Source organism: Ceratotherium simum, chromosome 39 (assembly GCF_057802395.1).
Source record: "Ceratotherium simum simum isolate JZ-2026a chromosome 39, ASM5780239v1, whole genome shotgun sequence".
Classification (NCBI taxonomy): Eukaryota; Metazoa; Chordata; class Mammalia; order Perissodactyla; family Rhinocerotidae; genus Ceratotherium; species Ceratotherium simum.
Window position 1 is genome coordinate 7,578,115 of NC_141938.1, and position 72,089 is coordinate 7,650,203.

General features: G+C 38.4%; 3 protein-coding genes and 3 pseudogenes across 3 annotated transcripts; 1 reads left to right on the forward strand and 5 right to left on the reverse strand.

Annotated features, from left to right (window-relative positions):
* Positions 1–5,749: 5,749 nt before the first annotated feature.
* LOC106803912 (olfactory receptor 7E178-like) lies at positions 5,750–6,706 on the reverse strand. The gene has a single exon (XM_014796905.1). It carries the CDS (start codon positions 6,635–6,637, stop codon positions 5,750–5,752), a length of 888 nt encoding a protein of 295 aa, XP_014652391.1. The 5' UTR covers positions 6,638–6,706.
* A 9,638-nt stretch (positions 6,707–16,344) lies between these two features.
* LOC101403198 (olfactory receptor 7E178-like) lies at positions 16,345–20,599 on the reverse strand. Its single transcript, XM_004442603.1, has 2 exons — positions 20,588–20,599; positions 16,345–17,286 (listed from the first exon to the last, which is right to left on the reverse strand). Exons 1-2 carry the CDS (start codon positions 20,591–20,593, stop codon positions 16,345–16,347), a joined length of 948 nt encoding a protein of 315 aa, XP_004442660.1. The 5' UTR covers positions 20,594–20,599.
* A 5,818-nt stretch (positions 20,600–26,417) lies between these two features.
* LOC101402934 (olfactory receptor 7E178-like) lies at positions 26,418–27,263 on the reverse strand. The gene has a single exon (XM_004442602.2). The coding sequence runs from the start codon at positions 27,246–27,248 to the stop codon at positions 26,418–26,420; it is 831 nt and encodes a 276-aa protein (XP_004442659.2). The 5' UTR covers positions 27,249–27,263.
* Positions 27,264–38,152: 10,889 nt separating this feature from the next.
* Positions 38,153–39,129, reverse strand: LOC106803911 (olfactory receptor 7E24-like; annotated as a pseudogene).
* Positions 39,130–48,990: 9,861 nt separating this feature from the next.
* LOC101404262 (olfactory receptor 7E178-like) lies at positions 48,991–49,883 on the reverse strand (annotated as a pseudogene).
* Positions 49,884–66,183: 16,300 nt separating this feature from the next.
* Positions 66,184–67,128, forward strand: LOC101402153 (olfactory receptor 7D4-like; annotated as a pseudogene).
* Positions 67,129–72,089: the final 4,961 nt, after the last annotated feature.

The window sequence follows — 72,089 nt, forward strand, 5'->3', positions numbered from 1 at the left end:
AAGCACCTTCCACTAGTTGGTGTCACCTGCCCTTGTATCTCTTTATTCTAATGGACAAGACTTGGAATGTTCCTCAGTTCTTCAGAAACCTCCTCTTCCCAGATGGGCAGGAATATCTTGACCGTTAAACACTGAGGTCATCTCCATGGTCAATGTCTTCAAAATCTAATGAACAGAAGAATCAAGGGGTCCTGGTCAAACTTGTGACAAATCAGGGAGGAAGATTACTTATGATTGGATCATTGGCTCTAGAAATTTGAGGGGGAGGAACTTCAGGAGGATGACAGTGGCCAAATAAATTACAATTCTTAAATTATATTTTATTTACACCCTAGGTTTCAATATTTTTAAATAAATTTTTTGAAGTATAATACACATGCAGATATGTATATTACTTTATTATTTCAAACTCTGCACTCCCTTTCCATAAGACATCTATGAGTTTGGATTCCCAGATTCATTAAGATTTTCTCTGGGGACATTCCTGATGTGCCAGAATTTCTATTCCTCATTTCCTCTCTTTTAGTTTTCCCATCACAAAACCCAGCATTGGGTTTGTAATTAACAGAACACTGCTGAATATTCAGAGAACTACCTTGGAACTGTCTTTAAAATCTTTTCAAATTAGTATTGTTAGTAACAGGGTGTCCCAAGTTGAGTTCCTTGAGAAGCAGAGTTTGAGACAGTGATTAGCATGCAGGATGTTTACCAGGCGGTGCTCCTGGAATCAACACCTTTGGAAAGGTAGATGTGTAGTAAGGAATTCAGCCTCACCTAAAGAGAGATGTGACCTTTGTCACAGCTCCTGGGGGGTAACCTTTAAAATGTTGGAATATCCCTAGTGATAGGAGAGATTGGTTATTTATGGTGGGCCCTCCTATGGGAACCAGATCTGATAGATTATGCTAATGAGATGACTCAAGATAGGGGCTGGCCATGTCAAAAAGACCAACCATATGATTAAAAGGTTGGAGCTTTGGGCAAAGAGATATGAGCCCAACCTCTGGAAGGGAGGCTGGAAATTGAGTTCAACCACATGGGCAATAATTCAACTAATCATGTGTATGTAATGAACCCTCAATAAAAATTCTGGACATTGAAGCTCAGGTGAGCTACCTGGTTGGCAATGTTCTTTGAGTATTGTCACACATTGTAGCCAGAAGGAGGTAAAAGGTCTGGGATCTAGACTCCACGAGGAGAGGACAAGAAACTTTACATATGGAACCCATCCGTACATGTAGCCCTATGTATATCTTCCTTTGGCTGGTTCTAATTTTTCTATAATAAAAATGTCATCATAGGTACAATGCTTTCCTGAGTTCAAGTCATTCTAGTGCATTATTGAACCTGAGGAAGTCCCCTCAGCTTGAATTATTCTGGTGAATTACTGAATGTGAGGGAGTCCCCAAATTTGTAGCTAATTGGTCTGAAGTGAGGATAGCCCTGGGAACCCCTGAACTTGTGGCTGGTGTTTGAAGTGAGGGCAGTCTTGTGGAGACTGTTCCCTCAGACTTTGCAATTTGGCAAACCCTTTGTACCAAGGAAGGGCCATGGAAAAAGTCAAGCCAAGTTGGAGCCCATCAAAGCCTTCCGTAAACCACCAGGGAGCTCCAGAGCTAGGATAATCCCTTGGAGTTGGCTGGAATTAGGGCAAAGGGGCCAAATGTTTATACCCTCACATCAAATGATCATCAAATGTGGGCTGTCCCAGGAAGATAACATGATAATATTCATCATAGACCTGCTATGATGAATATTTTTGAAGGAAACAGAAAGATCAAGACCTTCTTGTATTCTCTTTTTAGATATCCAGTTGAGAAGTTTCTATCCTCATTTTTTTAATTCCTTTATTATTTGTAGAACTTATAAACCCACAGCTAATTTTGTGATTTTTAATCTTGTGCATTCTATTAGATGGGCAAAAATAGATCCTACTGAATATTCATACTCATAGAAAGAAACCAACCATGTTTCTTCTCTCAGGAGTTTATAGAGCACACTACAGAGGGTCCACTGGTCCAGGGAGGAAGGGAAATGCTGGATATATGGGTTAAAAAATATTTTAACTTTTTCTGGTAAGAGAGGGAATAATTTATTCAACATGATACAAAGTAAATGTGTGCCTAGTCTCTGCCCTCACTGTCCTAGATTTGGAGTATAGAGATAACAGATACTAAGCCCCAGCCATTAATTGCTCAAGGTCTTATTTGCAAAGACAATAAGGTTTTCTCTCTGGCATCTAGGTTAAAGCAGATTTTGAGTTTCAAATTTCATTGTCAGTGAAGTTGGTAGGCGATTTAGCTTAGTGGTAAAAGACAAAAATGAATTAAACTAGTTATTGGACAGCTTTTCAGAGAGCCCAGATTGCTACCTCAGAAACTATGTGTAGCATCTCTAAAGGAAATATTGATATGTAGATTGATATGTACATGGGTACCTTGGTATGTTGCAGAATACAGAAGAAGCCAAAAGACAGAGTGATCACGACAGAAGACAGGGAAACATGGTTACAAAGTGGAATCCTAAAGAGCTTGTAACCAGTAACAGAAGAGTTCTCCCTTTAGCTGAGGACTTGGTTCTTTTCTATCCTTGAGTAATGAAAATTAGAAAAAGTTAAATTTATTCACAACGACTTAGGTGACAACCATCTGCAGACACAATGAGAACCACAGAGGAACTGGAAATATTATACCATTCCTTTAAAACTCAGTTGTATATCCTTGACCAAGACACATCATTACAATCACCTTTTTTTCCCTGAGCTCACTCTACAATCTTCCAAATGTGGAATCTCACAGCATACCATTTTCCCCATGTATGACATATCAGTCAGGGTTCAACTAAGAAAATAGAAACCACTCTAGTTATTTTAATGAAAAAATTTATAAAAGTAATTAATTAAATAGTTATTGAAAGATGAAAAACATAAAAGAAAAATGTGGTAAGAAAGCTGTAACTTCAGGAAGTGACCTTGGCATAGGCTAAGGGGTATAGGGAAAAGGTTGGCTTATTAGGACATTGTTACCTTTACTGACTATTTTTGGAAGAGACTTAAAAAAAAAGAAGGCCAGAGGGAAAATCAGAGGAGTAGTTTCAAGATCCTGCCACTACTCCAGTATCACAAAGTAAAGTACAGAAAGGTGATTTTGGAACAGAAAAACAATAGCTTAATAACCGGCACATATGACTAGCTACAGAATGTGGAGGGAGAAGATATATGCAATAGTATTACCAGGAATTTGAGAAAAATCACATTGCCTGTTGCTATGGCAAGTTCTTTCATATCTTCTTTATGAACTCTGATCACTCTGAGATCTTCAGATCTGATCATGAATATTAAACGACCCAAAACATGCTAGTTGTTGTTGAAAGAAAGATTTGACAAGCATCAATAGATCTCAATCTTGGCTGCACACTAGACTCACCTGTGGTGCTGTTAAAACTCTTCATGCAACACCCTAGTCCAAATAAACCTTAATATATGGTTGTGGGTCTCAGGTATGAGGATTTTTAAAGCTCGTCAGGTACTTCCTTATGAAACCAAGATTGAGGCCAATGACATGCATTCTCCCACATAATTTGTATCAATGGGTTTGATCAATGCTATAGTTTTATGGACAATAGACGTGGACTGTGGAAAGTGTTGATAATTATACACATATTAAAAAGGATTGGTGGTTACCAGAGGGGAAGGGGGGAGGGAGGAGGGTGAAAGGGATAATTCGGTACATGTGTGTGGTGATGGGTTGTAATTAGTATTTTGGTGGAGAACATGATGTAATCTATGCAGAAATAGAAGTATAATGATGTACACCTGAAATTTTTACAATGTTATAAACCAATGTTACTGCAATAAACAAAAAATTAAAAAAAAATAAGGAAAAAAAATAAAAAGGAGACTTATGCATTTCTACAGGATGACTGGGTCATAGGTAACAAAGAAGATTCCATAGGTATTATAGGATTCAAATGTGCAGTGGTTTTGACACATGTAGGACCCCAGAATATTCCCTTAATCCCATTAAAGACATGCCAAAATAAGCAATATTCAGATATGATAAATCAATTGAAATGAAAAACATGAGCTACAAAAATTATGTGGCCAAAAAGGCATGTTTGCCAATTCCAAATGTTTGGTTTTGCAATCATTTCTAATCCACAGATAAAAAAGGGCAAAATATTGAGATTGGGCTGTTTTGTTGAGTATCCTCTGCAGGGCCTCTTGATGTCCCTATTCCTCAGGCTATAGATGAAGGGGCTCAACCCGAGGGTGACCACAGTGTACACCATCATGGCCACTGCATCCTTTCCAAGAGAATGTGAGACTGTCAAACTAAGGTACACTCCAAGGGCTGTTCCATAAAATAAGCAAACAACTGACAGGTGGGAGACACAGGCAGAGAAAGCTTTGCACTTCCCGTGTATTGATGGGACTTTCAAAATTGAGGAAACAATTTGCATATAAGGTTGTAATTTCCATTTGTGCAGAAGGTAAGTTATGACATCATCAAACCATGCAGCTGGGAGTCCAAAAAGCCCATAATAGTAGACACCCAAACCAGCACTCTACAGAGGCGGGGGTTCATGATGACTGAGTACTGCAGGGGATAATAAATACCTACAAATAAGTCACCACAATTAGGAGCACAGTGTCTAAACATCCAAGAAGCTCAAAAAAGACAACTGAATCATGCAGCCCGTAGAGGAGATGACTCTGCTATGAGCTTCGATGTCCACAATCATCTTTGGGGTGGTAGGAGAGGTGAAACCAATGCTAGGCAAGGACAGGATGAAGAGGAAGAAGTACATGACAGGCGTGCAGGTGGGAGTCAGAGCTGATAGCCAGCATGATGTGCTGATTACCCAGCATGGCGACCAGACACATGGATGGGAACAGTCTGCAGATTAGAGGCTGCAGTTGTGGATCATCTGAGAGCCCCAGGAGGAGGAATTCAAAGACACCTGTTAGATTCTGTGGTTCCATGTAGCAGAGACATATTTTGGAAAATAAGTGATTGATATAAAGGAAACAAGTATACAGCCACCCATTATACATCCACTTTAGAAAGATTGCACTAAAGAAATTAGAGGAGCAAGAATATTTAGAGATTAAAAAACCTGATAGACACACTGAGGTATTGGTCCCCTCCTTTGAAAGAAACATAAGGAATAAGAAATTTCCTTCTTCCTTAAAGGAAAAAAAATGTTTTAATTAAAGGACACTAGTAAGCATTCAGATGTACCTTATTGAATCCAAATGCAGTGCAATTAATTCCCTTGATTTGGGCTATTTATAAACACCCTATAAGAGCTATGTAATAAAGTGTCTGACTCCATTTTATTTTCTAGTGTTTGACTGCTCACAGATTTTGCCTGAATAAACAGATTTGACAGATGCAAAATTTTTATGGAAAATAATACACATGAATTGTGGAAAGGGGTATAAAATTTAATTATATAAAAGACAGTTGTATATTTCACCTGGATGGCAGGGTCCTTGCTCAGAAACTACAGGAAGCTGTCTAGGGATGTTGGATTCAGTCATGCAGTGATTATGATTCACAATGGATTCCAGAATACTTCCCCAATCCAATTAAGCCAAAATAAACAATATTTAGACATGAAATATGGAGAGGAATGAAAACCATGAGAAACTATGTGATTAAGGAAGCAGGATATGTAGGTGTAGATATTTTCTTTTGCTGCCTTTTCCAACTCACATTCCAAGTGGATGGCACAGATATTAAGATTAGACTGGTCTGCTGAGAAGCCTCTGCAGGGCACTCTTGATGTCCCTGTTTCTCAGGCTGTAGATGAAGGGGTTCAGCATGGGGGTGACCACAGCATACACCACTGAGGCTATCACACCCTTCTTTGGGGAATGTGAGACAGCAGAACTGAGGTAAACTCCAAGGCCTGTTCCATAAAATAAGCAAACAACGGACAGGTGAGAGCCACAGGTGGAGAAGGTTTTGTACTTCCCACCTGATGAAGGGACTTTCAGAATGGAGAAAACAATTTTATAGTAAGAGAAAAAGATTCCTGAGATGGGAAGAAAACCGGAGATTGCACCAACAAAATACATGACTACGTTATTGGTGGAGGTGTCATAACAGGCAAGGCTGAGGAGTTGAGATGGGTCACAGAAGAAATTAGAAATTTCTACACCCTTGAAGCAGGTAAGTTGTAACACAATCAAATTGTGCAGCTGGGAGTCTAATATGCTAATTAAAAAAGACGCCAAAACTAAGAAGCCACAGAGGCGTGGGTTCATGATGACTGAGTAGTGCAGTGGGTGACAGATGGCCACAAACCGGTCATACGCCATCACGGTGAGGAGCATACAATCCATACATCCAAAAAGGATAAAAAAAGACATCTGTGTTAGGCAGCCCACATAGGAGATGACTATCCTATGAGTTTGGATGTCCACAATCATCTTGGGGATGGTGGTGGAGGTGTAACCAATGTCAGCCAAGGAAAGGTTGGAGAGGAAGAAGTACATGGGGGTGTGGAGATGGGAGTCAGAGCTAACAGCCAAGATGATGAGCAGATTCCCAAGCACGGTGACCAGGTACATGGACAGGAAGAGCCCAAAGAAAAGAGACTGTAGTTCCAGATCACCTGAGAGTCCCATGAGGAGGAATTCTGAGACACATGTTAGGTTTTGTGGTTCTATATAGCTTGGACACCTTTTGATAAAAAAAAAAAAAAAAGAGTGTTGGATGAAAGGAAACCAGAAAAATTGAAACTATCACTGTGTCTATATTTTTCGATTTAAGTTTTTCACTAGTAAGTTATTCACACTTGAAGACCATGCACCCCAGTACATTCAGCAATATTTCTGAGTTGTGATAAACTCAATCTTCAAAGGACTCTTCTTTCATTACTTTTCCGTGTTATTCATTTTTTTCTATACACACCAAATTAGAGACACTCAACTGAAGAATGTTAGAAGAGGAAGAATATTAGAAATAACAAATCCATGATCACAGTAAAATAGAGCCAAAATTCTTTCAAGATAAAACATAGAGAAGAAATATCCTTCCTCATTTAAGAAAATAAAATGATTCTAATTAAAGGAAATTAAGAAGTAGTCAAATATATTTTATTCATATGCAACACTAGAAATTCCCTTGATTGACAATTGTTATAAACGTTCTATAAGTGCTAGATCATGTTAGCTGGATTTGAAATTAAGTTTGAATGTACATAATCAAAAAACATTTTTGTGTGTGTGTGTGAGGAAGATCAGCCCTGAGCTAACATCCATGCCAATCCTCCTCTTTTTGCTGAGGAAGACCGGCCCTGAGCTAACATCTATTGCCAATCCTCCTCCTTTTTCTCCCCAAAGCCCCAGTAGATAGTTGTATGTCATAGTTGCACATCCTTCTAGTTGCTGTATGTGGGACGCCGCCTCAGCATGGCCCGACAAGTGGTGCGTCCATGCACGCCCGGAATACGAACCTGGGCTGCCAGTAGTGGAGCGGGCGCACTTAACCACTAAGCCACGGGACCGGCCCCCAAAAAACATTTTTAAATGCCAGTTACCTTCATGGGTTTTCACCATTGTTTTCTGATTTCACTCCTTCATGGAAATAAGTGCTCACTCAAATATTTGGGCTGTCTTTTAAAAGTTATCTAATATATAGCTCCTATCCTTGGCTTTCATAGACTTCAAAATTTAATAAATGTAGATTAGCTAACTGGATATAATCACACAGCATCGCTGACTGCAAAGATGACATTAGTGTTCAATGTACCTGTGAATGATTAAACAATAATGAAATTTTAAGAAAACCTCTTGAATATTTTTTATTTTGTATAAGATTATTTGCATCAACCCCATATAATTTGAGTAAAAGGTCTTGTGTATGACACCACCAGTTACCTTTTTAAAACTCTATTGTACCTGGTAACACTGATTCATTGTTTCTCTGATTGTAAACTTTCTTATTTACAGTTAAGGAGTTTAGACCCAGGGAGAGGCACCAAAGCCAGATTTAAGACCCACCCTTCTTATGCCTAGTTAACAAATTTTCCTGTCAATTCTTCCTGATACGAGGACTGCAATTCTCCTACTTCAGCTGCCTGAAGTAACTTAGGTTCATTATTTTAGCAGGTCACACTATGATTTAATTGGGAAAAAATGCAAAAGAGAAAAGTAAAGAAAGTAATGTAAACAAATCTGTTCAGGTTTCTCATCTGTAAATGGGGGTAACAATTGAACCTATTCTATAGAATTGTTGTAATAAAGTTTAAAAATTATTTAAATTGCTTAGACTGGTGCTTTTCATTCCTAGTAAATCAATATATTTACCTGTGGATTTTTAAATATATACCGATGCTCTGGTTTTAGCTTAGAACCAATTTAATTAGAATCTCTGCATATCAGGAATATGATAAAATTTGAGTTTTCTCCATATCCTTGCATGATACTATTCCTCTGCAGACCTGTCCCACAAAAGCAACTACAGTCATGAATTTGTTAGTGTGTTTTCCTGTTAATATTTCCATAATTGATTTATGTATCCATAAACAGTTTCCTGAAATGCTTACCTAAACTGTATACTACACACATTGCCCTCAAAGTGTCCTTGCTTATCGTAACATTGTGTTTAAGTCTCTATGTGATGTATTCACATTTACTTCAGATATTTTAACTGATGCATCACCTAAGGGAAGGACATCATTTTATTCCCTTTATTATTTTATATTACTATATCTTAATTAATATAATATTTAATATAAATATATTAATAAAATATCATTAATATTACTATATTAATAAATTTAAATATATGTTTAATTTTTGTAACATGATTTATTTATAGTATACATTTTATAAATATTTATTTTATATTTACATCATTTATTATTTATATTGATTTGATGACAATCCTATGAAAATTCTTGTGCCTTTCTCCATATCACACAAGTAAGAATTTCTGTATAATATATGAGTGGAGGTTAGTGGTTTGATGTCTAACAACCGATGCAGTTTCAATTTCACTAATAATTGTTTACATGTGTTCTACCAAAATATAAATCATTTGCTCTGAACTACATCCTCTTACAATTAAGGTACACATACAAAAATATCCCTGAATCTGACTTGTGATAATCATTTCTCAAGAGCTCCACATGAAATTTTCATCTTCTATAGGAAATATTTTCAATTTCACATTTGCAAACTGAACTGTGAAATGCATGATTATTCACAGAAACCCCTATAAACCACCATGTCTTTGCCATAATGCCCCTTATAACCAGTAGCTCACTCATGATTCACAGGTGAACTCACTGAACCCACAGAGGAGAAATCAATTCTTTGACCTCAATTTTCCTTCTGGGACCAAAGTAGGTTTGAAGAGAAAACCACTTATCAGCTGTGGTGGCAAATACAGAGCCCTGGTGCATGGATAAGGAGATCAATGTCATCCCCTATATGTGGAGGGTGTGTAAATCTCTCAAGCATTCTGTCCTTGTGTTTCTTATTGCAAAGGGAGAATAAAATGCATCTCCAGGACTTGTGTGCCGCCTAAGGGAAATCTGGACCTTAATAAAAATTTGGCCATTGTTTTCAACAAGAATTTCAATCATTATTGGTATAATGTATAATTCAATATCATACCAAAAACTTAATGATCTTTCATGAATTATATGGTAGGAAGTTCCAAGCCTTTCCTACTCAGGGCACTGGAGCATGGAATGACTTCAAATCTGAAAATGTGTCTAAGCCCATGAAACAAGATTTATCCCCCTTTCTCTTTCTGCTTCACATTTTTAACATTTACGAAAATCTCTGCAATGGTTTTTCAATAATGGAATGTTATGCATGCAATTAAATGGAAAATAATAGGTCCCATAGAAAGTCTATGACATAGACACAAGCAATGTTCTTTTATCTTGTCTCCAGTCCTGTGGGACATTCCTAAAAAAGGGATGAAACGCAGACACGAATAGTCCAGTGTGTAGAAGCCATATTGTTTATGCCTTGTTTTCTGAACAGCTGAAGGGGCTCTCCAGCATTTAACTGATTTTTTGTTTGTTTGTTTTTGATGCCTCCTCTGTGCCAACAGAGGCTCTGGAGAATTGGAAATAAATGAGACTAGTCATTTCTCGTCACACACTAAGCACCTATTTGTATAAGGACACTAACAAAATGTCCTATCAGATATGCAGGGAAACTGTAATTTCAGGTTACAGGATATGACTTGAATGACATGAGGTCGAATGACATGAGGATCAGACTTATCATTATTAAAGATAATAAAATCTAAAATTGATTTTGCCCTTACTGTATCACATATGGATCCATCACATAGGGATTACATAGAGAGCATCCATGATCTGTTAAATCCTTTCTCAGTGGAGTTGTATCAACTAGGAGTCAAGTCAGATGACCATACTGAATCTCAGAGATACTAAGAACTTGCCCCATGTCACACTAATAATAAGTAGAGCAGACAAGATTCAAAATTAAATTGTCAGTCTCTGAGTCCCATGCACTCAACTTCACTGTTTTCTTGACCTTCAGAAGGTTTTGAGCAGAGGCCCAGAGATCTTAACCACAGGTACATCTGAGGTACATTTAAAAATATTTCCAATTTCCTGAATAGAAATGGAATCCAAGCCCCTGACTTTATAGCTCCTTTTGAGATTGAGTGGACTGATTACACAAATAAAGGGAGAAGTGAACAGGCGCAAGAAATTCCAAGCATGAGAACCCGAGAGAGATGCGCACTGAATTATCACGTACAGTGATGCATCCTTTAACGATGGAGACATCTTCTGAGAAATGCATCATTAGGTGATTTCGTCACCATGGGAAAATCAATGAGATGGTATAGCCTACTGCACACCTAGGCTACAAACCTGTACAGCACGTTACTGCACTGAATGCTGTAGGTAATTGTAACACAATGGTAAGTATTTGTGCATTTACACATATCTCAACACAGAAAAGGTACAATAAAAATACTGTATAAAAGATTAAAAAGTGGTATATCTGTATAGAGCACTGACCACGAATGGAACTTGCAAGAATGGAAGTTGCTCTGGGCGAGTCAGTGAGTGAGTGGTGAGTGAATGTGAAGACCTAGGACATTACTGTAACTACTGTAGACTTTATGAACACTGTACACTTAGGCTACACTAAATTTATTAAAATTTTTTTTCTTTCTTCAATAATTAGCTTATGGTAACTTTTTTATTTTATAAACTTTTGAAGCTTTTTAAACTTTTTGACTCTTTTGTAATAACACTTATCTTAAAACACAAATTGTAACAGCTGTATAAAAATATTTATTTTCTTTATATCCTTATTCTATAAGCTTTTTTCTATTTTTAATGTTTTAAATTTCTGACTACTTTTTAAACTTTTTTTGTTAAAAACTAAGACACACATTAGCCTAGGCGCACACAGGGTCAGGATCATCAATATCACCGTCTTCCACCTCCACATCTTGTCCCACTGGAAGGTCTTCAGTGACAATAACAAACACTGAGCTGTCATCTCCTATGACAACAATGCCGTCTGGAATACCTCCTGAAGGCTCTTCTTGAGGAGATGTCACTCTTTTAGGAAATATGTCCATAGTGGTTTGTTTCTTTTTTTCATCCAATATTTGCTTGTAAGCAGATAACGCACCATCAACATTCCTCTCTATTAATGAAAACTTTTTAGTGCTGGAGTCCATGTATTCAGACTTTTTAAGGAGCTGGTTGAGGTCTGCAAAAGCTTCTGATAAACCCTTCACTGTGAATTTTCTTGGGGGTTCTTCTTTTTCTTCTCCTGCAGTTTCCTTTTCTCTTGGTACAACATTATGATGGCTACCATGTCACCATGTGATAGGAATTTTTCAGGTCCATTATAATCTTGGGGGAGCACCACCATATATGCCATCTATTGTTGACCGAAACCTCGTTGTGCCGTGCATTATGTACTGAAACTTCCTGGGATCGCTACTTGTGATCTAAGCTAACCTTCCTATAGCTGATACAGCATGGGCTGTGGCCCTCCAGGAACCCCCAAGGGAAAGAGCCCTGTGAGCAGAGAGTCTCTGCTTGGAGTGACAGGGATGAGAAATGGCTGGGTGTCGTGTGTCTGGAATCAGACTGCCCCGATTCAAACCTGGCTTCATCCCTTTCTAACTCATAACGAGTACAAATTACATTCAAGATGCTGTGCTCCTTTCCTCTTCTGTAAAATAATAATAATGTGTGCACTTATACCTTGAGGGACATTATACAGATGAAATGGGACCAGCTACATAGAACACACAGCTCAGAACATGGCACTTAGGAAGCCCTCAATAAAGGTTTTAGATGTTATGGTTACTGTCCTCTTCCTCCTCATTCCAACATCACCTTCATGATCCTTTTTGAGTGCCTAAGGGACAGATTAGAGTGACCCATTTTCTGCTGTCATGTGAGAGATGCCTATGAGAGAGAGAATCAGTGAGAGAGGAAAATAGTACTCTGAATGAGTTTTTAGGCCCCCACCAGAAGCAAGAACACAAGCTTCATAGGGCTCAGAGCTGAAACTTTGCATATTGCTGCCCTATCATCTATCTGTACCAATGGTTCTGTATGTGCTGATGATGGGGAAATAATGCTCCTGACAATCCCTCCTCCATTCACTGCCCCTGTCAGCACTTACTTGTCTGCACTGTGTCTCTGCTGGGGCATGACCAAAGAGTGCAGATCCACCGTTCCTCCCCTGTTTGATGTGCGATGAAAGTTCAGGTTCTGTCCTCAGAACTGGCAGAAAGACAGAGTCAGACATGAGCCTCTGGATGCAGATGACCATGAAAGGAGGAGACATATGTATGGAGCCCACTGGACCAGAACCTTCAAACTGAAGGGCTAGAGGTACGGGCTGATTATTTTCAATTGTATGGCCTTGAGGGCTCAATGCACAGAGCTCATAATTAGCCAAATTGGTCCATGTTATCTCAATCTCTAAGGATTTCCTAATGTAAGGGAAGAGAAAGAGGAAAAAAATGAATGTCCATGGAAGAGTCTGGGGGTTTCCTCTTCTCATGAGGAAGCTTACCTGTATGTCTTACTTCTTTTTCTTTGTTTAAGATACATCTGGATTTTTTATTCCATTATTTTATTGTGGTAAAATATGCATAACAGCAATTTGCCACTTTAACCATTTTTAATTGTACAGTTCTGTGGCATTAAGTATATTCAAATTGTTGTGCAACCATAACCACCATCCATATCCAGAACATTTTCATCTTCTTAAAGTAAAACTCTGTCCCCATTAAATACTAATTCCCCATTTCCCCACCATCACCCCCAGCCCCTGGCAGCCACCATTCTATTTTCTGTCTCTATGAATCTGACTACCCTAGGGACTTCATATAAGTGGAATCAAATAGCATTTGTCCCTTTGTGTCTGGTCTGGCTTATTTCACTGAGAACAATAACTTCAAGGTTCATTCACGTTGTAGCTTGTGCCAAGTGCCTTTCCTTTTTAAGGCTGTAAATACTCCATTTTATGTATATAACACATTTTGCTTATCCATTCATCTATCAACAGACACTTGGGTTGCTTCCACCTTTGGGCTGCTGCAAATAATGCTGCTATGATCATCAATGTATAAATATCCGTTTGAACCTTTAGTTTCAATTCTTTTGGGTATATGCCCAGAAGTGGAACACTGGATAGTATGGTCACTCTATTTTTAATTTTTTTGAGGAACCGTCATGTTGTTTTGCATAGTGGCTGCATTATTTTACATTTACCAGCAGTGCACAGGGTTCTTCTATCTCCACATCCTCACCAACACTTGCTGTTTCCTGTTTTTTTGATAACAGCCATCCTAACAGGTGTGATGTGGTATCTCATTGTGGTTTTCATTTGCATTTCCCTAATGACTAGTGATGTTGAACATCTTTTCTTGTGCTTACTGGCCACTTGTATATCTTCTTCAGAGAAATGTCTATTCAAATTCTTGGCCCATTTTGAATGGGGTTGTTTGATTTTTCATAGTTGAGTTGTAGGAGTTTTTTGTATATTCCTGATGGTAACCCCTTATCAATATATAATTTGCAAATATTTCCCTCCAGGGCATGGAGTGGCTTTTCACTCTGTGGATAGTGTACTCTGATGAACAAAAGTTTTTAGAAATGATGTAGTACAATTTATCTAATGCTTTTCGTTATTCAGTAGGTTATTTTATTATTTTTTAGCTTTATTGAGATATAATTGACATTTAACATTAAGTTTATGGTGTGCAAGGTGATGATTTGATGCACTTATATATTGCAAAACGTTTGCTACAATAAGATTAGTTAACACATCCTTCACCTCACATAATTACCATTTAGTTGTTGTTGTTATCGTGAGATCATTAAAATTCTACTCTCATAGCAACTTTCAAGTATGCAATAAAGTATTGTTAACTATAGTCACAATGCTGTACAATAGATCCCTGGTTTTTATTCATCTTGTAACTGAAAGTTGTACAATTTGACCAACATTTCCTCATTTCTCTCACCCCTTAGCCCCTGGCAATACCATTCAACTCGAGTTAATTTTTGTGAGTGGTATAAGATAGGGGTCCAATTTTATTCTTTTGCATGTGGTTATCCAGTTTTCCTAATACCATTTATTAAAGAGACTATCCTTCTCCCACTAAGTATTCTTGGCTCCCTTGTCAAATATTAGTTGGCCATAAATGTGTGGGTTTATTTCTGGGCTCTCAGTTCTATTCCATTGGTCTATGTGTCTGTTCTTATGCCAGTACCACAGTGTTTTGATTACTGTAGCTTTGTAATATAGTTTGAAATCAGGAAGTGAATGCCTCCAGCTTTGTTATTTCTCAAGATGCTTTGGCTATTCGGGTCTTTTATGATTCCACACAGATTTTAGGATTGTTTTTTTCTGTTTCTGTGAAAAATGCCACCAGAATCTTGATAGGGATTACATTGACTCTATAGACGGCTTGGGTAGTATGGAAATTGAACAATATAAACTCTTCTGATCCATGAACATGGAATATCTATCCATTTATTTCTTCTTCAATTTCTTTCCCCCATGTCTTACAGTTTTTGGTGTAGAGACTTTTCACTTCCTTGGTGAAATTACTCCTAAGATTTTATTGTTTTTGATGCTATTGTCAATGGGATTGCTTCCTTTATTTCTTTTTTTAGATAGTTTATTGTTAGTGTATAGAAATGCAACTTGTTTTTGTGTGTTGATTTTGTATCCTTAAACTTTACTAAATTTTTTTATTAGTTCCAACAGTTTTTGGTGGGGTCTTTAGGACTTTCTGTATACAAGATCATGTCAACGGCAAACAGAGACAAATTCACTTCTTCCCTTCCAATTAGGATATTTTTTTTTCTTTTCCTCGCTTGATTGCTCTGGCTAGGACTTCTGCTTCTGGTACTATATTTTATAAGAGTGGTGAGAGTGGGCACCTTTGTCTTGTTCCTTATCGTAGAGGGAAAGCTTTCAACCTTTCATCGTTGAGTACGATGTTAGCTGTGGGCCTCACATATATGGCCATTATTATGTTGAAGTATGTTCCTTCTATACCCAATTTGTTGAGTTTTAATCAAGAAAGGATGTTGAATTTTGTTAAATGATCTTTCTGCATCTATTAAGATGATCATATGATTTTTGTCATTCATTCTATTAAGTGGTATATCACATTTATGGTTTGCATATGTTGAACCATCCTTACATCCCAGGGGTAAATCCCACTTGATTGCGATGTATGACACTTTTAATATGTTGTTGAATTCAGTTTGTTAGTACTTTGTTGAGAACTTTTAAATCTATATTCATCAGGCATATAGGCCTATAATTTTCTTTGCTTGTAATATCTTTATCTGGCTTTGGTATCAGGGTAATGCTGGCCTCATAAAATGAATTTGGGAGTGTTCGCCTCTCTCCAGTTTTTGGGAAGAACTTGAAAGGAATTAACACCAATTTTTTCTTTAAATGTTTGGTAGGATACACTTGTGAAGCCATCTGGTCTTAGGTTTTTCTTTGTTGGAAGGTATTTGATTACCGATTAAATCTATTACTTTTTATTGGTCTGTTCACATTTTCTATTTCTTCATGATTTAGACTTTATAGGTTGTATGTTTCTATGTCATCCATTTTTTTGGTGTATAATTGTTCAGTCTCTTATGATCCATTTTATTTCTGTGGCATCAGCTGTAATGCCTTCTCTTTCATTTATGATTTTATTAAAATGAGCCATTTCTCTTTTTTTCTTAGTTATTCTAGCTAAATTTTTGTCAACTTTGTTTATCTTTTCAAAAAACCAGCTGCCTTTTCCAGTCTTGTGACCAAAAATAGCACAAGTATTGACATTAGGAGCTTCTGCTGACAATCCTCCATAAGACACTCTTGATGTCCCTGTTCTTCAGGCTGTAGATGAAGGGGTTCAGCATAGGGGTGACCACAGTATACATCACAGAGGCCACTGCACTCTTCCTAGAGGAAGATGAGACAGTGGAATTGAGGTACACTCCAAGGCCTGTTCCATAAAATAAGCAAACAACTGACAGATGAGAGCCGCAGGTGGAGAAGGCTTTGTACTTCCCACCTGATGATGAGATTCTCAGAATGGTGGAAACAATTTTATAGTAAGAGAAAATAATTCCTGAGATAGGGAGAAAACCAGAGATGGTCCCAACAAAAAATATGACTATGTTATTGGTGGAGGTGTCAGAACAGGCAAGGTTGAAAAGCTGAGGAACGTCACAAAAGAAATGAGGGATTTCCACATCTGTGCAGAAGATAAGTTGTGATACCATCAAGCAATGAATCTGAGAGTCCAAAAGGCTGATGAAAAATGATACCAGGACCAATATGCCACAGAGACGTGACTTCATGATGACTGTGTAGTGTAGGGGGTGACAGATAGCCACCAACCGGTCATAGGCCATCACAGCCAAGAGGAGACTGTCCAAACATCCAAAAAGGAAAAAAAAGGATACCTGAGTTAGGCAGCCTGCATAGGTGATGGATTTGCTGTGAGCCTGGAGGTTCACCAGCATCTTGGGGACTGTAGTGGTGATGAAACCAATGTCAGCCAAGGACAGATTGGAGAGGAAGAAGTACATGGGGATGCGGAGGTGAGAGTCAGAGCTGATGGCCAGAATGATGAGCAGATTCCCAAGCACAGTGACCAGGTACATGGATAGGAAGAGCCCAAAGAGAAGGGCTTGCAATTCTGGATCCTCTGAGAGACCCAGGAGGAGGAATTCTGAGATACCTGTTAGATTCTGGAGTTCCATATAACTGAGACACTTTTTGAAAAAGAAAAGCAGGTTGGAATATACAAAACAAGTATACAGGCAGCCAGCTAAGTATCTATATTTTGGATTCAAGCAATTCAAACTAAAGTAGTAACACTTGAGGAACATACACCTTGGCAATATTTTTCAGTTGTGGTAAATTCATTCTTCTTAGAACTCTTTCTTCATTGATGTCTGAGCTATTCATCTGTTTCTATATACATACACTTTAGAGACTCTGGGCCAAAGAATATTAGAGTAACAAGGGCATCCGGAGACAAAAAGTCCAGGAATGCAGTAAAATATCAGCCTCCTTCTTTTGAGGGAAACATGTAGAATCATAAATATCTTTCTCCTTTGAAGAGAAAAGTAGTCATTCTATAAAGGACACTAAGAAGCAGTCATATGTTCTTCTTATTATCCAAATTCACTACAACAAATTTCCTTAATATGTAATGAGGATAAACATCCTAGAAGAGCTAAAACCACATATTCATAATATTCATAATCAAATAGAATTTTTTTATGACAACTATTTCATGGGTTTTCATAATTTTTTGGTTTTATAACATTTATCTCCCTTGGAGATAAATGCTCACTCAAATATGTGGGTCATCTGGTAAAAGTCTTATAAAACATAACTCACATACACAAATAATTAGCCTTGGTGAACTTCACATTTTGATAAATATGTTTTTGTTAAATGCACAGAATCATTCAACACTGCTGATTCTGAAGACGGTATTAATTTATAATGCACCAATGATTAAACAATAATTACCTTTTAATGAACACTCTGTACCTACTTTTCATTTTTTGTGGGGTTATTTTCTATCAGTGTTACACAATCTCAGGGAAACATCTGAGATTGAGTTCTTATTTTGCTTTTCTAATTTAAAACTGCTTAAATATGTCGCTAATCCTAAACATTTGTGAAGGGTTATTTTCTTATCAAATCCAATCCTTTATGTACAGTTGAGGAATTTAAGACCACGGATGTTCCAAAGCCGGGTCTGAAACCTTAAGTTGGCTTCTTATGCCAGTTTGCAGACTATGCCACCCCCAAAAGACGCCACTTTGGCAAGAAGATTATTTTGAGCTGAGGGCACTTTAGAAGAAATGGATACAAAAAAATCTCTCTGCTCTCCTCCTATTTGCCCAAAAGCAGGACATAAATATGTAAAGCTGGCTCCCTTCACTTCCCTAAAATGTAGGTCAGAAGGATTCTTAATCACCAGAGACAATTCTAGACCTTTATCAGCCCAGAGATGGCACCAGAGGTGTCTACATAAGACATTTTGCTAAAACTAGCCCTTATCTATTGTTAGTCTCCCTGTATATTTGCCTTCCCATAATTTTTCACCCATGGAAGCTTGAAATCCTTTTCCTTTGTCTTGCCACTTCTCTAAAAATGTTTTGTTCTTTTGTCAATATGTTCTATAAGCCTAGGTTCTAACTACCCCTTGAGTTACACATCTCTGAGCACTCTCCTGTGTATGCGTGATGCACCTGTTAACAAAGTTCTGTTTATTTTTTCTCGTCAATCTATCTTTTGTCTGTGTAATTTACAGAGCCTCAGCAGGAGAAGCTAAGATGAATAGAGGAAAAAGATGAGTTTTTTCCCTCTACAATACCTTACAGAGTTGCTATAAGAAATTAAATTAAGCAATCAAAATAAAGTGCTTCAAAAGTGGTTCTAATGATAGTTGGTAATTATAATTACCTGTTGATCTTTAAAGTTTTATTGATGTGCTGGCCACAGCCTAGAACCAATTAAATCAGAATCACTACATGTAAGTACTTTGATCATTTAACACACAGTCAGGCTAGAGAACCATTGCCCCAGACTGTCTCCAAGCACTTAGTAAACACTCTATGAATGTTATCTATTATTATTACTATTATCCCCCACTACTCATATTAAAAACACTAATATTTGATCATACTTGCTTCAGAAATCCTATTTATCAATAATAAGACCTGAGTCTTCTTTTTATCCCTGCATGATCCCATTCTCTTACACTTCAGTTTCCCAAAGGCAAACACTGCCATGAATTTGGCAGTATTTTCCATTCGACAGTCCCATAATATCAGTGTTGATTTACGTACCCATGGTTTTCTTGAAAACTTACCTAAATACTATTATACCAAACACATTGTTGCCTGAGAAGTTACCATTTACTACAATATTGTGTTTTCGGTCTCTATGAAGTACACACATCTATTTCACACACTTTAAATGATGCATAATATTAGCTGAGGAATGAACTTCATCTTATTTTTCAATTTCTTACTACAACATTCCTAAGAAAATGTTTGTGCCTCTCTCCATATCATGAGTAAGAATTTCTTTAGGATATATTCAAGAAAGATAGTTGTTTGAATTGTAAAAATTGATACATTTTAAATTTTTCTATTAATTTCTTACATTTGTTTTCTCAACAGAAATCAGAAATCATCAAATACATACCTTATGTGAAGGTATAGACTAGAAGTACTCCTGAAGTCTATCTAACTATGACAGAGCCATGTGAAAATTCCCATATTGTATAGCGAATAATATCTCCATAGCTCAGATTTCCAAAATGGTCTACAAAATGCATGGCTATTCATAGAAAACCTGGTGATGCACAATAGTTATGTGAGAAAGGCTCCTGTTGGAGCGACTTGGTTGCTTCTCCTAATTCACAAATGAACTCACCAAATCCCAAGAGAAGGAATTGGTGGTTCTGCATCCGTTTGCTTATCTGTGACTAAAGCAGATTTGAAAAGAAAACAATTACTCACTCTTGCGGAGAGGACAGATCCCTGGGATGGCAGTTAGGAGACCTTTGTCTGAGTCCCATATCTCACATACTAAATATGGAGTGTGTGTCAATCTCTCCGCTTCTCTGGGCTAGCATCCCTCACCCAGAAATAGGGAAAATAACACCCATCTCTAGGACATGTTAGGACCTAAAAGAGGTTTGCCCTTCATAAATATCCAATCATCGTTTTTAAATCAGGATTTGAATCATTATTGCAACAGTGGGTTTGTTAATGAAACACAGTCCCAAAAAAGTTTTAATGATCTTTTATTCTATTACATGGCAGAGAAATAGAAGCCTATCATGTCCTAGGGAATTTGTTCACAGAACAAATTCCTAAGAGATGTCTCAGTCCACACAACAAGATTTACTATCCTTTCTCTTTCTCTCTCTCTTTTTCTCTGTTTACATTTTTAAGAAAATATCCACATTATTTATAACTGAATATTGTGGATTCTATTAAATGGAAAACAATGGGTCCCTTAGAAAATTTGTGACATAGATACAAACATTGTATTATCTTTTGTCTAGTCCTACGTAACATCACTGGAAGGAATGAAAGTACAGGCGGGAAAGAAAATAAGAGGGGAAAAAACAGGCTTCCGACCAGTGGGAGGAAGCCATATTGATGATGCTGTGTTCCTGAGAAGTAAGGAAAGGTCTTTTCAAAACATAACAGATATTGTCACTGTTGTTGTATCCTATTCTGTGCCAAATAATGATAGGCTCTGAGAAATCATAAATGAATGAGACGAAGTTGTTTCCCTTCAGGCATTCAGAATCTACATGTATAAGGATGAAAATAAAATGTTCTCTCAGGATCTAGAGAAAACCAAACCGGCAGATCACAGGATAATTTAGTTGGGTCTCTGGTGCCTAGCCTTGATACTAATTAAAATGCCTAAAATTTACGTTGGCTTTATTATATGCATCCATCACATATGTAGTCACATGTTCAGTACCAATTTTGTTTAATTCTCACTCAACACACTTGCATCAAGTGGAAATCAACTCAGATGACAAGGTTGAGGCTCAGATATACTAAAAACTTGCCCACTGTCACACAGTTAATATAGAACAGGTAATATTCAAAATTAAATGGTGGGCCTCTGAGGACCATGTACTGAGATTGTTTATTGTTTAACAGAGGGTTTAAGCAGATATCCATAGGTCTATTTCAAACTTCCCAAGGTATAACTTTAACTGTTTCCTGACTAAGAATGGGACCCGACACTCTGAGTCTGTCTCCCTTAGATCAAGAGGGGATAAATTACAGGAATGAAGAAGGAAGGGGAACAGTTGAAGCAAAATCTGGGAGCAGTGATAAGAAAGAGATCTTCCCTGAATTATCATGTGCCAACATTTTCTGTGATTCCTGCCTGTAGTCTCAGCCATACTTACTATAGCTGATGCAGCAAAGGCAACCCACTGCTTTCCACTGTGGTCTACCGGAAACCCTCAGAGAAGAGCACAGTGCGTGTGGATCTCTGCCTGGAATGAAGGGAAGAAAAATGCCAGGTTGGGTTGGCAGGAGAGAATATTGTCGAGGTGCCCTGTGAATGGAGTCTCGCTGTCTGGATTGGAACTTGGTCCTTTTGACTCTAGGACCTGGTAAAAATTGCAGAAAATACTGTGCTCCTATCCTCAACTGTAAAATGATGATAATGCATGTTTCCCCCTTTTTGGGTTAGTAATGCAGATAAAAGGTAACAAGCTACATAAAAAAACTTAGCTCACGGTTAAGTGTGCGTGCTCCGCTGATGGCGGCCCAGGTTCGGATCCCGGGCACACACCGACACACTGCTTGTCAGGCCATGCTGTGGCGACGTCCCACATAAAGTGGAGGAAGATCGGCATGGATGTTAGGTCAGGGCCAGCCTTCCTCAGCAAAAATATGACGATTGGATGTTAGCTCAGGGCCAGTCTTCCTTAGCAAAAAGAGGAGGATTGGTATGGATGTTAGCTCAGGGCTGATCTTCCTCACACACACAAAAATAAAAAACTTAGCTCAGATCCTGGCACTTAGAATCCCTAAGTAAAGGTTTGTAATACTGTGGTACTGCTGATATTTTCTTCAATATCATCACCATCACCCTCCTGATCCTTTTTTGGTTCTTAGGGAACAGTTTACAGGGACTTATTCCTGCTGCCATGGGGGAGATACCTACAATGACAGAACCAGTGTGGGAGAAAAGCAGAATTTTGAATGAGAGTTTTGGGATCCCCATCAGAACCAAGAACATAAACTACATGGGGCTCTAAGCTGAAACTTTGCATATTGGTGCCTTACCATATGTTTGTCCCAATGCTCCTGTTTGTCCTAATAATGAAAAAACAATGCTCCTGACAGTCTCTTCTCCATCAACCATTGCCATGGTACTCACTGGGCTGTTCTGTGTCTCTGCTGGAGTATGACCAAGGAATGAGAGTCCACTGTCCGTCTCCTGCTGGGCAAGCAATGAAGGTTCAGGCTCTTTCCTCAGGACTGGCAAGAAGACAGAGTTAGTCGTGGGCCTCTTGAGGCAGATGGTGATTCTGGGAGAAGACACAGATGTGAACCCTGCTGAAGTGGGACCAGGATCCTAAAGGGCTAGAGGCACAGGCTGATTATTTACTCTTGTATGGCCTTGAGAGCTCAATGCACAGAGCTCATAATTAGTGAAGTTGGTCCATGTTATTCCAATCTCTGAGGACTTGCTATTATTAATGGAAGGCGAAAAGGGAAAAGTGATTGTATTTTGAAAAGTCTGGGCCCTCCCTCTTTTCAGAAGGAAGATCATCCGTACTCCTCACTTCGAACTTCCAAGTTGCAGGGATTTTGTAAATTCAGATGATTTTTGTTCAATTAAAAAAAAAACAGTGTGTCACTTGTATGTCTGCAAATTCATTGAATTAATCATGCTGTGCAGGGAGAATTATGTCTTCAATAAGAAGACTCTAATGCAATTTTTATTTTTTCAATTAAAAGTTATGTCTTTAAGGACAACTTCCTACTTTTCTTTCTTTTTCCCTGCTTTGTGATTTTGGATGTTACGTTTAGAGATGTACGTTTTTTGCTATTTTGAATGACAACCAAAGTTTTAATTTTTCTGTAGAATTTGTGTATGTTGGTACATTAAATAACTATCTATTTTGACTTACTTACTAAATTGACAGTTTCCTGAAATACTACAGGGAGTTTCACAGATGTCTACAGTCTAAATGTAGGGCTGCAGTCATCTCAAGGCTTGACTAGAAGAGGATCTGATTCTAAGCTCATTCATGTGGCAATGGCAAGATTCAGTTCCTTGCGTGCTGTTGGCCATTGACATCTCTCAGTTTCTTTTTTTTGTGAGGAAGATCAGCCTTGAGCTAACATCCATGCCAATCCTCCTCTTTTTGCTGAGGAAGACCAGCCCTGAGCTAACATCTATTTCCAATATTCCTCCCTTTTTTCCCCAAAGCCCCAGCAGATAGTTGTACATCATAGTTGCACACCCTTCTAGTTGCTGTATGTGGGACGCCACCTCGGCATGGCCAGACAAGTGGTGCGTTGGTGCCTGCCTGGGATCCGAACCCAGGCCCCCAGTAGCGGAGCGCACGCACTTAACTGCTAAGCCCTGGGTCCAGCCCCTCTCAGTTTCTTGCTATATGGGCTTCTCCACTGGGCAGCTGACAACACACCAGCTACCTTCATCAGCATGAGCTGGTGAGAGAGCAGAAGAGGCCTGGCAAGTTGAAAGCCTGAGTCTATTTGCACTTTAATGTTGGAGTGATGGTCCAATATTTTTTGATCGTTTATTCATTGCATGCATGTTGCAGGGTCCAGCCCAGTTGGGGATGGGTAAATACAAGGGCATGAATACAGGAGGCAGGGGATATTGAGAGGGTTTTAGAAGCTGCTTACCACAAAAGCATTTAACCCTTTATGAGGATTTTGGGCTGTACGCGCAACAAGATTCTAGAGATGTCTCTCTGCTTTCCAGCAGAGTCCCCAACTCTTCACATCACTATCTTCTCAACAAAACTCTACTGGAGAAGAACTAGCACATAGAAGATCTTGCGTGGTTTTAGGTATTTCGGCAGGCCCCACCGTGCTGCTCCTGACCACATCATAAGAAGAAGTCTCCCTGGTTTCTCTTATAGCAACAGAGTTCTTCCATCTTTGCCAAGAGAAGCCATAGCCATTTCAGGATAGATTTAACAAGCACCTCTAGAAGCTTCCGATTTCTGCTCAACTAGTAAGGGCTCATATTCAAATATATTTTCTTTGGAATCTTTGTATTTGAACTCTTGAAGTCTTTTTAGAATGTGATTTTTGTCTTATATAATGAGATAAAGTGGGATGTATGGGAATTATGATTTGTGGCAACCTCCACATCTTATCTTTGCAGTCCTCCTGGCTCAGATTTCTCTGAATGAGGAACTCAGAGATTGATTTCTCATTAACTGATAGGAAGAAAATTTGAACATTTACCCAATTAAATTAGATATGGGAGAAAGTATGCTAATTATGTGTGTGTGCATCAATGGCAGGGGAAAATTTTAGGGAGCCCAAATGACCAAATGGTGGGAGCATAAAGAAGAATTGGGAGTGTTGAGACATTTTAGAATGTTTGGGTAGTAGGAAAAATCTAATATTAAACTGAAGTCACTTCATAATGGGAAGAGCCCATCAGATACCAGGATCATTGTCGGTGAAGTTGGCAGGTGATTTTGGTTAGGGATAAAAGGCAGAGTTATTGGACAGCTTTTCACAAAGCCTGGATTGCTACCTCAGAAACTATGTGTAGCATCTCCAGAGGAAAGATTGATATGCACATGGGTACCTGGGTAAGGAGCAGAAGACAGAAGGAGCTGATGACAGATCGATCACGACAGATGACAGGGAAGTATGGTTACAAAGTAGAATTCTAAAGAGACTGTTACTAGTGAAAGGAAAGGTGTCCCTTTTGCTGAGGACATGGTCCTTTGTTACCCTTGAGTAATGAAAATTAAGATAGAGTTAAATTTATTCATAATGACTTGGGTGACAATGATCTACAGGCACAATTAGAACCACACAGCCACTGGAAATATCATATCATTGCTTTAAACCTCAACTGTATACCCTTGACCAAGATATATTATTACAATCACTTTTTTGTCCTGAGCTCACTTTGCAATCTTCTAACTGAATCTCACAATGTAGCTTTATGATTTACCAGTCAGGGTTCAATCAAAAAAATGGAAACCATACTAGTTATTTTAATGAAGACAATTGTATACAAGTATGGCTAAATAGTTATTAAAAGATGAAAAGCATAAAAGAAAAAATATGGTCACACAGAGTCATAGTTGCAGGATGTAGTGACAATGCCATAGGCTAAGAGGTAAAGGGGAAAAGTTGGGCATTAGTGTGTGTGACCTTTATTGATTGTTATTAGAAGAATCTAAAGGGAAACCAGATGGAAAATCAGAGCAGTAGTTTAAAAATTCCCAGCCCCCACACAGCATCACAAATTAAATTAGAGAATGGTAAATTTGGAGCAGAAACACAGTAGCTTGATATCCAGCACATAGGACCAGCTCTAGAGTGTGGAGAGAAAAGATATGTGAAAAAATATTACCAAGAACGTGAGAAAAAATCACATTGCCTGTTACTATGGCAAGCTCTTTCATATCTTCTTGTTTAGGAACTCTGGTCACTTTAAGATATTTAAGATCTGATCATGAACAGTAAAGGACCCAAGTTGTTTGAGTCATCTTTGAATGAAAATTCTGACAAAATTCAATGGTTCTTCACTTTGGCTGCACATTAGATCCACCTAGGGTGCTGTTAAAACTCTTCATGCTCTTTTCACTCTTCAGTCCAATTAAACCTTAATCTGTGGTGGTGGGACTCAGGCAAGAGGGTTTTTAAAACTCATCAGATGTCTCCAGTATGAAGCAAAGATTGCAAAGCAGTGACATACATTCTCTCACACAACCTGCCTCAATAGATTTGATGGAAGCCAAAGTTTTGTGGAAAATAGACATAGGCAGTGAAAATGGGTGAGAATTGTATATAGATATTATAAAAGAGAGTTCTGAATTTCTACAAGATGCCTGGGTCATAGATGACAAATACGGAAGATTCCATAGATGTAATAGGGTTCAATTCTGCAGTGATTTTGACATACATAGGACCCCAGAACACTCCCTTAATCCCATCAAAGATGTGCCAAAATAAGCAATTTTCAGATTTGATAAAACAAGCGGAATGAAAACCATGAGCTACAAAAATTATGTGGCCAAAGAGGTATGTTTACCAATTCCAGATGTTTAGTTTTCAATCATTTCTAATCCACAGACCAAAAAATGGCCCAACTATTGAGACTAGGCTGTTCTGTTGAGGAGCCTCTGCATGGCCTTCTTGAGGTCCCTGCTCCTCAGGTTGTAGATGAAGGGGTTCAGCATGGGAGTGACTACAGCATACATCACTGAGGCCACCACATCCCTCCTGGGGGAATGTGAAACAGGAGAACTGAAGTACACCTCAAGGGCTGTTCCATAAAATAAGCAAACAACTGACAGGTGAGAGCTGCAGGTGGAGAAGGCTTTGTACTTCCCACCTGTTGATGGGACTCTCAGAATGGAGGAAACAATTCGAATATAAGAGAAAAGGATCCCTGAGACTGGAATGCCACCAAAGATGGCACCAATAAAATACATTAATATTTTATTGGTAGAGGTATTGCCACAGGCAAGCTTGAGGAGTTGAGGAGGATCACAGAAGAAATGAGGAATTTCCACATTTGTGCAAAAGGTAAGTTGTGACATCATTAAGCAGTGCAGCTGCGAGTCCAAAAGGCTGATCAAAAAAGACACCAGAACCAGCAGGCTACAGAGGCGTGGGTTCATGATGACCAGGTAGTGCAGGGGATAACAAATAGCTACAAACTGATCATAGGCCATCACAGCTAAGAGTAAACTGTCCAAACAACCAAAAAAATAAAAAAAAGACAACTGAGTCAGGCAGCCCACATAGGAGATGACTCTGCTATGGGTTAGAATATCCAAAATCATCTTTGGGACCGTGGTAGAAGTAAAACCAATGTCAGCCATGGATAGGATGGAGAGGAAGAAGTACATGGGGGTGTGGAGGTGGCAGTCAGAGCTGACAGCCAGGATGATCAACAGATTCCCCATCATGGTGACAAGGTACATGGATAGGAACAGGCCAAAGATTAGAGGCTGCATTTCTGGATCATCTGAGAGCCCCAGGAGGAGGAATTCGAAGATACCTGTTAGATTCTGTGGTTCCACATAGCAGAGACACCTTTTGGCAAATAAAGGAGAGATGATATAAAGGAAACAATTATTCAGCTACCCTTCAGTGTGTCTTCATTTTGGATTCAGGCACTTCATAAATGAAGTATTCATGCTTGAGGACCATACTCCTTTAGCAATCTTTCTAGTGTGGCAAACACATTTTTCTTAGAACTCTTTTCTCATTGGCTTTTGCTCCATTCACCTGTTTATATATGCATCCACTTTGGAAAGATGGGGCTAAAGAAATTAGGAAGAATATTTAGAGATTTAAAAAATCCACAAATCCACTAATGTAACAGTTCCCTTCTTTGAAGAAAACAAAAAGAATAAGAAATATCCTCTCTCTTAAAGAAATAAAAGTTAATTAAATGACACTAATAAGCAGTCAAATGTAATTATACTATCCAAATGCAAGGCAATTAATTTCCTTTATTTGGACTATTTATAAACACCCTATAAGAACTATGTAATAAAGTGTCTGACTACATTTTGTGTGTGTGCATTAGGCTAATTTTTCTTTTTTTTTTTGGTGAGGAAGATTAGCCTTGAGCTAACATCCGTTGCCAATCCTCGTCTTTTTGTTGAGGAAGATTGGCCCCGGGCTAACATCCATCTTCCTCTATTTTATGTGAGACACTGCCACGGTGTGGCTTGACCAGCAGTTCGTTGGTCCGCCCCTGGGATCCGAACCTGTAAATCCCGGGCTGCCGAAGCAGGGCGCATGAATTTAACCACTATGCCTCCGGGCCAGCCCCTGGCTGTTAACAGTTTTTAAGCCATTCTGTCTCTCTTCCCCTTCTGCTCAATATCTGAGCTGGCTGATAAAAAAGCCTAAGTGTTTCCGTTGTAAGATAGACAAGTCCTGGGGATGTAATGTACCACATGGTGACTATAGTTAATGACACTGTACAGCATATTTGAAATTTTCTTGGAGAATAGATCTTAAAAGTTCTCATCACAGGAAAATTTTATAAATATGTATAGTAATGGATGTTAACTAGACTTATTGTGGTGATCATTTCACAATAGATACAAATACTGAATCATCATGTTGTACACCCGAAACTAATATAACGTTATATGTCAATTATACCTTGATTTAAAAACGAGAAAGCCTGGGTCCTCCCTCTTTTGGGGACAATGAGAGATTCAATCCTCGCAAGCCCATGCACATATGCAGGAACTCTCACTGTGAACCCACCATATAACCCCTATAAAAAACCCAAGCCAGCCACTTTCCTTGAACTCTCACATCATTTCAGACCAGCTTAGACAGCCTGCTATGCTCTCCCAAGACAGGGAGATCTTTATATGAGGAATAAAACTTTTTTTTACCCTTGTGAGTGTGTGGTATTATCAGCCTCACCATCAAAGCCAAATTTTGAGTGGGAGACCATCCTATTTCTGCAGAGTGTCCACTACATTCAACGCAGAGGGTGAGGCACTGAGACAATGACCACCACCCTTGGAACTCTTTCTTCTCTTGCTCTGGCTTGCTCCCTGGCTCTGCTGCCTGATGACCAGCATGCACTTTGAGCTACTGCTTGCTAGAAGATTGCACTTTGGACTGTGCTACATTGTACTGCATTTGTTGAGTCCTTCCAATCCTTTCTTACAGACCTAACTTATCTAATTTAGATGTTGCAATAATTACTTGGCATTTAGACACGAGAGTGTGGGATTGGGTCCTTCCTTAATGTAGTCCTGGGTCTTGTGTCTCAGTTCAGATCTATCTGTATGTCCTGGAATGAAGCCGTGACTGACACTAGGGTCAGGAAAAAGACTCTTACCTTGATTGGTTGTGTGTTTCAGCCAGGCATTGAATGGGCATTAGAGAATTGAGAGATAGAGAAGAACGGGGAGGAAGAGGAGGAGGAGAAAGAGAAGGAGAAGAAGGAAAAGAAGGAGGAGGAGGAGGAGAGGGAGGAGGAGAAGGAGGAGAAAAGCAGCCGTTGTGTGTCATGCTGAGGTCTGCACCCCTCGAAACAGACCAGGACCTTTAAATATCCCTGCTGCTATTGTTGCCCCATGCCTTTGTTGCAACAAAGATCCAGATCTGCAGGATTATAGGGAGAAACACCCATGGCACCCCTGTAGCACAGTGAAGGGGTTAACTGAAACTTGATTTAAGCACAGGGTACACAAAACCTGTAAAACAACCATTATCGTGGAGGAGGTCTCCAACCCTGATGATACTGATTTGAGGCTTTCTGGAGAAAGAAATTTATAAATATGAGTGGGATAGAAAGGAGTGCCCTTGAAATATATCCAATGATAAAAGACAAGAAGAGAAAAAGGAGAGAAAGAAAGAAACCTGGATATGAAAGAAGAAACAAAAAACTGAAATAGAGGTATACAATTTGACAAAGTTGGAAGTCCAGCATTTACTAAAAGAATTAATTTAACAAAACAAAAAAGGCACCAATTAGCTTTTGCATCTCTTCAAACTAGGTTCTGAATTAACATTAATATCTGCTGAAATGCAAATCATGACTGGCAAATCTGTGTGTCCTCAGTCAATATTGGGGCTCAAATTATAATAGTAACTGGGGATCCCACTACATTTAAGCAAGGAACCCTTTATAATCTTAGGGAGGTTCTTTTTTTTTTTTTTTTTTTTGGTGAGGAAGATTGTTCCTGAGCTAACATCTGTTGCCAATCTTCCTCTTTTTGCTTGAGGAAGATTGTCCCTGAGCTAACGTCTGTGCCAATCTTCCTCTATTGTGTATGTGGGATGCTATCACAGCATGGCTTGATGAACAGTGTGTAGGTCTGTGCCCGGGATCAGAACCAGCAAACCCTGGGCCACTGAAGTGGAGCGCACGAACTTAACCACTATGCAACCAGGCCAGACCCTTAGGGAGGTTCTTGAACATAAAAAGAGAGGACAAACAGTATGCTTCACCTTCACCATTGGAACTATTGTCTTGCCTGAATTTCCTGTTGCAATAGCATCTATTGCTCTCAGAAATCCCATAAGGGGCATGGACATTCTGACTAAATTAAAATTAAATTAAGTTTTTGGCATTGTAGAGGAAAATCCTACCCAGTTTTTCACTTCCTGTTGTGCCTTCTTTACTCTCACACAGAACCTTTTACTTCTGACATTTCTGGTCACTGAATGTGGGGGTTTTCCCCACATCAAGCAAGTTTCCACAACATCAGCTGAGTGTCCTACAGTTTAATTCAATTCTGACACTATCTGCCTGGAGGATCAGATCCAACAGGTTAAGGGCTCAGTCCCACAATTCTGCTCCTACTTCAGATGCTAATCCTAAGTGGTAGGTCCCTTGATTACCCACAAATTCTGTCTGACTTAGCTACAAATCAGAGGTTCTCATGACTCCCTCCTCAGGTTTGATTAGTTTGTCACTCTGGGAAGAGTGCTTGGAGGGAAATGATCAATCTCATTCATTTCTTTTGTCGTGCAGGACATCCTTGAAAGGGATGAAAGTCCAGGCAGGAAAGCCCCAGTGTGTGGAAGCCATATTGACTATGCTGTGTTCCTATAAACTAATGAAAGATAATCAATATTTAACAAGGATTTATATATATTTTGTTTTGGTTGCCTGCCCTGTGCCAACCACAATGTAGGTGCTGGGGAATCAGAAATGAATGAGACTCAGTCATTTCTCTGTAAGCATTCTGCCTGGAGTGACCTGGAAAGAGAAAAGAAAGGTTGAGTAGGATGGTTGGGTCTTTTTTTAAATTTTATTTAAACCACTATGTAATATATTATATAACCCTATGTATAATATTTTATATAAATTATAAAATGTTATAATTTCACCAATATACAAAATTGAGATATTTTACATTCTTTTTTTGTACATCTTCAAAATCTGGTGTTTTATACTGACAGCACATCTCAATTTGGACTAGCCACATTTCAAGGGCTTAATAGCCATATGAAACTGAATTATACAGAAAGATATTGCCCTATGACCTGTGAATAGACTCTCACTACTCAGATCCAAGCCTGACTTCACATCTTTTTATACCGGGACCTGGTTCAAATTAAATAAATATGTATTAATGTACTCCTTTCTTCAACTGTTAAATAATGATAATGTGTGCACCTATATCTTGGGGGTGATTATGCAGATGAAAGTTTAAAAGCTGCATACCACATAGCTTGGAACATGTCATAGGAAACTCTCAATAAATTTTCATGATATTATGATTATTCTCCTCATCCCCAACATGATTGTAATCATCACATTCATGATCATTTTGGAGTGCTTAGGGGATGGTTTCCATTTCCTCCTCTGGTGTGAGTGATGCCTATGGAAGCTAGAAACAGTGGTGGAGGAGAGCAGAATTCTGAATGAGAGTTCTGAAATCTCCACCTGAAAAAAGAACATAAACTTCCTTGACCTTTGAGCTGAAACTTTCATATTGATGCCCACCCATCTGCCTATCTCCATTGTCTTACTTGTCTTCATAATGAAGAAACAAGTTCCTCCATAGTCCCTCCTTCACCCACCATCTCTCTGGGTACTTACTGGTCTGTGCTGTATCTCTGCTGGGGCATGACCTAGGAGTTTGGATCCACTGCCCTCTCTTGCCTGGTGAATGAAGAGGGCTGAGACTTTGTTCTCAGGACTGGAAGGAAGACAGATTCAGGCATAGATTCCTTGATGGAGACAGTGACTCTGGGAGGAGGAGATACAGGTATGAAGCCTTGCTGGAACTGGCACGTTGAAAGGCTGGAGGCACTGGCTAATTATTCACTCCAATATGGCCTTGAGAGCTCAATGCACAGAGCTCATAATTAGCAAGATTGGTCCATGTTATCACAATCTCTGAGGTCTTCTTAATTTAAAATAAGTGGAAAAGGAGAAAAGTGAATATATTTACAAGGGTCTGGACCCTTCCTCTTCTCAGGGGAATGTTCATCTGTACTGTGTTGCTGACTTCCAATTTTGAGGATCTTAACATGAAACGCAGACTCTTTTCATTTTCAATTTAATTTACGACTTTTTGACTTCAAGACCTGCAAATCCATCGTGATAATCACGTAAATTAGGGAGAATTAGGTCCTCTATAATAAGAATCTGAAACTCTGTCCATTTTCTCAGTTAAGATTTCTGTCTTGAAGAGGAACTTTTTATTTCCCTTTTCTAGGGTTTTTTTTGTTTTTTGTTTTTTTGCTTATTTAAATGATGGCCCAAGTTATAATTTTTCTCTTTCATTGACATATGTTGGTATATTACAAAACTATTGACTTTTATACTCTTATTTATAACTTGTTACTTCACTTGAATAACCAGGGTATCTTACAGAATTGTAATCAAGGTGTCAGCTAGGTCTGCAGTCATCTCAAGGTTTAACTGAAAGAGGATGAGTTTCCAAGCCCTCTCACATGGCTGTTGGAAGGATTTCTTGTGGACCGTTGGCCAGAGGACTTCCTAAGTTCTCTGCCACACAAATTTCTCACAGGGAAGTTCACACATGGCAGTTGGCTTCCATCAGAACAAGCACACAGGTGACAGAGAAACGAAGGCCAGGAAGATGAAAGCCAGAGTCTTTTTGTACCCTAATCTTAGAAGTGAATCTCATCAGTTTTGCCATGTTGTATTTGTTGGAATCAAGTCATCAGGACCAAGATACATTCAAGGGGACAGGTCTCCACAGTGGCATGAACACAGGAGGCAGAGGTTGTTGGGAGCATATTAGAATCTGCCCACCATGCAGGCTGCACCCTCGATAAGAACGTTGGTTTGTAAGCTCCTCAAGACTCTGGAGATGTCTCTCTGCTTCCAAACATAGTCCACAACCCATCACACCACAATGCTGTCAGTAAAATTTCCTTGCAAATGAGCTGATATATAGGTAGAAATTGCCTCTGATATTGTATTTCTACAGCCCCCCACCGTGTTGCTTCAGGACATGCAGTCAGAAGAAGCCAAGGGGTGTCTCTTCCATCATGTGGGTTCCTCCATTGGCATTACATCAAGCTACAGCCTTTCTGTGCACAAATTCAACAAATCCCCAGTGGCTTCTGATTTCTTCTCACTGAGAAGGGTGCACTTGCTCCAGAATGTATTTCCTTTAGATTACTTTGTGTTCACAGATCCTAAAGTTTAAATAAATGTGCTTTTGGCCCGTCTGTTTTTTCTCTAGTTGATAAAGTGAGTTGTATGGAAATGATGGTCGTTTACAGCCTTCTACACCCTACCCATGCAGTCCTCCTGGCTTGGGGGGGAGGGTCTCTGCATGAGGAATTCAGAGATTGTTTTTTTGTTAACTGATATGAAGAAAACTTGACAAAAACAAGATGGTGAGTTGGAGACCCCAGCCTTTGCCCATGCAACAAAGATCAAGAATTTGACAGCTACCCATGAACAAAAATATTTCTGGGACAGCTCAGGAGTCCCCTTAAGAAACTTCAGCAACACAGTGGAATAAAACACCTGAGAATAACCACACAAAAGGGAAGGAAGTACAACTTCATTTTGCCTGCCTCACCCCATCCCTCAGCCCAGCCCTGCTCAGCACCAAGAGTAAACTCACCAACTAGCAAGGGTTCCCTTCACTGGGAAAGGGAGAGCGGAATGAATGACCAGCTTCCCCAACCTTTCAGTGCCCTGCACGGAGGACCTGCTTCAGTTTCACCACACCCAGAGAATGGCAAAGTTTAGACATATAGACACAGCTAGAAACAAGGAAGAAGAGAAGGGACCACCAATATTAGCCATGAGTTGGTACGGTACTGGCATAATAATAGGCACAGAGACCAAGAGCCCAGAAATAAACCCCTGCATATACAGTCAACTAATATTTCAGAAGGAAGCTGAGAACACTCAATGGGGAAAGGATAGTCTCTTCAATAAATGGTGCTGGGAAAACTGGATAACCACATGCAAAAGAATAAAATTGGACCCTTATCTTACACTGCTCACAAAGATGAACTTGAAATAGGTTAAAGATTTAAACATAAGACCTGAAGTTATAAAACTCCTAGAAAAAAAACATGGAGAAAAATCTCCTTGACATTGGTCTGGTAATGATTTCCTTGATATGACACCAAAAGCACAAGCAACAAAAGCAAAAGTAAACAAGTGAGACTACATTAAACTAAAAAGCATCTGCATAGCAAAAGAAACAATCAGCAAAATGAAAAAGCAACCTACAGAATAGAAGAACATATTTGGAAATCATGTATCTTTTAAGGGGTTAATATTCAAAATGTACAAATAACTCATACAACTCAATAGTAAAACAAACAATCTGAGTAAAAAATGGACAGAGGAACTGAATAGACAGTTTTCTAAAAACTAACAAATGGCCAACAGGTACGTGAAAGGTGTTCAACATCACTCGTCATCAAGGAAATGGAAATCAAAACTACAATGCATATCAACTCATACCTGTTAGAATGGCTATCTTCAAAGACACAAGGTAACAAATGTTGGCGAGGATGTGAAGAAGAGGAAACACTTGTGCACTGTTGGTGGGAATGTAAATTGGTGTAGTCACTGTGGAAAACAGTATGTAGGTGCCCCAAAAAGTTAAAAATAGAAATACCATATGATCCAGCAATCCCACTTCTGGGCATATATCCAAAGGAAATGAAAACATTGAAGAAATATCTGCACTCCCATGTTCATTGCAGCATTATTCACAATAGCCAAAATATGGAAGCAACCTAAGTGTCTGTCAATACATAAATGGACAAGGAAGATGTGGTAAATATATATACAATGGAATATTATTCAGTCATTAGAAGGAAGTAAGTCTTGTCATTTGTGACAGCATCTATGGAACTTGAGGGCATTACGCTAAGTGAAATAAGTCAGACAGAGAAAGATAAACACTGCATAATATCTCTTATACGTGGAGTCTAAAAGAGCCAAACTCATAGAAACAGAGAGTAGAATGGTGGCTACTAGGGGGTGGAGGTGGGGGAAATGGGGAGATGTTAGTCAAAGTTACAAACTTCCAGTTATAAGATGAATAAGTTCTGGGGATCTAATGTACAGCATGGTGATTGTAGTTAACAATACTGTATTATATACTTAAAAGTTGATAAGAGAGTAGGTTTCAAATGTTCTTACCACAAAACAGAAATGGTAATGATGTGACATTATGGAGGTGTTAGCTAACTATATGGTGGTAATCACTTAACAAGGTATAAGTGTATCAACTCAACACCTTGGACATCTTAATCTACACAATGTATTATGTCAATTATATCTCAGTAAAGTTGAAAAAAGAAATACATCAACCTTAGAGTAGATGATGATGATAATGATATCTATATTAACTTTGTTCTTACCATGTGCATATTGTCTGTTTAATCCTAGAGTGCTCTCAGCTAAATATCATTAAAAATGAAGCATTAGAGGCCATGAGAGTTATAAAAATATATCCCAGTGTACTCAGCTAATAAGTTAGATGAGCTGACATTGTAAATCAAATCTCAGCCTACAAAGTCCATATGTTGAAATTATACACTGGCCTGTTAATTATTGATTATGACAGTTTGCTCTTATTGATCCACTACTATATACTAAATAGTGTTCTATTCAGTCCATTTGATTATATCTTGTCAACCAGCTTCAGTTGAGTGCTCTTGTTATCATAACTCTACAGATGGGGCATTTAAATAGAAATATTACTTATCATACTCAAAGTCACACAATGTGTAACATCAGGTTACTTATGAATTACTGGAATGCTTATTTAAATTAACTTCCTTAATGTTATATTAGGATTTACCATTTGAAGGGAAACTACCATTTGACTTGTCCACAACACAATTATATGTAATATTGCAGGGCCTTGGAAGATAAGCACTATTACATTTAGTTTGATGCTGAGGATTTTGAGGCTCAGAAAGGAACTTTGAGTTGCTAAAGTTTTCAAATGTTTGAACAAATATCTGGGAGGTTGAGTGTCTTCATATTCCATATTCTTTCAATTATCTGCATTTCCTATTCTAATCAAGCATTGTCACACCATGCTTACTGTTAATCCATCTTTGGCACTCTTCTATATCTAAATCTAAATGTAAAAATAAAAAACCAAACAAAGTGCTACCTCAGGGAAGAGTCTATCATTTCACATCAAAAGGCAACATATTTTACCATTTATCAAGATCCTTTGACTATCATGTAGACTTGCATAAATGTATATGCAAATATAGAAATGTAGTAATTTTTATTCGGTGATATCTTCCCACTAACTGCTATGGCTTCATCATCTGCCAAGTTCGTTCCTTTCTCCAACATCGAAGTTCCTTATCAATGTAGCTGGTAGGTGATTTACCTTAGAGGTAAAAGACAGAGTAAATTCAACTAGTTATTGGACAGGTTTTCAGGGAACCAAGATTACCACCCAAAAACTATGTGTGACATCTCTAAGGAAAGATGGATACTCATTTTGAAGTACACAAAAGGCATCCAAAGACTAAGTTATCATGACAGAAGCATGGTAACAAGATGAAATCCTAACCAGGCTATTACTAGTGAAAGGAAAGAGCTCACCTTTGTTGACAACACGGACAATTGCTGCACAGGGTAAAGTAAAAGAAGATAAAGTTCAATTTATTTATGATGAAGTTTGTGGTTTAATAATCCTCATACACCATTAGAGTCACACATCAACTGGAGATATGATATCAGTACTGAAATCTCAGTTGTACACTATTAGCAAAGATATATATTTAAAACCACTTTTATTTTATGAGCTGATTTTACAATATTCCAATTGAACTCAATTCATAATATACCTTTATCCTTATGTTATAATTTATCATTCAGGGTTTAGTTAAGAAAAAAGAAACAAACCTAATTATTTCAATGAAGAGAATTGAGTACAGGGAATTGGTAAAATAGCTACTGCAGAACAAAGGCAAAAATGGGACAACGTGGTGCCAGATGGAAGCCAAAAAAAATACCAAGGGCTTAGGAGTGTGAAGGGAGTAGTGAACTTAACTTTAGAGTGTAGTGAAATTTACTGATCGTTATTAAATGTATGTAACAAGAAAGCGAGATGGAAAATAGAGCTGTGATTCAAGAGACCCACCCTAACATCACAAAGATAAGCACAGAAGGGTGAGTTTGGAGCAGAGAAACAATAGCTTAATAACCAGCACATATAAAAATCTTACAGTGTTGAAGGACAAGGTATTTGAAGAAAAAATTTGAAGAAAACCACATTGCCTGAAGCTACAATAAGCTCTATCATAACTTACCACTTTGAGCTTAATTTCCTTAGAAACTCACAACTGAACCGTCTTGGATGCTTTTGAAAATCTTCATACCTAGACACATACCAGTCCAACAAAATCAGAATCTCTGGTGATGAAACCTAGTCATCAGTATTTATTAAGACTCCCCAGGAGATTCCAATAAAATCCACAATTGAGGTCCAATGAACTGTATCCTCAGATATTACCTGAATAAATAGAATTGACAGATGCAAAATTTGTATGGAAAATACACAAGAACCGTGGAAAATGATGCAAAATTTAAATATATGACAAGAGAGTCGTGCATTTCACCTGAATACCAGCGTGAAATGGTATTCTCAATTCTTCTCAATGACCCTGGTATCATTGAGAAGAACATCTCATGCATCCATTATGATGTGTAAAGGATCCCAAAATACTCCCCAATTCAATTAAAGACCAATCAAAAGAAGCAACTTTCATATATGAAACAGGAAGAAAAATGAAAACCATGAGACTGAAAAAATAATGTGACTAAGAAAGCAGTATTCACTGGTCTACATGTTAGGTTTTGCTGACTTTTCCAACTCACACTCCAGAAAAGATTGCACACACTCTGGGGTTAGACTTGTCTGCAGTAGAGTCTCCACAGGGCACTCTTGATGTCCCTGTTCCTCAGGCTGTAAACGAAGAGGTTCAGCATGGGTGTGACCATGGTGTACATGACTGAGGCCACCACATCCTTCCAGGGGGAGGTGACAATGCTGATCCAAAGTAAACTCCAAGACCTGTTCCATAAAATAAGTCAACAATGGACAGGTGAGAGCCACAGGTGGAGACGGCTTTATATTTCCCACTTATTGATGGAACTTTAAGATTATAGGAAATAATTTTATAGTAAGAGAAAAAGATCCCTGAGAAAGGGAGAAAACCAAAAATGGCACCAAAAAAATACATGACTATGTTATTGGAGAAAGTGTCAGAACAGGCAAGGTTGAGGAGTTGAGAAGGGTCACAGAAGAAATTAGAAATTTCTACATCCTTGAAGCAGGCAAGTTGTAACACAATCAAATTGTGCAGCTGGGAGTCCAAAAGGCTCATTGAAAAAGATGCCAAAACTAGGAAGCCACAGAGGCATGGGTTCATGATGACCACGTAGAGCAGAGGGTGACATATGGCCACAAACTAATCATATGCCATAGCATATGCCATAGCAGTCAGAAGCATATTATCCATACATGCAAAAAGGATAAAAAAAGACATCTGAGTCAGGCAGCCTACATAGGAGATGACTCTGCTGTGAGTTTGGATGTCCACAATTATCTTGGAGATGGTGATGGAGATGAAACTGATGTCAACCAAGGACATGTTGGAGAGGAAGAAGTACATGGGAGTGTGGAGGTGGGAGTCAGAGCTGATGGCCAGGATGATGAGCAGGTTCCCCAACATGGTGACCAGGTACATGGACAGGAACAGCCCAAAGAGCACAGGCTACAGTTCTGGATCATCTGAGATTCTCATGAGGAAGAATTCAGAAACACTTGTTTGATTCTGCGGTTCTGTGTAGCTTGGACACCTTTAGAAAAAGAAAAGAGGGTTAGAAAAAAGGAAACAAGTAAATGGACATCGAGTACTTTGTGTATATTTTGGATTCAAGTAATTCACTTTTGAGGCTATACACCCCAGTACCTTCAACAATATTTCTCTGTACAGCAAATCTTATCTTGATAGAATTGTTTTCTCACTGGTTTCTGTGTTATTCACCACTTTCTATACACACTTACTTTAAAGACACTTGACTGAAGAGTGCCAGAGGAGCAACAACATTAGAGATAACAAATCCGTGATCTCAGTAAAATAAAGCCTACTTCTTTAAGAAAAAAAATGTAGAATAACAAAGACTCTTCTTCCTTTAATAAAAAAAATCATTTGAATTTGAAGAAATTAAGTAGTTAAATATACCTTTTTTAATTCAAATACAATGCTAGATATTCCCTTTATTTAGAATATTTATAGAAACACTCTATAAATGGCAGGACTGTGTAGTCTGGATTCTAAATTAAAGCTGAATGTTCATAATCAGAAAACATTTTTATGTGATAGTTATCTTCGCAAGTCTTATAATTCTTAGTTTTCTGTCTTCCCTCCTTCATGGAAATAAGTGATTACTCAAATATGAAGGTTGTATTTTGAAGGTCATTTGGTATATAATTCCTGTCTTTGGCTTTGGTGGACTTCAAATTTTGGTAAATATGGTTTCGTTAAGTCACTTAATCATACAGCATTGATGACTACAAATATGGCATTAGTGTACAGGGCATCTATCAATGATTAAACAATAATGAAATTTGAGAAACATTCTTGAAATTTTTTATTTTATACTAGTTTATTTGTACCAAGTCCATACAATCTCAGTTAAAAGGTCTTGTATGTGAAACTACTCTTTGATTTTTTTTTGGACTCTATTCTGTAGTGGCCTAATAATACTGGTTTATTGTTTTTTTTTCTCCCCAGCTTTATTGAGGTATGATTGACAAATAAAAGTTCTATATATTTAGATATACAACATGAGGATTTTTTTAAGGTGTATAATGTGATGATTTAACATACATACTAAATGATTACCACAACCAAGCTAATTAACATATCCATTACCTCACATACTTACCATTTTTGTGTGTGTGTGGTGAGAACACTTAAGATCTACTCTTTTAGCAGATTTCAAGTATTCAATACAATATAATTAAGTATAGTCAACATGCTGTATGTTAAATCCCCAGAACTTATTCATCTCAGAACTTAGACTTTGTACCCTTTGACCAACATCTCCCCATTTTCCCCACCCCCATAGTTCTACTCCTTGGTTCTATGAGTTTGATTTTCTTAGATTCCACATATAAGTGAGATCATACAGTATTTCTCTTTCTATGACTGCTATATTTCAATTAGCATAATGTCCTCCAGGTCCAAACCACGTTGCCACCCATGCCTGTCACAGGCAGGATTTCCTTCTTTTTATGGCTAAATAATATTCCAGGGTGTGTGTAATTTATATATATATATACATATATATATGTATATATGTATATATATGTGTATATATCACATTTTCTTTATCCATTCATGTGTTGACTAGACACTTGGGTTGTTTCCATATCTTGGGTGTTGTGAATAATACTGTAACGAATATGGGAGTCAGCTGTCTCTTTGAGATACTCATTTTGTTTCCTTCAGATATATACCCAGAGGTGGGATTGCTGGATCATATGGTAGATCCATTTTAATTAGTAGTAGCTTTTAATTTTTTGAGGAACCTCCATACTGTTTTCCATAATGGCTGTACCAATATTCATTCCCACCAACAGTGTACCAGGATTCTCTTTTCTCTGCATCCTCACCAACACTTGTTTTCTCTTGTTTTTTTGGATGGTAGACATTCTAACAGGTGTGAGGTGATATCTCATTGTGATTTTGATTTGCATATCCCTGATGACTATTGTTGTTGAGTACGTTTTCAGATACTTGTTGGCCTTGTGTTTCTGATCATAAACCCTCTTATTTATAGCTGAGGAGTTTAGCACCAAGGGAAGTCCCAAGGTCAGGTTTAAGACCCAGCCTTCTTATTATATCTAATTAACAAATTTTCATGTTAATCCTTCCTGATATAGGGATTGCAATTCTCTTCCTTCAGCTACCTGAAGGTATTCAGGTTTATTATTTTGGCAAATTCACTACTATTTAATTGTGAAAAAATGCCAAACAGAAAAATACAAATGCTTCCGGGCAGTTTCCTCATCTATAAAATTGGGATAATAATTGAACCTACCTTATAGCAATATTGTAAGAAAGTTTTTAAAAAGTGTTTAAGTTGTTTAGACCAGTAGTTCTCATTTCCAGTAGATTGATATATTTATCTGTGGTTATTTTAAAATATACAGATACTCTGGCCTCACCTAGAACCCATTTATTCAGGATTTCTACATGTGAGGTTCTTGGTCATCTTAATGTGCAGCTGGGGTCGACAAACACTGCCTTAGAATATTGCCCAACACTTAGAATATACTCCGTTAATATTATCTATTATTGCTGTCATCAATACCCACCACCTGTATTAAAAATATAAACATTTAATAATATTTGGTTTAGATCTCATATTTTATAGAGATTTGAGCCATTACTGATGAAATTTGACTTTTCTTAGTATCTCAGCTTCATCTCATTCCTCTGTATACCCGGTCCCCAAAGGCAACTATTGTCATGAACTTGATGGGTATATTTTCTTGTCAAGGTTTCCATAATGTCAATATTGATTTATGTATCCCCACACAGTTTTCTTCAAAGCTTACCTAAACAGTGTACTACACATGTTGCCTCTGAAATGTACTTGTTTACCATAACATGGAGTTTAAGTCTCTTTGGGAAGTACATACAACTACTTCAAACATTTTAGTGATACACACTATTATGTGAGGGAAGACATCATTTTATTCAGTTTATAAGATTATATTTATATATTTTAATATAAATTGAACAAATTTAAAATGTATGTTTATAATCTAATAACATTTATAATTTAATATATTTTATTTATATATTAAATAATATTTTGTTATATATTTTATATTTATATTATATTATTATTTATATCAGTTTTTTCCTACAACAATCCTATGAAAATTCTTACCCCTTTCTCCATATCACACAAGTGAGAGTTTGTATATAATAAGTGAGAGGGGATTAGTTGTTCAACTTCTAACAATCGGTGCATGTCCAATTTTAATAATTGTCAATATTTCTTGTCCTAATGCAAAAAGCATTTTCTACCAACTACCTACTCTTATAATTGAGGTATACATTTGAAAATATCCTTGAAGTCTATCTTGTGATAATCAATCCATGATGGATCCACAGAAAATTTTTGTCTTGTACAGAAAATATTTTAAATCTTAGATTTCAAAACTGACTGTAAAATGAATGATTTTTCATAGAAAACCCTATAATCTACCATGTTAATGCCATTATTACCGCTATAAACCCCTGGCTCATTCCCATAATTGACAGCTGGACTTACTGAACCAAAAGAGGATGAGTCAGTCCTTCTACCTCCATTTGCTCATCTGGGACCAAAATAGATACAGTGAAGGTGACAGAGAACTGGTGCAGGGATAAGGAGATCAATGTTTGAGTCTTGTATCTTTCACACCCTATATGTATAATGTGTGTAAATCTCTCAACTTCTCTGTGCTTCTGTTCCTTCTTGGAAGTGGAGAGTCTAACACCCATCTCTGGAACATGTGTGGCACCTAAGGGAAGTCTGGAACTGAATAAATATTTGGTCAATTTTTTTAATAAAAAATTTCAATCATTATTGGAATAGTGTGTTTAGTAATGAAATACAAATCCCCAAAATTTAATGATATTTTATGGATTATATGGCAGAGATGTCAAAGCCTTTCCTGTCTCAGCACACTGGAGCAAGGAATGACATGAAATCCTAAAATGTGTCTCAGCCTCTGCAATAAAATTTAGTGCATCCTTCATTTCTGCCTCTTTTTTTTTCATAGTTATGAAAATCTCTGCAATGGTTTTTCAATAATTGAATGCTGTGGATGCTATTAAATGGAAAAAATAGGTACCATAGAAAGTCCATGACTTAGACACAAACAAGCACTATTTTATCTTGTCTCTAGTCCTGTGGGACATTCCTGAAAGGGCATGAAAGGTCAAATCTGTGGAAGCCATATTTCCCTCACTTTGTTTATATGAACAATGGAAGGGTCTTTTCAATATTTAAGTGAGTTTTTTTTGTTTGTTTTTGATTCCTCCTCTGTGCCAAAAAGGAATAGTCTCTGAGGAAGCAGAAATAAATGAGATTCAGTCATTTCTCTCCAAACACTAAGGATGTATTTGTGTAAACAAAAATAAAATGTCCAGTCAGGGATGTAGAAAAACCATAACTTCAGGTCACCAGATATTTAAAGTCAGATGACGTGAGAGTTAGCCTTATCATTATTATTAATAAAAATACCTAAAATTTATTTTGCCCTTGCTGTATGCATTCATCACATTTACTGCAGAGACGGCATCCATTATTTGTTTAATCCTTATTTGGTGGAGTTATATCAACTAGGAACCAACTCAGATGACAATCTTAAGTCCCAGAGATACTAAAAACTTGCCCCATAACACTCTAATAATAAGTGGAGTAGACAAGATTCAAAATTAAATTGTCAGTCTCTGAGTCTCATGCACTCAACTTCATTGTTTCCAGAATTTCTGAGAGTTTTAAGCAGAGGTACAGGGGTCTTAATCACAGGTACATCTGAGATACATTTTTTAGTTGTTTACAGTTTCCTAAGTAGGATCAAACCCCAAGACTCTGACTTCATGTCTCCTTCTGTGATTGAGTAGACTGATGATAAGAATGGAGGAGGAAGTGGACAGTTGAAGTGGAATCTAGGAGCAGGGGCAAGAGAAAGAGATCTCTCTGGAATTATTGTGAGCTGACTCTCTACGATCATTGTCTGTGATCTCAGCAGCTCTTCCTGTAGTTGATGCAGCAAATGCTACCTACTGCTCTCCACTGTGGTCTACGAGAAACCCGTAAAGGGAAGAGCATAGTGAGCAGGGGATCTCTGCCAGGAGTGACAGGAAAGTGAAATGACTGTTTGGTTTGACAGAGGAGAAGACTTACCAGATACCCTGAGTCTGGAGTCAAACCGCCCAGATTCCTTCAACTCTTGCTAACTCATGATCTGGTACAAGTTACAGAAAATGCTGTGCTCCTTTCCCCTTACATGAAATAATAATAACGTTTGCCTTTATAATTTGGGAGATATTATGCAGATGAAATCCAACAAGATATGTAAAACACATACCCCAGAGCCTGGCACTTAGGAAGCCCTCAATAAACATGATGTTTTGGTTAATGTCATTCTCCTTCTCTTCATCCCCATCACCACCTTCATGATCATTTTGAAGTGCTTAGGGGAAAGTTTAGAGAGACTCATGTGCTGCTGTGGCGGAGGAGACGCCAACCAGAGCCAGAAGCAGGGAGGGTGGAAGCAGAACTCTGAATTAGAGTTCTCACACCCCCACCAGAACCAAGAACGTAAACTTCTTAGGTCTCTGATTTGAAATTTTGTATATGGGTGCCCTCCCATTGATCTATCACAACTGCCATGTTTGTCTTATTGGGGAGGAATTAATGATCCCAACAGTCCCTTCTCCAATCGCTGTTTCCCACAGCACTTACTGGGCTGGGCTGCATCTCTGCTGGAGCATGACCAAGGAGTATGGATTCACTGCCGCTCTCCTACCTGGTGTATGATGAAGGCTCAGGGTCCCTCCTTAGGACTGGCAGGAAGACCAACTCAGGCTGTGACCTTCTGATGCAGATGCCCATGAAGGAATGAGACACAGTCCCAGAGGCATGATACTAGAACTGGCAAAGTAAAGGGCAGGAGGAACCGGTCAATTATTTACAATTATATGACCTAGGGGGCTCAATGCACAAAGCTCATAATTAGCCAATTAGGCCATGTCATCCCAATCTCTAAGGACCTGCTAATATCAATGAAGAAGAAAAGGAGACAAGTGAATGGCCTTGGAATGATCTGGGTCCTTCCTCCCCTCAAGAGGAATTGCACTCGTACTCCTTGCTTCTTACTTCCAAGTTGCAGGATCTTAAAATAAAATTCAGACTTCCTTTCAATTTAACAACTCAATGGGTGATTTTGATTTCTGTAAATCCGTTGTACTAATCATGAAATCTATGCAGAATTAAGTCTTCCATACCAAGAATGTGATACTATTTCCATTTTCTCAATTAACATTTGTCTCTAAGGATAAGTTTTTATTTTCATTTCCTTAGCTCTTGCTTGGGTTGTCATGTCGTTTGTTGGAGATTTACAGGAGTTTTCTTGTTGTTAATTTGAATGAGAGAATTCCGTCAGTTCCTTGACTCATGGACCTATTGACGGGGCTGCTCACTACATGCCCTTTGGCACCCATCAACCAGAAAAATCGAGAGAGCAAGAGAAGTAGCAAAAAGAAAGCCAGATTGTTTTCACTCTATTCCCAGAAGTGACTTCCCCAAATTTTTTCCACATTCTCATTATTGGAAGTGAGTCTCTGTGTCCATTTCACACTCAATGGGAGGGAAATATATGACGACATGAAAACTAGGAGTGGACAATCATTGGGAGCATCTCAGATACTGTCCACCATACAGGCTTCATCCTCTATAAGGAGTTTGTGCTCCAAGCACTTCAAGACTCAGGGTATGTATACACACACACACACACACATGCATGCACACAACACACACACACTGGAATATTACTCAGCCATGAGAAAGGAGGAAATCGTGCCATTTGCTATGACATGGGTGGACCTTGAGAGGATTATGCACAGTGAAATAAGTCAGATAGAGAAAGTCAAATACTGTATAATCTTGCTTATATGTAGAATCTAAAAACATTGAACTCATAGAAACAGAGAGTAGATTGGTGATTGCCAAGGGCTGAGGGTGGTGGAAATTGGGCGATGTTGATCAAAGGGTACAAACTTTCAGTTATAAGATGAATAAGTTCCAGGGATCTAATGTACATCATGGTGACTATGGTTAACAATACTGTGTTGTGTCCTTGAAAGTTGCTTTGAAAGTAGAGTTAATGTTCTCACCAAAACATCAGGAGTAACAAAATGGTAGTTATGTGAGGTAAAGGATGTGTTAACTAATGTCTTTTTGGCAAACATTTTGCAACATATATGTATATCAAAATATCATATTGTACACATTAAACTTACAAAATTTTATACGTAAATTGTGTCTCAATAATGCAGGGAAAAATACCTGAAACACTAAACAAAAAAAACCTCAATGCTCTATTTTTGTTTGCAAACAAGGTGCACCTACCTCCAGAATAATGTCTGTTGTCCTGTTCTCCACTGCTCCAGAAGTACTAATGGAATGATATAATAGCCAGAAAAGAGAACACAAAATGGTTTGGATAGAAAGGCTGCCCTGTAGAACAAGTTGAAATGTAAGTCCAACATCTCATTTTCTAGTCATTTGGGAACATTTTAAAACTAATTTTCACATTGTTTCATCATTTAAATTCAACCAAATCTTGTGAAGCAAGTGTATTTACTCCCATTTTACCAATTGTGAACATTATGGAAAGGCATTGAGTGCATGTTGTAGAAAATCTAGCGTTAGTACTCAGGTGTGTACTTCATATTATAACATTTTCAGATTTATAATTTCCTATATTCATTTGTCTTTGTGAATTTTAAGTTGATGTAATATGAAACAGGAAGTAGTAAATTTAACAGAACAGAAACTGGAAATTAAACTACACTCAAAAAAAGCAACATTACTTGAGCACTTTCCAAGGTTCTTTGGTTATTACTTAGGTTTGCATACATTGATATGCAAATATAATATTTTAGAAATTTTTATTGGGTGAAATTTTTTAGAAATTTTCATCTTTTCCCACTAACTGGCATGAATTGAATTTATTCTCTGTCAAGTGCATTCCTTTCTCTAATATCAAAGTTTCTCATCAATGAATTGGTAGGTGATTTTCCTTAAAGGTCAAGTAAATTAAGTTAGTAATGGACAGCTTTTCAGAGAGTCAAGATTACCACTCCAAAAATGATGTGTGACTTCTCTAAGGAGAGAGGGACACCAATCTTGTAGAACTCAAAAGGATCCCAGAGACCGAGTTATCATGACAGAAGACATGATAATAAAGTGAAGTCCTAACCAGGCTGTTACTGGAAAGAGCTCCGTTTGCTGACAACATGGTCCTTTGTAATCTTAGAGTAATGCAGAATAATGTAAAAGAAGATAAATTTATTGTAATGACTTGGGTGACTTAATGACCCTCAAGCACCGTTATAGCCACATAGCAACTGGAAATATGATATCACCAACTCTTTTACAGTTGTATACCCATGACCAAGCCATAGCATTTACTTGAGCTTTCTCACTTGAGCACATTTTTCAATCTTCCAATTGCAGACACCTCAAAATGTATTTTTGTGTGTGTGTGAGAGGAAGATCAGCCCTAAGCTAACATCCATGCCAATCCTCCTCTTTTTGCTGAGGAAGACTAGCCCTGAGCTAACATCTGATGCCAATCCTCCTTTTTTCCCCCTTTTTCTTCCCAAAGCCCCAGTAGATAGTTGTATGTCATACTTGCACATCCTTCTTAATTGCTGTATGTGGGACACCGCCTCAGCATGGCTGGACAAGTGGTGAGTCGGTGCACGCCCAGGATCCAAACCTGGGCCACCAGTAGTGGAGTGCACGCAATTAACTGCTAAGCCATGGGGCCAGCCCCTCAAAACATACTTTTATATGCCATGTTACAATATCAGTCAGAGTTCAGTCAAGAAAAGAGAAACCAATTAGTCATTTTAATGAAGAGAATTTAATATAGGGAATTAGTTAAATAGTTATTGAAGGTCTGAAAGGCAAAAAAGAACAGAGTGGTAATATTGCAACCATAAGTGAAGGAAGAAGCTACACGCCAAAGGGCTTTAGGGGTGTAAAGGGAAAAGTTGAGCTTTTAGGGCATAATGACTCTTACTGACCACTATTGAAAGTATGTAAACTGAACACAACATGGAAAACAACAGCAGTGATTTCAAGAGCCCCACCTCAGCACCACAAAGCATAGAAGTGTGAATTTGGAGCAGAGGGACAATAGTTTCATAACCAGCACATATGCCCAGCTGCATGGTGTAGAGAGAGAAGATATTTGAAGAAACATTATCAGGAATAATGGGGAAAACACATTGCTTATTGCTACAGTAGATTTTTTGTATCTTCCCTTTTGGAGCTCTGATCTCTCTAGGATCATTGGCATTTGCCCATGAGCTATTAGCTTTCAAGAAATACTGGTCATCTTAGAATGAAAGATCTGACTTAGATCAGTAGTTCTCATTGTTGGTTGCACACTAGAACCATCTGAGGCCTTTTAAAAATCCTCAGGCTCAAGCCACACTGCAGTTCAATTAAATCAGAATCTCTGGTGGTGAGACCCAGTTATCAGTATTTTTAAGCTTCCCAGATGATTCCAATAAAAGCCAAGGTTGAAAACCAGTGACCATGCATCCTCACACATAACCTGTATAAACATATTTGATAAATGAGAAATTTGTATGGAAAACACATAAGAGCTATGGGAAAGATGTAACTTTTAAATATACAAAAAGAGAGTTGTTCATCTTTCTGGGATGCCTGGGTCATCAATGATAAACTATATAAACAGGATTCAGTCATGTAGTAATTATGATATACAAAGGATCCCATAATATACCCCCAGTCCCACTAAAGACATACCAAAAAAAGCAACATTTAGATATTACCAAAGGAGAGACGTGGAGGTCGTGAGAACTACAAAACGATGTGATGAGAGAGGTGGGATTTGCAGGTCTAGATGGTTAGTTTTTCTGCATTTTCCAACCTACAATCCAAGTGGATGACACAGGTACTGATATTAGATTGTTTTGCTGAGGAGCCTCCACATGGCTCTCTTGATGTCTCTATTTGTCAGACTACAGATGAAGGGGTTCAGCATGGGGGTGACCACAGTGTGCACCACCGAGGCCACCACATCCTTCCTAGGAAAAAGTGAGACAGCAGAACTGAAGTACCTCCCCAAGACCTGTTCCATAAAATAAGCAGACAATCGACAGGCATGAGCCACGGGTGGAGAGGGCTTTATACTTTCCACCTGATGAAGGGACTCTAAAAATGGAGGAAATAATTTTATAGTAAGATAAAAGGATCCCTGAGATATGGAGAAAACCAGAGATGGCACCAATAAAATATGTGACTATGTTATTGGTGGAGGTGCCAGAACAGGCAAAGTTGAGGAGTTGAAGGTCACAGAATAAATTCGAAATTGCCACATCTTTGAAGTAGGTAAGTTGTAACACAAACAAATTGTGTATCTGGGAGACCAAAAAGCTGATGAAAAATGACACCAAAACCAACAAGCCACAGAGGCATGGGTTCATGTTGCATGAGTACTGTAGGGGGTAACAGATGACCACAAACCAGTCATAGGCCATCACAGTCAGGAGCAGACTGTCCAAATATCCAGAAATAGTAAAAAAAAAAAAAAAAAAGACATCTGAGTCAAGCATCCCACATAGAAGACGACTCCGCTGTGAGTTCGGATGTCCACAATCATCTTCGGGATGATGGTGGAGGTGAAACCAATGTCAGCCAAGGACAGGTTGGAGAGGAAGTAGTACATGGGGGTGTGGAGGTGGGAGACAGAGCTGACCGCCAGGATGATGAGAAGGTTCTCCAACATGGTGACCAAGTACATGGACAGGAATGGAGAAGGGCTAAATTACAAGAATGGATGATGAAGTGGACAGCTGAGGCAAAATACAGGGGCAAGAGAGAGATCTGCTCTAAATTGTCATGAGCCGGCTCTTTCTGTGATCCCTGCCTGTCATCTCAGCCATCTTTCCTATATTTGATACAAGTGCCACCCACTGCTCTCCACTGTGGTCTACCAGTAACAACCAAGGAGAGGAGCAGAGTGTGCAGAGGGTGTCTGCATGGCATGACCAAAGAAGGGATATGGCTGGTTGGATTGGCAGGGGGAGAATTCTAGCCAGGGGCCCTGCGTCTGGAGTCAGACTGTGTGATTCAAATCTGGCTTCATCCAATTCTATCCCAGATCAAGTTACACAAAAAGCCTATAAGACTTTCCTCGTCTGTAAAAGAACAACAAGGTGTGCACATATATCTTAGGGGTGACTATGCAGATGAAAAGAAACAAGCTACATGGAGCACTTAGTTCAGATCCCAGCATGTGGGAATATTTAATTAATGTTCATTATATCATGTACATGGTCATCTGGCATCATTCCCTACTCATCTTCATCATCACCTTCATGATCATTTTGGAGTATTTAGGGGACAGTTTAGAGAAACTCATTTCCTGCTCCAGTGAGAGAGATGCCTATGGGAGCTGGAACCAATGTGGGAGGAAAGCAGAACTCTGAGTGAGAGTTCTCGGAACTCTACCAGAACCAAGACATTAACTTCATAGGCCTCTGAGATGAAACTGCATATTTGTGCCCTTCCATCTGGCTACTACAACTGTCCTACCTATCCTGATGATAAAAAAAATAATGCTCCCACAGTCTCTCCTGCATCCAGTATCTCCAAGGGCACTCACTGGACTGTGCTGCCTCTATGCTGGGGAGTGACAAAGGAGTGAAGATCCATCGTCCTACCCATGCCTGGTGATCAATGAAGGCTCAGGCTCAGTTCTCAGGACTGGCAGGAAGACAGAGTCAGGCATGGACCCCTGGACGCATACAATCACTTTGGGAAGAGAAGACACACATACAGGTCCAACCGTACTAGGACCGGCAAATGGAAAATTTGCAGGGCACGGGCTGATTATTTACAGCTATATGGACTTGAGTGCTCAATGCAAAGAGCTCATAATTAGTCAAATTCATCCATATTATCCCAATCTCTGAGGATTTGTTGAGAGTAATGGAACAGCTCATAAGAAAAGTAAACATCCTTTGTAGGACCTGAGGACGTCTACTTCTCAGGAGGAATCTCTCCTGTAGTCCTCCTTCTGGCTTTCAAGTTTCATACATCTTAATAAGAAATTCAGACTTCCTTTTCAAATTAACATACATCAACATGTGGCTTTATCATCAAATACATTCAAATGACCAAGGAATTTAGGGAGGATTATGTTTTTTATATCAAGAATCTGATAGTATTTCCATTTTCTCAGTTAATGTTGTGTCTCTCAGGACAACATTTTTTTTATTGTTATAGAAAGAACACTTAATATGAGATCTACCCTCTTAACAGTTTCTGAGGTGTCCATATATTATTTTTGACTATAAGGAAATGTTGTACAGCAGATCTCTAGACCTTGTTCATCTTGCGGGACTGAAACTTTATGCCTTTTAATTAGTAACTCCCCATTTCCCCCTCCTGCCAGCCCCTGGCAGCCACCATTCCACCCTCTGAGTCTATGAATTTAACTATTTTAGGCACACCATGCAAGTGGAATCATGTATTATTTGTCTTTCTGTGATTAGTTTATTTCTCTTAGCATAATACCCTTAAGGTTCATCCACATTGTTGCAAATGGCAGGATTTCCTTCTTTTTTCAGGGAGAAGAGTATTCTATTATATTTATATAATGCATACATATGTATATATATGTATATATACATCACAGTTTTTTTATCCATTCATCTTTCAATGGACATTTAGGTTTTTCCCAGATTTTGGCTATTGTGAATAGTGCTGCAATGAACATAGGAGTGCTACTATGTCTTTAAGATCTTGATTTCATTTTTGGGGAGGTAAATACCAAGAAATGTAATTGTTGGATAATGAAATAATTCATTTTTAATTTTCTAAGGAACCTCCATACTGCTTTCCATAGTGGCTACCACATTTTCTATTTGCATCAACAGTGTGCAAGGGTTCCAATTTCTCCACATCCTTGCCAACACTTATTCTTTTTGTTTCTTCTTTTATAATAGCCTTCCGGATAGGGGTGATGTGGTATCTCAGTGTGGTTTTGATTTGCATTTCCCTGATGAATAGTGATGTTGAGCACCTTTTCATATACCTGTTAGCCATTTGTATGTCTTCTTTGGAGAAATGTCTATCTAAGTCCTTAGCCTATTTTTTAAGCAGGTTATTAGTTTTTTTTACTATTGAGTTGTAGGAGTTTCTTATATTTTTTGGAAATTAACCAATTATCAGACATATGGTTTGTAAATATTTCATCCCATTCCATAGGTGCCTTTTTACTGATGAAGAATCTGAAGTGCACTGAGTTGCCACAGTTCTCAAATTTTTGCCGAGATCTATGTGGAGTTTTATCTTCAATTCCTATACTTTCAATACCTTTTGTGATGTCTCTCTCACATTAGGGATAGTAGCACCACTGCTAGATAGTTACAGTGGCCCTTTTATGCATATTTCCATCCAGGCTCTCCCCTCATGCACAGTATTAATCAATTAGCAGCACTCATTCTAAATGTTGACGTTTAAAAAGGAAAAAGCAAGCACAACTTCTGGGGAAAATATAAAATGAAATATCAAAAGGCCAAATTACTGTATTAGTCAAGGTTTTCCAGGTAAAAAGAACCAACAAGATATGTATATACTTATATATATAGAGAGATTTATTTTAAGGAATTGGCTTATGTGATTGTGGAGGCTTGGTAAGTCCAAATTGTGCAGGGGAGGCCAGCAGGGTGAAGATTCAGGGAAGAGTTGCAGTCCTAGTCCCCAGGCAGTCTGCTGGCTGGATTTCTTTTTCCTCCAGTAGGTCAGTCTTTGTTTTTTGAGAGTTTCATCTGAATTTATAAGGCCCATCCACATTATAGAGATTCATCTACTTTACTCAGAGGCCACTGATCTAAATGTTAATCTCAGCCAAAAAACACTTTCACAGAACATCCGGAATAATGCTTGACCAAATATCTGGGCACCATGGCCCAGCCAAGTTGATACATAAAATTATCCACCACAAATTGGTTGGCAAATTCCGAGGCCTTTGTCCTTTACTTACGTTTTCAGAAATGGAGACACAGACTATTCATTGTTCCAGAGTAGATCAGACCCAAACTGTCTCATTTTAGTTCATTAAAAACAAGGAATCATACACTGCTGGTGGGAGTGCAAACTGGTCCAGCCACTATGGAAAACAGTATGGAGATTCCTCAAAAGATCAAGGATAGAACTACCATATGATCCAGCTATTCCACTGTTGGGTATTTATCCAAAGAACTTGAAAACACCGATTTGCAAAGGTACATGCACCCCTGTGTTCATTGCAGCGTTATTCACAATAGCCAAGACTTGGAAGCAACCTAAGTGCCCATCAAGGGACGAATGGATAAAGAAGCTGTGGTATATATACACAATGGAATACTACTCAGCCATAAGAAACGATGAAATCCAGCCATTTGTGACAACATGGATGGACATTGAGGGTATAATGCAAAGTGAAATAAGTCAGAGGGAGAAGGTCAAATACCGTATGATTTCCTTCATTAAGTAGTAGATAATAACAACAATAAACAAACACATAGGGACAGAGATTGGATTGGTGGTTACCAGAGGGGAAGGGGGGAGGGAGGAGGGTGAAAGGGATAATTCGGTACATGTGTGTGGTGATGGGTTGTAATTAGTATTTTGGTGGTGAACCTGATGTAATCTATGCAGAAATAGAAGTACAATGATGTACACCTGAAACTTTTACAATGTTATAAACCAATGTTACTGCAATAAACAAAAAATTAAAAAAATAAATAAATAAATAAATAAACCCAACTTCATCAACACCCAAAAAAAAAAAAAACAAGGAATCAAAACACGAATAGTCATTTTTAATAGGAAGTATCTTTTCTCACTAGCTGGTAGGGCTTTGTCCTCTGAAGGGCATTTCTTTCTCAAGTCTCAAAGTTCCTGATCAGTGAAGTTGGTAGATGATTGAGCTTAGTGGCAAAAGGCCAAGTAATTAAACTAGTTAGTAAGCAGGTTTTCAGAGAGCCCCAGATCACTACCTTAGAATCTATGTGTGACATCCCTAAATGAAAGATGGATACACATAGAGTGGACACAGATCAGAGCCCAAAGACAGATTTGTGAAGACAGGAGACAGGGAAGAATAGCTTCAAAGTGAAGTCCTAGAGATACTGTTACTAAATCCCACTTGATCATGGTGTATAATCTTTTTGATGTATTGTTTTATGCGATTTGCTAGTATTTTGTTGAGGATTTATAAACCAATGTTACTGCAATAAACAAAAAATTTAAAAAAATAAAAATAAATAAATAAATAGGAAAATAATAAATGAAAAAAAAAATAACAATGGTATTTGTAGTGAAATGCCATAGAAGTAAAGGTGCCAAAGTATCACTTTAAAATGCTGCCCATGCATTTTTCAAGAATAAATTAAAATAGCATACAAACTAAATTTTCAGTTTTCAATATTCTTAAAAGTCATCAACTAAACAAGAATGATTTAAACACAAATTTAAACAAGTTAACTGAATAAATGCTACTAAAAATGTGATATCATATAGTGGAAAGCCTAGCAGCTTTGAATTCAAATTTATGTGGTTTCAAATATCAACATTATCACTTCTTGGCTCTGTTTCCTTCAAGAAATTAAATTTATGTGAATAGGATTCCTTATATGAAAAATGAGGATAATGATACATATCAGCAGAGTTGTTGTGAGGTTAAGAATAGTATATGTAAAATGTATGACACATCTAGGGACTCAATAAATGTAATTATTATTATTTAAAAAAAGATACTGTTATTAGTGCATGGAAAGAGTGAAACTTTGATAAAGTAAAGTATTGAAGGGTGAGTTTGGAGCAAGGGAAAATATCTTTTTAAGCAGCTCAGATGACTAGTTGTATGATATGGAAAGAGAATGTCTGTAAAGAAATATCAGAAATGTTGGGAAAAATCACATTGCTTGTTATGAAGGTGAACTTTTTCATATTATCCCTCTGGTGAGCAAGGAGAACTTTAAGAACTTCAGCATCTGCTCATGAGCAGTGAAAGATCCAAACAAAGTAGTCATCCTTGAACAAAGCATGTAGTTCACATGTACATCAGTAGTTCACAAACTTGGTTGGTTATATGTGAGAACCAACTGGGATAATTTTTAAATCTTCATGCTAAGGCTACAATTCAGTCCAATTCAATTACAATCTGTGGTGAGAAGCAGTCATCAATATTTTTAAAGATCCCCAGGTGACTCCCATATGACCCAAAGTTGAGGACCAGTTACATAAATCCTTACAAATAATATGCATAAACAGATATGAAAGATACAAAAGTTCTATGTTCTACCTTTAGTTAAAACACTTATCACGTCAAGTGCTGATGTGATTTCCCCAAAAATTGTCCTCTCAAGCACTGATATTCTTCACCTTCATTCTATTCAAAAATAGAATGAAAATCATACAGTCAATAAAACAAAGTGCTTACCAATCAGGACCTTACTTGTTTCTTCACACATATGACTTTATTTCATCCTAAAAACATATCCTTGAGATATTTTCTGTGATCCACCCCACTTTTCAAAAAAAGAGACTGATATCTAGACTGATATCTAGGATTCTACCCTGGCTAGCTGACACTGACTTTGCTATCCTACTTTTCTTAAGAACAGTGATGTGATTTTCAACTTTAACGAGAAATATATATTTAAAAGTTGGTTTGTTCAGATGATTCATAGTCATGTACCATCTAGAATAACTCTGAGATGTTGCTTTATTCTTTGCGTAGCTTCCTTCCTTCCTTCATTCCTTTCTTCTTCTCAATCTTTTATTTGACCTTTATTTCCCATCATTGCAATTTTGAGATATACCTCGTAAGATGCTAAAACATGTAGTAATGAATACAATAGAATCAGAGTTAATTTCTCACAAGGTTAAATTTTTTTCTGGGACTATCTGGAGGTGCCATCAGGAATCATAGTTACACAAGTGTGGAAGGTGTTGAGAAATTAGCTCAGTTTTTGAGAGGAGTGTTGATAGAACTGAGTCTGCATGGAAGGATGGAGTAGTAGATGCTGTCAACATTCCTCCCACATTCCCTAGGATCTGCTCACCACCTCCATTGCATGACTTCCAATGGCCAGGACCAGCTCAAACCTACTTTGCCCAATATGTAGTGGAAGAAGCGACAGGGAATCACGCCCCATCAGAGACAGCCCTTGAGGGAGAGGTGTGGGGTATACTATCTCCCTCACCCTTCAGCTGGGATAATTCTGAGGTTTGGATTTTGTACCATTTTCCAGAATTTCCCCACAGGACGAAAACTCTGTTCATTTCTTCTGGTAGCTGACTTAATTCAAGCTTTATTGGATGTATTTTCTTCCCTGTGTCCATGTCTCCTGTCTCCCAACCATTTGCTGCTCCTTCTAATAAAGTGCTTGTACATGAATCCTTAGCTCAAGCGTCTGCTTCTGTGGGAACCAAAAGTAACACAGATAATAAAGACTGTAATGTATCAAGACAATATCATGAAAATATTTAGGAACTTTGAAAAAAAAAAAGAAAGTAATTATTGGGGACATTGTAAGGACTGCAAAATTACTCAAGAATTATAATTTGTTAGTGACAAAATACTTATTAGATGTGACTTCAATTCACTTTGATTCCATTAAGTGTAATCCAACGTGAATTTATTGTCTACTGTGTACAAATTGAATACAGGGCCGGAGAGATACAAATGACTGCAATACAGAGGGTTTAACACGATAAAATTGCTGTATAATAGACCCTGTGGTAAACAAAGGTAAAGTTTTCAGCTCACCTTGATTAATTCCAGGAAAAACTCTTTAGATATTTATTTTTTAACATTTTTATTGAGGTGTAATTTGCATATATGAAATTCACCCGTGATAATGTAAAATCAATGATTTAAATATTTATACAGTTATGCAATTATTACTGCAATCTAGTTTTAGACTATGTCTATCACCTCAAAAAATACCCTCGTGTCCAGTCACAGTTAATTCCCATTCCCACCACAGCCCTAGGAAACCACCTATTACTTTCTACTCTATAAAAATGCCTTTTCTAGATATTTAATATAAATAGAATCATACAACATATGGTCTTTTGTATTTGGCTTCTTCTATTTACCAATATGTTGAGGCTCATCCATGTGAAAGTATGTATCAATATTTTCTTCCTTATAATCATAGAATACTATTCTATTGTATTATATAAAACAATTTGCTTATCCAGTTACCAGTTGATGGACATTTGGATATATCCAGTTTGGAGCTATTACGAATAATGCTGCTATGAATTTTTGTGCACATGTCTCACTGTTGACATGTATTTTTATTTCTCCTGGCTAGATACCTTAGGGTGAAATTACTGGGCTATATAGTAAATTATGCTCAACCTTTTAAGAAACTGCCAAACCATTTTCCCAAGTGGCTACACCATTTTACTTTCCCACCAGGAAAGCATGAAATTTCCAATTTTTCCACATCTTCATCAATGTTTGTTATTCAGGAAAATCTTCTAAAAGGAGAATAAGCCTGAATGTTGAAGAATGAATAATGAGTAGAAATTTAACTAGAGACTAGGTTGTGATGACCTTCAAGAGTGAGGCCTATAAGGAAGATATGGAACTTATGGCTGAGATAATATAAATAAAGTTAGATACATAGATGGAGGACAGACCATTTGACGTACAGAGAATTTTATAAGCAATTAAGCACCATGCTGTAATCATATATATAATATGAGGACTTTAGGATTGCCCTGAGTGAGAGAAATTGGAGGCAGAAGGAACAGTTAGGAGGCTGGAATTAGCCCAGAGAAGAGATGATGGGGATCTGACTCAAAACAGTAGCAATATGATGAGTAGATTTTGGAAGAAAGCTGTATTAGTTTCCTTTTGCTGCTGTACAAATTATCATAAGTATAGTGGCTTAAAATGACACGAATTTATTATATTACAATTATGGAGGTAGGAAATATGTTTCAGCAGAGATGCTTTCCTTCTGGAGGCTCTAGAAGATAATCTGTTTCTTTGCCTTTTCCAAATTCTAGAGACCTCCTGCATTCATTGGCTTGTGGCCCCTTCCTCCATATTCGAAGTCAACAGTATAGCTCTTCGAATCTCTCTCTAACCCTACTGCCTTCCTCCTATAAGGATGCTTGTGATAACATTGAGCCCATCCAGATTCAGGATAATCTCTCCATCTCAAGATCCTTGACTTAATTGCATCTGCAGGTGCCTTTTGTCATCTAAGGTAATATATTCACAGGTTCAAACATCTTTGGAAGGCTATTACTCAACCTACCACAAGAGATGTGTGTGAGTTAGAATTTGCTGACAACTGCTGGATATGGCCTTGAGCTGAGAAGGTGGAGGGTCTGTTACAGCACTGCTTGCTGGTTTTCCTTGGGCATGATCATCTTATGGTCCTGGTTCATGCAAAGATAAGGCTGCACCAGACAGGTCTGCTTTGGTGGCAAGGGATAGAAGAGGATTTCTTGATTCAATTGAACGTAGCTGAGCAGAAGCTCAGCTGGATACTGGACACACAGGCTCAAAAACTATGAAGATTTCTGTTCAGATTATAAGCTTTTAATTTTCTCAGACTGGATACCCTCACATGGAAAGAGATGGAAAACTGCAGCTTTCGCAACTCACACCTCATAGCTTCATTACTAAAGAGGAACTGGATTTATTTTATCTCCTCATGTGTAAAAAAAATCTCAGAAAAGGATTTTAATTGACACAATCATGTCCTCTTCCCATCTTTGGCCAATCAACTGTGTTCCAGAGACAATGGTATTGGCAGCCCCTTCAGAACCACCCTTGTTTATTCAATTTAACAAACCTATTTTTACTGAATATTTAGTACGTGTCAGTCACTATTTTAGGCTCAACTCTGCAGGATAAAGAGGATTAGGAGTGTGAAGAGGGCAGGTTGTCATGTTATAAACGATGATCTTAATAAACCTCATCGAGAAAGTTACATTTGTGAAGACACTGAATGACTTGGGTGAGTGCCTATCTGGGGAAAGAGTACCCTATCTCAGGGTTAAGGGTAATACAAAGACCCTGGAGTGGGAGGCTGCCTGGGGGGAATGTGGCTGAAACAGAGCTAGTGAGAGGGAGTACAGTAGAAGAGATGGACAGGTCTCAGGGGATGATCATATGAGTCTTTCTCTGCCATTTAAAGGCTTTTTGTCTCCTTTACTATGAGTGATGTAAGGAGTTACTGCAGGGTTTTGAGCAGACACATGATATGATTAGGGCTCTAAAAGATCATTCTGGCTGTTTGGTTGAGAATTTATTGTAGGATGTAAGGAAGACTGCTTGGAGGTGACTACAGCAAGCTAGGTGAGATATAGGGAACTAGGACCTGCGTGGGAACAGTGGTGTAAGAGTTGAGAAGTGGTCAGTTGAGCTATATTTTGAAGGTAGAGCCAAGAGGATTTGTTATTAGTCAGGCTAGGGATGTGAGAGAAAGAGAGGCAACAAGAATTACTCTAGGGTTTGGAGCCTGAACAACTGAAAGAGTGGAATTGCATCCATTGAGACAGAGAGGGCTGTGGGTGGAGCAAATTTGGCAAGGAAAGGGGACATTAGAAATTCAAGTTTTGAAATGTCAAAATTGAAATATTCAAATGGATAAATATTATATGATTCCACTTACATGAGGTACCAAGAGTAGTCAAATTCATACGTACAGAATGTAGAGAGGTGGGTCCCAGGGACGGGGGATGAGGAATGGGGAGTTAGTTTTTAATGAGAACAGAGTAACACTTTGGGAAGATGAAAAAGTTCTAGAGGCGGATGATGGTGATTGTTGTTCAACAATGTGAATGTACTTAATGCCAAATGTACAGAATTGTACACTTAAAAATGGTACGTTTTATGTTATATAAATTTAACTACCATAAAAAGGACAAAGTGGGGTGATGTCAGTAGCGTGGCAGAGTGAGCTGTTTCTTTTGCCTCTATGCCTTTGAACTACTGCTAAATGGACATGCATTGATCAATGGAGGAAGCCCACACAGCACAATAGGATGCCTGAGAGAACTACACAGCTATACATCTGAAGGTGGATTGACTGGACCTCTGGAAAGTAGTGGAGATAGGTGAGCACTCCCTGCCCTTCCCTGGCAGCCCTGTGTATGTGCACAAATGCTTTCTAGCCTGGTGTCAGTGCCCATAGTACCGCTGTGCCCTGAAAGTGGTAATGCACCCAGGGTGACTGTAGGAAGAGGTGGAGGCAGCCCTTACCCCACTCATGGTTGCTTTCCTGGTGGTGGAGGTGCCCAGCATGCCCCTGTGACACCAATGAGTGGCCCTGGCTCGGTCCCTTATGGAAGCCCCACCCACCAAGCGCAGTGGCCGGCAGACCACAAGCAGAGGTTGTGGCAGATCTACACATGGGTAAGTGCACTCCAGGTCTGCATGAGCACCCATAGTACCACTGAGCCCTGAAAGTGTGAACGTGCCCCAGGACAACTGTAGGAAGAGATGGTGGCAGCCCTTAGTCCACTCGTGATTGCTTTCCTGCTTGTGGGGGAGCCTACCGTGGCCCCAAAGAGCAGCCATGGCTCAGTCCCATTGAGGAAGTCCTGCCCACCAAGCACAGTACACAAGTGCCTGAATGCTCTCCAGGCCAGCACAAACCCCCATAGTAGCCCCACAGCTTCCAGCATATGGGGTGAGATCAGAAACTCTACTCCTGCTTCCCCCTAGCGGTAGCTGGTGGAATGGGTGAACTAATACTACCACAAATGAGGTGACAAAAGATTAGTTCATCAAACACCATGAGAAACTACAGCAATAATTCAAACCAGAAGGAAAATGACAGTTCTACAGAACTGTCACAGAAATTTACAGTCTAAATGGCAGAGTTCAAAATAGCTGCCATAAATAAACTCAACGAGTTACAAGAGAACTCAGAAAGACAGTTCAACGAACTCAGAAACAAAATTAATGAGAAGAAGGAATACTTTTTCGCCAGAGATTGAAAGTATAAAAAAAAAAAAAACAAGCAGAAATTCTGGATATGAAAAACACAATTAACGAAATGAAAAATAATCTAGAATCCTTAAGAAATAGAGCTGATGTTATGTAGGAAAGAATTAGTGATTCAGAGGATAAAAATATAGAAATGCCACAGGTGGAGGAGGAGAGAGAACTAAGATTTTTAAAAAATGAAGGAATTCTTTGAGAAATATCCAACTCAATTATGAAAAGCAACATAAGGACTATAGGTATTCCAGAGGGAGAAGGGAGGGACAAAGGAGCAGCGAGCTTGTTCAAAGAAATAATAGCTGAGGACTTCCCAAACCTGGAGAAGGAACTGGATTTACAAGTACATGAAGCTAATTGAACGCCTAATTACATCAATGCTAAAAGACCTTCTCCAAGACATATGATAGTAAAACTGGCAAAACTTAAGGGCAAAGGAAAAATATTAAGGGCAGCAAGCAGAAGAAAATAAACTACAAAGGAACCTCTATCAGGCTTTCAGCAAATTTCTCAGCAGAAACCTTACAGGCTGGGAGAGAATAGAATGATATATTCAAAACAGAAAGAGAAAAATTTTCAGCCAAGAATACTCTATCCATCAAAACTATCTCCCAGATATGATGGAGAAATAAAAGCTTTCCCAGATAAACAAAAGCTGAAGGAGTTCATCACCACTAGACCTCCCCTACAAGAAATGGTTAAAGATGCCCTCATACAGGAAGGAAAAAGGCAAAGATCTACAAAGCTTTGAGCAAGGAGATAAATAGACAGACAAAATCAGAAAACTGCAGCTCTCTATCAGAAGAGTGAAGCAAATACTCAATTATAACTTAAAAGATACAGGAAAGGAAAGCATCAAAAGTAACTATAAACACTTTAACTTAGTCACAAACTCACAACACAAAAAAGAATAATTTGTAACAACAATAACTCAGAAGAGGGGAACAGGGAAGGAACCAGCTTAGGTTAATGGAGATAAGACGCCATTTATTACTCTCTTTAGACTACATTTTAACCTTGTCCTCCCTTTCTCTGACAAACTTTATATATGATTTATATTTGTCACCTAAGTTGCCTCAATATTCACTCCTCAACCCACTCTACCTGGATTATTTCTGCCCTTGCCCCTTCATTTAGAGGTGCTAAACAGAGCTCTCCCTAATATCAATGAAGGCCTCTATGTCACCAGCAAATGTCAACGGATATTTTTCAGTCCTCACTTGGTTAGTCCTTTCAACAAAACCAAAACTATTAGCCATTCTGCTTTTCTTTTTTTTTTTTTGTTTATTGCAGTAACATTGGTTTATAACATTGTATAAATTTCAGGTGTACCTCATTATACTTCTATTCCTGCATAGATTACATCATGTTCACCACCCAAATACTAATTACAACCCATCACCTCACACATGTGCTGAATTATCCCTTTCGGCCTCCTCCTGCTTTTCTTTAGAGAGATCTCTTTGCCTCCAGGACATTGCGGAAACCAAGTGATTCATATAATCTCCCAAAATCCTTCAAGAGAACATCACGGAAAGTTGGTTCCTGGGTTTGGTTCTTGTAGAAATTATACTTCACTTAGGGGACAATTTGTAACTTTTAAGTCAAATCAAAGAAAAAAGAGTTTCTCCTTGAAAGAAAAAAAATTCATTTCGCACCTTTGCTGCTTGCCAGGCACAAGGTTAGCTGAAAATATTCCATTCTCTTATCTTTTCACCCCAAGGGAGCTGAATTATTTGGAATAAAGTAAGCCAATAGAACAATTTATATAATGAGGAGCTCTGAGACTTTGACCCTCGAGACTTTGGAAACTTTAACCATATTTCTGTTTCCCCTCACCGATAATTCTCTGATCCCGGCCAAAGGCTTCCCAGGGGCAGACCTCAGAGAACAGAAAGCTTCAGTGTTAACCATCAGAAAGGGTCAGTGTATCCAGTGAGGACTGATGGAGAAAGAAAAAAAGAGGAAAGTCTGCACTAGGGTTTACCTCTAGAGTAATGAGACTGAGACAGGCTCATGTTTATTTAATCTACAATGGTGAAGTCTCTGTACTTTGAAGGTATTTTATTTATTTATTTATTGAAAAAATGTTTCTCAGTCTTCCAGACTGGAGGATTAATTTTATTTTATTTCATTTTATTTTTTTTAAATTTTTTGTTTATTGCAGTAACATTGGTTTATAACATTGTATAAATTTCAGGTGTACATCATTATACTTCTATTTCTGCATAGATTACCCTAAAGAATCCACCAGAAAACTTTTAGAAGTAATAAACGAATACGGTAAAGTTGCAGGATAAAAAATCAACATACAAAAATCAGTTTGAAGGTACTTTAGTTTCGACTGAGCCCCATCTTTTCCAGTGCTTGCTCTGTTTCCTTCTCTCTCTTTTCAGAATCTAAGAACTTTCTGTGATAAGAGTTATTTTCTGGAGAGTCTCCACCTCTTCTCTACCCTTTCCCATAATTGTAGGCTTCTGTTAGATTTCCTGTGTCCGATCATTTGTTCACTAACTACTCACTGGAGATCTATTATGCACGAGGTATTGTCTACTTTATTCCTAATGTGACTGGATTTTTCTATTTCCTAACAATTTTTGCAGCGGGTTTGCCTTACTGATAGCACTTAACAGGTCTGTATTGATTGTTGTTATTTAACTTGAGTGTTCACAGTATCGTTTACAATAATTATTTCTGATGTTCGGTACTCAGCTCAATTTCCCGTTCTCATCTTACCAATCTCTTTTAAATGTTCAGAAGAATATCTAGTGATTGAAATTGGAGTAGACTTCCTTTGTCTATGCACGAATTTAACAAAAATATTTTAGTGTTTAATGTAGAATCTCCTGTTTGCTGTAGTTTTGTAACTACAATTCTTTATTTGGTTTAGAAATTGTCCTTGGTTTCCTCATTTAGCAAAAGGCTCTGTCCTGCCTGGCTGCTAATCACAGTGAAGACTGTTACACTTTCTCAAACGCATTTTCTATTGTGATTATGGTTATTATTTCTCCTCATTGACCTATTTTTGTGATGAATTATGTTAGCAAACACCCTAGCATTAAACCAGTTTCCCATTCCTAGAACAGGTATTATTCATGAGGTATTAGTCTCTTAATATAGATATGAATAAATTTGATTTAACTTTATCATTGAATTTGGTGTCTATATCCAGGCATATGTGAGTTTGAAGATTTCTTTTTTGTGTCATAGTTGACATGGATCTCATTCTTTATTAGCCATGTAACATTTGCGTGTGCTGAGCACCTCCTATGTGCCAGGCACAATGTAAGTCCCTGGAAAGATAAGGGTGAACAAAAAGAGTCACATTCTCTGAACCACAAATAAATGTAAAATTATCAACATGAGAGGCCCATCAAGGAATTGCACAGGATGCTGGACTTGTGGGCCTCATGGACTCTGGCCCTCTGATCCTCACTCTCTGTTCTCCGTCTCACTGGACTCTCAAGTCCCTTCATGCCCAAGCTCTCTGACCCACAGGTTAACCATGAATTCTGTTCTCTCAGCCGAAAATGCTTGCCCTTTCCTTATTTCCCCTGGTTAACAGTTGCCTGTCCTTCCTAACACAGTTCAAATATTCCCTTTTTCAGAAAAATACTTTTCCATCCACCTGCCCACACTAAACTGGTCCTCAATGATTTTTTCTCTCTGAATTAATTAGGATTCTCTAGGCATTAACAACATGGACCTTTTTTCTATCATGGAGCATATAGACATTTATAATCACTTCTTAAATTTTCCTTTCAAATTTTAGTATGATTTGATTTGTAGAAGCTTTGAATATTTTTAAATCAAATCTATCAACCATATTTTTTTGCAAATAATTCTACTGGTTTTTAGTACAACACATCTCCACCTCTGAGCATGTACACATGAGCACACATGAGACCACACAATTTGTATTTTATTTTAAAGCTTGTGATTTTGTTCCCTCCTCCTATGTTTATTGTACACGTACTTTTCTCTCTTCTTGAAAGAATCCACCTGGCAGGCAGTTTCTGAAACAGGGAGCCGTAGGGAGCTTCATTAACTAGAAGTGCTGCATGGCAGTGAAAAGAGGTAACAGATCTGTTGTGTGTATAATGATCAGAATTCCATCTTCAGTGACTGTCTCAGTTTAAGGGGAATATTGGTAATGATAGCCACATAAAACTGATTGATTGTGATGTTAAGAACAGAAGCTGACATTTATCAAGTGTCCAGTGTATGTCACAGGAATCACAAGAAAAACTACGTGCATCATCTCATTTAATTCACTCATCAGTCTTACAATGTAGGGAATATTTACTATTCCCATTGTAGACCTGAGGTATCTGCATCAAGAAGAGATTAAATAACTTTGTCGAGGTCACACAAATAGCAAGTTGGTGGAGCAAAATTCTATCCTATGAAGTCTGACTCCAGATCCCATTTTATAAATCACATCTCTATCCTGTAGTTTGGGAGAGTTACATATCAAATATAATTGTCATAAAAGGAACATATTAATAATGATAATAGCAACTATCATTTATTGAGATCCTACTGTGCACAAAGGCACTTCTAATCCTCATAACGAAGGTAATAGCAGTAACCACATTTTTAGAAATAAAATAAATAAGGCACTTGAGTGTTAACTATGACATGGATATAAAGCATCACGTCATAGAATTAAAGTTGTTTGAATTGAGAATCCACATCTTAATAAGTATCAGAGCTATTTGAATGAAGAAAGTATGGAGATTATCAAATAAAGGATACTAAATGCCTTGAACTGTTTTGGAAGGGTCATAACATAGAAGAAATTGGTTTATGTTCATAACCTCAAATGGAATTAGAACCAACGAGTAAGAGACAAAAAGAGATTTCTGCTACATTTCAAAAAGGCTAAATAATTACATTTAAAAAGAAAATGGGCTACCACTTGACTTAGTGAATCACCTCATTGGAAAGATTCAACAGAGGGTGAAGTTTGTCACCTAAAGGTCGAATCAGGAGGTGCTGACGAGCTCAGGTGCCAGTTGGATGTTCACTGAACATTGCTTTTGCCTCCTTCTCCAGCAGACACACCAGCTCCATGGAAGCAGGAAACCACACAGAAGTATCAGAATTCCTCCTACTGGGCCTCTCAGAGGATCCTGAACTTCAACCCCTTCTCTTTGGAGTGTTGCTGTCCATGTACCTGGTCACGGTGCTTGGGAACGTCCTCATCATCTTGACCATCATCTCTGACTCCCACCTTCACACTCCCATGTATTTCTTCCTCTCCAACCTGTCTTTTGTTGACATCGGCTTCACTTCCACCACAGTCCCGAAGATGCTGGTGAACATCCAGGCACAGAGAAAAGACATCTCCTACATAGGATGCTTCACTCAGGTCTATTTTTTTATGATTTTTGCTTTACTGGATTGTTTCCTCCTGACTGTCATGGCCTATGACCGGTTTGTGGCCATCTGCCACCCGCTGCACTACACAGTCATCATGAACCCACGCCTCTGTGGCCTCCTGATTCTGATGTGCTGGTTTATCATTTTCTGGGTCTCCCTGCTTCATATTCTACTGTTGAGGCAGCTGACCTTCTGTATAGGTACTGAAATTCCACATTTCTTCTGTGAACTGGCTCAGGTTCTCAAATTAGCCTGCTCTGACACTCTAATCAATAACATTGCCATGTATGTGGCCACTGCCCTGCTGGGTGTATTTCCCTTCACTGGGATCCTCTTCTCTTACACTCGAATTGTCTCCTCTATAACGAAAATTTCCTCTGCAGGAGGAAAATGTAAAGCATTTTCCACCTGTGGGTCTCACCTCTCTTCAGTCTCCTTGTTGTATGGGACAGGCCTGGGCGTCTATTTCAGTTCTGCCGTGACAAATTCTTCCCACAAAAGCTCGATTGCCTCAGTGATGTACACTGTGGTCACCCCCATGCTCAACCCCTTCATCTACAGCCTGAGGAACAGGGATGTGAAGGGGGCCCTGGGAAGGCTCCTCTGCTGAGCTGCCCCTTGTCTGTGAGGTGTCACTGGCCTCAGAACAAAGTGGACATGGTGGGACCCAACAGCAAATATTATGAATTTAATCTCCTGGTTCTTTTTCTCCCCTAAAAGACACCCTTCATTTCTTCTACCACGGAAGCATCTATGACTCTGTTTTTATTTGTTTTTGTGTTTCAACAACCTCCTCAGTCATTCGTTTTTGGTTTTTCTTCCTTATTTGCAGCCCGTGAAGTTCTATCTTTGGTCAGCTTTCTTACATCCATTCCTGAGATTGCCAACATTAGATGTGAAGCATTTATATCATGTTATTGCATCATTTCCCCCAAAAATTATCTTCTCAAATGTTTATATCTTCACTTTAATTTGGCTGCGTGTTTATCTTTCCTGGAAGAAATGGAACGAAAATCATGCAATAGTCATGACCAAACTGCTGGCCATACCAAGACTCTTCTTGTTGTTTTACATGTATAATTTTATTTAACCTCAACAACATTTATTTGAAATTTTTTTCTCATTTACTTCATTTTTCAGAGAAAGAGATTGAAATTGGGATGGACTCTAATCTGGAAACCTGACTCTGAGCCCACTTCCTAACTCTGCTATCATACTTTTCATGAAAATAGTGATGGAATTTTCAACTTCAAGAGTAGGAATCTAAATCTGAAAGCTAGTATCTCCAGGTGATTCATAGTAATATATTGCATAGGACAATTCTGAGATATTGCTTCCTTCTTTGCCTTCCTTCCTGCTCCCTTCCTTTCTTCCTATTCTTTCATGTGTTATTGGACCTTTATTTCCCACCATTGCAGTTTTACTGTACACCCAAAACACATAATACTGAATATAATAGAGTAAGACATATTCTCTCACATGGTTTGTTTTGTGTGTGTGGGGGGATACTCTCTGGAAGTGTTATCAGGAATGACACTTGTGGAATGCATTCAGAACTTAGTTCACTTTTTGAGAAGAATATTGATAGAACTGAGTCTACAGTGAAGGGTGGAGTATTAGAAGCTGTCAGCATTTCTCCCATGTTTCCTGGGATCCTTTCCCCATCTCCATTGCAGAATTGCCTGACTGTCAATGGTTCACAGCAGGTGGAACCTACTTTTCGCAACGCATGATGGCAGAAGTGACAGGGAATTATGCCCCACCAGAAACAGCTCTTGATGCAGAGGTGCTAAGTACACCATCTCCTTCACCCCTTAGCTGGGATAATTTTGAAGTTTGGATTTTGCGCTATTTTCCATAATTTCCCTACAGGATGAAAACTCTGCTCAGTTATTGTGGGAGCTGACTTAAGGTAGGCTTTGTTGGATGCATTTTCTTCCCTATATCACTTCTCTCTCTAACACATGTTTCATGTTTTCTACTCCTTCCAATAAAGTGCTTACACATGAATCCTCGGCTCAGTGTCTGCTTCTGGGGGAAAAAACCAAAACAGGTGATACAGGGTGTGAAGGGTAGCAAAACAATATCATGAATGGAACTTTGGACTTTTGGGAAAAGAAAAAATAAAGAAACCAAGAATTGTGTATCTAGCAGGTCTTCATATTACTGAAAAATCATAATCTGTTAATGAGGAAAAACCTATTTGATGTGGCTTCAATTCACTTTGATTCCGTTAAGTTTAATCCAGTGTGTATTTTTTGTCTACTGTGTACAAATTGAAGAAGCGACCAAAGAGGTAGCCATGATTGCAACACAGACTGGTGAGCATAATAATACTGGGTGCAATAGGACATATTGAAAACAAAGGTAAAAAGTGTTCAATCACCTCAAGTAACTCCAGAGAAAACTTTACAAGGTTGATTTTACAGATTCATTCATGTATAATTGACATACCATGAAATTTGCCCACTGAACCTGTAACCGCAATAATTTTAATAAATTTATAGTTATGCAACCATCTTTATAATTCAGTTTTAGAACATTAGTGTTCCCAAAAATTTCCCTTGTGCCCATTTGCCATTAATTCCCACTCCCACCTCCGTCCTAGGCAACGACTTGTCCGCTTTCTGTCTCTACAAATTGGTCTTTCTAGATATGTTATATAAATGGAATCACACAACACGTGATCTTTTGCATCTGGCTTATTTCATTTAGCATAATGGTTTTGAGGGTAATCCCTGTGGAGACACGTATCAGTGTTTTGTTCCTTATAATTGCAGAACAGTATTCAAATGTGTGGATATACCATATTCTGTTTATCCACTTACCAGTTGACAGATATTTGGATATTTCCAGTTTGGGCTATTATGAACATTTGCATACATATCTCTGTGTTGACATGTGTTTTTATTTCTCTTGGGTAGATAATGCAGAGTGTAATTACTGAGCTATATTGTAAATTTATGTTTTTCGTTTAAGAGACTGCCAAAATGTTTTCAAAGTGGCTTCACCATTTTACGTTTTCATCAGCACCGAATGAAGGTCCCAGTTTTTCCACATTTTTGCCCACATTGGGATTCAGAAAAACTTCTAATGAGAGAATGTACTTGAGCATTAAGTAACAACTAATTGATAGAAATTTAATTGGAGAATGGGTTTGGGTTGGAAGCAGACAGGATAAGACACTGGGATCTAGAGGAAGAAGGAACCACATGCACATAAGCATGGAGAAATTCAAGAGTAAGTCATTTCAGGAAGATGTATGGGACTTACGACTGAGTTGTTAGAAATAAGCCTGGATATGTAGATGGAGGGCAGACTATTGAGAGTCTGATTTGACATATTAGGGATTTTAAAAGCAACTGATCACCAGGGCCATGCTGTAATCATACATATGGCATGAGGAATTTAGCATTGTTATGAGTGGGGGAAACTGGAAGCGGAAGGAACACTTAGGAGGTTGTGGAAGTAGTCCAAGGGAGAGAAAATGGGGACCGATCTAAGCCAGCAACAATAAGAGAGGCAGATTTTGGAAGAGAGGTGTATTATTTTCCTATTGCTGCTGTAACAAATTACTGTAAGTTGAGTGGCTTAAAACAACAAATATTTTTATCTTACATTTTTGGAAATCAGAAGTCTAAAATGTATCAGCAGGGTTACTTTCCTTTTGAAGACTCTAGAGGAAAATCTGTTTATTTGCCTTTTCCAAATTCTAGAGGCTTCCTGCATTCCTTGGCTTGTGGTTTCTTCCTCTCTCTTCATACTCAACAGTAGAGCATCTTCAAATCTCTCTGTAGCCCTGCTGGCTTTCTCTAATAAGGATCCTTGTGATGACATTGAGCCTACCCAGATAATTCAGGACAAATTTCCCATCTCAAGATCTTTTACTTAATTACACCTGCCAAGTACCTTTCATCACCTATGATAACACATTCACAAATTCTGGAGATTAGTACATGGACGTCTTTGGGAAGCCGTTGTTCAGCTTGCCATGGGAGATGTGTGTGAGTTAGAATTTGCCAAAAATTGATGAGTAAGGCCTTGAGCTGAGAAGGTGGAGGGTCTGTCATAGCACTCCTTTCATTGGGCATGATCAGATCATGGTCCTGGATGATGTAAATATAAGGCAGCACTATTGAGGTTTGCTTTGCTGACAAATGATAGAAAAGAATTTCCAGATACATCTGTTCACAGCTCAACAGAGGCTCAGATGGACACTGGCACAACTGGATACAGGGGCTCAAACACTATAAGGATTTCCTTTCAGATTATCAGCTTTATTTTCTTAGCCTGACTACTTGCAAATGGAAAGAGACGCAGAAACCAGCGGCTCGCACAACTCACACCTCACATTAGTGTGAAGCACTTTTTTAGGAGCTTCACTATTAAAGAGAAACTGGATTTATTTTAGCTTCTCATGTGAAAAAAAATCTCAGAAAAGGATTGTGATTGACACAATCATGTGCTCTTTCCACCTTGGACCCATCAACCGTGGTCAGGAGACAATATCCCTGGAAGCCCCTTCAGAACCACATTTGTTTATTCAACTGATAAGAACTATTTTTACTGAGTATTTACTATGTGTCAGTCAGTATTTTAGGTTCCACTCTGCAGGATAAAGAGGATCAGGACTGTGGGGATGACAGGTCATGATATAAAGGATGGTCTTCATAAACCTCATTGAGAAAGTTACGTTTGTGAAGACAGTGAATGACTTAGGTGAGTGCCTATCTGGGGAGAGTGTTGCAGTCAGGCTATAAGGATAATATAAAGACACTGAGGTGGGAAGTGGCCTGAGGAGAGAGTGACTGCAGCATAGAGAGTGAGAGAGTGCATAGCAGAAGAAGAGAACAGGTATAGGGGCTGATCATGTGAGGCTTTCTCTGCCATTGAAGGACATTTTGCTTTCATTTAATCTGAGTGATGTGGGGAATCATTGCCAGGTTTTGAACAGATACATGACATGATCTGACATGGGATTTTAAAAGATCATTCTGGCTGCTGAGTTGAGAATGGATTGTAGAATTTGGGAAACCTGATTGGAGCTTACTGCAGCAAGCCAGGTGAGATATAGCAGGCTAGGACTCAGGGGTGCGGGTGGGGGGTGGCAGTAGTAGTATAAGTGTTGATAAGTGGTCAGTTGGGCCAAGAGGATTTGTTGTCAGGCAGGACATAGGTGTGAGAAAGGAGAAGAGACAATAACGACTCTAGGTTTGGGGCCTGAACAACTGAAAGAGTGGAATTGCATCAGTAAGACAGGGAGGGCTATGGGTGGAGCAAATTTGTAAAGAAAGAGGACATCAGAAGTTCAGGCTTTGAAATGTCAAAAATGAGATATTCCAAAGGATAAATATTATACTGTTCAACTTACATGAGATGACTGAAGTAGTCAAATTCATAGAGGCAGAAACTAGAATAGAGATTACCAGGGGCTAGGGGGAGATGGGATTAGGGAGTTAGTGTTTAATGGGGACAGAGTTTCATTTGGGGATGATGAAAAAGATCTGGAGATGAATGGTCATGATGGTTGGACATCAGTGTGAATGTAGTTAATGCCACAAAATTATATACTTAAAAATAGTTAAAATG

Coding starts and splice junctions, on each gene's coding strand:
- LOC106803912 (XM_014796905.1), bottom strand. CDS start 6,637: ATGGGACTCTCAGGTGATCTGGAACTACAGTCTCTTTTCTTTGGGCTC.
- LOC101402934 (XM_004442602.2), bottom strand. CDS start 27,248: ATGTACCTTGTCACCATGATGGGGAATCTGTTGATCATCCTGGCTGTC.